At 39.0% G+C, this 72,089-nt stretch overlaps 2 protein-coding genes and 1 long non-coding RNA gene across 5 annotated transcripts in view; 1 reads left to right on the top strand and 2 right to left on the bottom strand.

The window, feature by feature from the left end:
• Nucleotides 1–7,785: 7,785 nt before the first annotated feature.
• Nucleotides 7,786–33,737, bottom strand: LOC121896038. Its single transcript, XR_006095897.1, has 3 exons — nucleotides 33,452–33,737; nucleotides 32,355–32,507; nucleotides 7,786–7,925 (listed from the first exon to the last, which is right to left on the bottom strand). It is a non-coding gene; the product is annotated as an uncharacterized LOC121896038 (long non-coding RNA).
• A 20,195-nt stretch (nucleotides 33,738–53,932) lies between these two features.
• Nucleotides 53,933–62,566, bottom strand: LOC121896036 (protein transport protein SEC31-like). 3 transcript variants are annotated; one of them, XM_042409667.1, is made up of 5 exons: nucleotides 62,533–62,566; nucleotides 61,645–62,004; nucleotides 61,205–61,275; nucleotides 54,588–54,620; nucleotides 53,933–54,155 (listed from the first exon to the last, which is right to left on the bottom strand). In XM_042409667.1, the coding sequence occupies exons 2-5, from the start codon at nucleotides 61,769–61,771 to the stop codon at nucleotides 54,093–54,095; spliced, it is 294 nt and encodes a 97-aa protein (XP_042265601.1). In that variant the 5' UTR covers nucleotides 61,772–62,004; nucleotides 62,533–62,566; the 3' UTR covers nucleotides 53,933–54,092. The 3 variants fall into 3 exon arrangements, with proteins under 3 accessions (XP_042265601.1, XP_042265598.1, XP_042265599.1); XM_042409664.1 differs by having other exon boundaries at nucleotides 61,205–61,284; XM_042409665.1 differs by lacking the exon at nucleotides 62,533–62,566 and adding an exon at nucleotides 62,276–62,363 and having other exon boundaries at nucleotides 61,205–61,284.
• A 3,621-nt stretch (nucleotides 62,567–66,187) lies between these two features.
• LOC121896023 overlaps nucleotides 66,188–72,089 on the top strand; it is a 119,891-nt gene continuing 113,989 nt past the window's right edge. The window contains exons 1-3 of the mRNA XM_042409644.1: nucleotides 66,188–66,530; nucleotides 67,028–67,369; nucleotides 67,686–68,012. Of these exons, the coding sequence (XP_042265578.1) occupies nucleotides 66,461–66,530; nucleotides 67,028–67,369; nucleotides 67,686–68,012 (739 nt within the window). The 5' untranslated portion in view covers nucleotides 66,188–66,460. The remainder of the gene's footprint in view (nucleotides 66,531–67,027; nucleotides 67,370–67,685; nucleotides 68,013–72,089) is intronic.

A 72,089-nucleotide genomic window follows, 5' to 3' on the forward strand; every position in this document is an offset into this window, starting at 1 on the left:
CCAAGCGCCGGTGGAAAGGCTTCCTGCAAAGGGAAAATTGCTGATACTCCGCCCCTCCTACCTCGAGTTGGCCACCCCCGCAAAGTCACCTCGCTAGTTGGCAGGCAGTGTCTTGTTGAATGTTACCTAAATGGCCACCACCTGCAAGCTCTATGGGACACAGGTTCTCAGGTGTCGGTACTTCCCAGCCACAAGGCTGAGAGATGTTTCAGAGATCCTTGACTCACATGATGACTTGACATTGACTGTCGCAAACGGAACTGAAATGCCGTACTTGGATGGATTGAAACAGTTTTCCGGCTAGCCTCTGAAACTGACCAAGCAGAAGAACTGATCATTCCAGTGCTTATAATGAAAGGCTGGCACCTGTCTCATCCCATCATAGGTTTCAATGTTATTGAGCACATCCTGACAAAGACTGAAAAGACTAAACGGTATCACACAGTGAGGAAAGCTTTCCCAAGCCTCAAAAGAAACAAAGTGAGAGCTTTCATACAGGCTGTTAGCGCAGAGCAAGAAGATGAGTATGCAGTAAAAACGAAGAAAGAGGAGGTTGCAGTTTCAAAACACAGCAGCATCCAAATCAACTGTCGTGCAGCTACACAGCCCTTCAAAGAGGACATGACCATGCTGTTTCAGCCAGACCTGAACCCACAATGGCCAGATGGTCTTGAGTTTTATGACACACTAGTCAGAGTCAGGAAAGGTGTATTCCCAGTCATCACAATTGATGTTTCTAACCCAACTGACCATGACATTGTTTTGCCAGGGCGCACATTAATTGGCACAGTACAAACCATTATGACAGTCCTGCCCGCCCAGGTATTTGAGAAAGTTGCAACACCAGCCACAGTGAGTCACACCAGCATGAAGCCCACAAGTAGTGCCAGTGAACAGTGGGATCCTGTGAGAAGAGTGTCATTCCTTCTCAAAGTCAGACAGTGATATCGGCTGTATTGAAAAGTTGCATATGACCATTTCCCTCAAAGACACTGAACCTGTCAAACGCACATATATATCAGTCCCTAGCGCCCTGTACCAGGAAATGAAGGGTTACCTCCACGACCTAATAGCACAAGGCTGGGTCAGGAAGTCAAACTCCTCATACTCCTCACCCATTGTGTGTGTGCGGAAAAAAGATGGCACCCTTCGGCTGTGCATAGATTACAGAGACCTGAACAGGAAGACCCATCCTGATCGTCAGCCTATCCCTCGGGTCCAAGACATCATGAACAGTTTAGGTGGAAAATCCTGGTTTTCTCTCTTAGATCAGGGGAAAGCTTACCACCAGGGGTTTATGTCGGAAGAAAGCAGACCACTGACAGCTTTTGTTACCCCATGGGGACTTTATGAGTGGATTCGCATCCCCTTCGGCCTCATGAACGCCCCAGCGGCCTTCCAACGTTGTATGGAGGAGTGTTTGGAAGGGCTTCGGGATAACATCTGCATTCCTTATCTGGACGACACACTGGTTTTCAGTAAAACCTTTGACAACCATGTGAATGATGTACAAAAAGTGCTGCAACGCCTCAGAGAGCACGGCATCAAACTCAAGCCAAGTAAGTGTGATCTATTCAAGCCTGAGGTCCGCTATCTGGGCAGAATAGTATCTGCAGAGGGCAGTAAAGTTGATCCAGCCGACTTCGAAGCTGTTAGAGCACTAAAAGATATCAGACCTCAGACTGTGGGCCAACTCAGGAAAATGCTTGGTTTACTCACCTACTACAGGCAGTACATCAAAGACTTTTCACGAAAAGCCAGCTGTCTATATGAGCTCCTAAAAACAGACACAGATGAAGTCTCTGTCAACAGCAGAGAAATAAAAACAAGGCTAAAGAAAGTGAGTCATGTTGTGCCCTCAAATAAACTGATCAAGTGGACAGATCAGCACCAACAGGTACTTGAACATTTGATTGACTGCCTGCTCCATCCACCAGTGTTGGGTTTCCCTGATTTCACTCAGCCATTCATTGTACACACTGATGCATCACACCAAGGTTTGGGAGCAGTACTGTATCAACATCAAGATGGCAAGCTTAGAGTCATTGCTTATGGCTCTCGTTCGTTAACGGCAGCTGAAAAGAACTATCACCTCCATGCAGGCAAGCTAGAATTCCTGGCTTTAAAATGGGCAATCACTGACAAGTTCCGCGATTATCTGTACTATGCTCCAACTTTCACTGTGTATAGTGATAACAACCCGCTCACCTACATCCTGTCGACTGCAAAGCTGAACGCAACCACTTCCAGGTGGGTTGCAGAGTTGGCTGATTTCCACTTTACAATCAAGTACAGACCAGGGAAGGAGAACAGTGATGCGGATGCTTTGTTGAGAATGCCGCTGGATGTAGAGTCACTAATGAGAGAATATTGTGAGGAACTGCTACCTAACACCATCACTGCTGCCATCCAAGCTGTTGAGGTACAGAAAGAGTCCCCTGCAACTTGGTCACTCACAGCTATATCCATGTCAGTTTCAGCTGAAAGTGAGCCAGCCACTGCATCTATCAGCCCCATACCAAAAGAACAGCTATGAGAAGCACAAGAGTCTGATCCAGTTATCTGTCCTGAACTAGAGTGCAAACTGTCAGGTTCCAAGCCACCAGTTAAGGAGCTGAGAGAGCTCAGTCCAAAGACGAAATGCTTGTTCAGGGAATGGGACAAATTGACAATAGATGATGATTGCGTTTTGTACAGAACTACCACTGCCCATGAGCAACTGGTCTTGCCAGAAAGATACAAAGGAAAGGTGTTGGAAGAGTTGCACAATAACATGGGTCACCAAGGCGCTGATCGCACAGTATCCCTAGTACGTGACCGTTTCTTCTGGCCATACATGCAATCAGACATCAAGCACTATGTGACTAAAGCCTGCTCTTGTCTAAAACAAAAAAAAAAAACCCTGCCATGACACAAGAGCTCCCTTGACAAATATTGTGACAACACAGCCATTTGAGTTGATATGCGTTGACTTCCTCCATCTTGACCGATGCAAAGGCGGATATGAGTACATCCTTGTCCTTGTTGATCATTTCATGCGTTTTGCTCAAGCATACGCCACCACATCAAAGTCAGGGAAAACTGCTGCCAACTTAATCTTCAATGACTTCGCCCTGAAGTTTGGCTTCCCCTCTCGCATCCACCACGACCAAGGGGGAGAATTTGAGAATCGGTTGTTCAGTCAGTTACAGAAACTCAGCGGAGTGGCTGGGTCCAGGACAACGCCCTATCACCCGATGGGGAACGGTCAAGTGGAACGTATGAACAGGACATTGTTACAGATGCTCAAGACACTGACTGATGCACAGAAATCAAACTGGAAGGAGTCCTTGAACAAACTGGTGTATGCTTACAACTGTACACGTTGTGAAGTGACAGGCTACTCGCCATACTATCTTTTGTACGGGAGATCACCCAGGCTTCCAGTTGATATGCTCTTTGGACTGCACACAGAATCAGGCTCCAGTGACCAGCGAGACTATGTGGAGAAATGGAAACAAGGTATGGAGGAAGCCTATGCCATTGCTAACAGAAATGCTCAAAAGGCTGCTGAAAGGAGTAAAAGGTACTATGACACAAAAGTAAGGAGTTCAGCACTACAACCCGGTGAGCGCGTCCTGATCAAAAACTTGACACCCAGGGGAGGACCAGGCAAACTCCGGAACTATTGGGAGGACACAGTTCACACAGTAGTGAGACGAATGGGGTCTAACCTGCCAATTTATGAAGTGAGACCAGAAAGGGGTAAGGGATGCTCCAGAGTTCTGCACAGAAACTTGCTAATGCCCTGTGATCACTTACCTTTCGAGACATCACCAGAGTTAACAAAATGGAAAAGGGACACAGAAAAAGAAACACCAGCCTGCATCTCAAACTCAGGAATCTGATGAGGACAGCGGGGATGAGTATGAACTCCATTATGAGCCACTCCGAGCCCCCACAGTGCCTGCAGAAAGAAAGGAAACCTTGGGTGAATCGAGGATGGCGCTTGAACACAGGCACCCACCAGTGGAAGAGAGAATTGAAATGCCAGCTCCTGTTGCACCACAAGCACAGTCTCCTGGGGAAGATCAGCTGGAGGAGTCTAGCACACCTGCTGAAAACCTGCCTGGTGAGGAAATAGACTTACCTGTTGGAAATTTGCCTGATGAACACTCACCACATGCCTCTCCCTCGTCAAGTGCTGCTGAACCTGAGGAGCCATCCTACCAGCTGCCACAAAGAGAGAGACACCCACCGAGACGTATGACCTACGATCAGCTTGGCATTCCCTCTTGCTACAGCATCCAGCCAGCAACTCAGATGTTATCTGTCTACCATGCATCAGGACTGGTCCCATGGCTACCACCCCTTCAGCCATACTACTTCCAGCCCCCCTTCATGTATGGACTCCAGCAAACCATGAGCCTACAGACTTGACTAAGTTTGACGAACACCATGGACAATACATAGACTGTTCACACAGACCGTTGCCATGGACTATTCATGGACTGTTTCAAAAACTATTGTCATGGACAATTTGCAGACTGTGTATCATTGCCATGCAAAACTAATGGACTGTTGAAAAACTGCTGATAGACAGTTTATGCATTGGCCAGTCACCGGATATGGACTGTAGCCCTGTGATTATGGACTGTTGAGTCATCAGACTGTGACCTTTGTTTGTGTACCAACTCACAGGAGCCCTTCATTGCCAAGCTCATGAGAGATTGAAAAAAGAAAAGGAGAGAAAATTGTTTAATTAATTGGTTTAATGTCGGGACGACATTTATTTTGTAGGGGAGTATGTGATAAGTTAAAAGAATGATGCACTAAAAGGGCCATACAAGCTTAAAAAGGACAGTACACTTAAAATGCTGTGATAAGGTTAAAAAGATCATAGTCATGAGAAACAATTTATAAGATGTGTTTAAAATGGGTTAAAAAAAAGTAGGAATTCATTATGTCAAAAGAGGTTAAAATTTTAAAATGTCTTTAATTAATTGGATGAATTGTTCATTTCATCCTTTATTGTCAGAGGTTCAGCTATAATGGTATTATCAGTGATCCGCAAAGTAGTCTTAATCTACTAGCGTGAGATCAATTGCTTTTGTCTCCACCCACGTATCCAGAGGAACTCGCGGTGTTTTCTTCATTCGAGTAAACGCTCTCACTGAAGAAACATTACCGTATCACTCTTGTGATTATTTCTCCCCGTTTCAGGTATGTTGTCGGCATTTGACACTATTAAGGTGGTTGTAATAAATTTTCTAATATGTTTGAGTGTCAAGTGAATGTATGTGTAACATTTCAAGTGAGTTAAAGTAAAGTTTGCCGAGTATGGTAAAGTGTCTGGCGAGCTAGCTCCCGCTTGTTAGCAGAGTTCAACCCGTAACTACGCCAATTGCTTCCGCCATTTTGTGAATCCAGTTGTCTACATATGCAGATGTATTTTACACAGTTTTTCTATATTGTCTATTTAGTAACTTTTATAAGGTTATGAGAGGTTACTGAGTTACAGCAGTATATTATTTACCAGTAACAGTAGAGAGAATAGGAATTATGTCTCAAAGAAATACTGTATATTTGTGTAACTTGAATAGGGTATGTATGCTACTGTAACCAGCCTGTTAAGCAGGGTAGCCTATGTTTATTTGTAGATTGTGTATATGTTCAATTATTCATTCGAGTAAACGCTCTCACTGAAGAAACGTTACCGTATCACTCTTGTGATTATTTCTCCCCATTTCAGGGGCGTAACATATTCAGTAGGCCATTGTAGAAGATGTAATGAAGCCTTGTTTTGATCAGAAAAATTAAAAGTATGTTTCACACATCTAAACATGAAAACCAGTTAAATTTGACCCTAACACAATAGGAGGGTTAAATGATTTTAGCATCAGGCTGCAACATAACAAAATGTGAAAAAAGAGTCTGTATACTTTTTAAATGCACTGTAATATGCAATTTAGTCAAATATGAACACAATTTCTAGGAGACAGATTTGGCTCAAAGGGTAGAAGAACAATATCAAATAACATCTACATTTTTGAAGACAGAATGAACATTTCAGAATAAGCAAGTAAGAAGAAACATGATCAGTTGTGTATCATCAGCATAGAGGTGAAAAATAGCATGTTTATAGATAATATCTGCTGATTAAACAAAAAGAAGAAAGAAAGTGGAAAAAACTGGAATCTTGCAGCACATGTTAACCTGCACAGTACAGAATCCAGATCCAAATCCAAACATCATCATTTGTTTGCTGCGAGTGCAGAGTAATTTTGGTCCGGATCGCTGCTGTCTGGATCCAGGCTCTGGTAGATGTTGTCTTCACACGAGGAGACTGGAGGACAGTTCTCATTGCTGACAGAAGGACGGTTCTCATTGCTGAAAGATAACTGAAAATAAAACAGGAATGACATCAAACCTAAAATATAGCAGTAACCACGGTAACAGCCCAGATATTGTGTTCTTCAATTGTTTGTTGATATTTTAGTGATAACAACTCGGCAGGCCAGAGGTCTATTAACAATAATTATGATTTTATTTAATTATACTTTGTACACAGTAGTGAAGTAGTTGCAGCCATGAGATTGTTTGTTCCTAACTGCAAAAATAAAATGTCTGCCAACAGTAAGAGTTAACATGTTAACAAGGGCCACTGCCATTATTCCTTGTGTGTTTAAACTGTTTCTGACATTGTCATATTTGTATTTTGTAGATTTTTAAATGTGTGTGAAGGAATTGTATATGTGTACTTGTTTGCAAATGTGCTTCCCCCTTGAGGGATGAATAAAGTATTTTTGAATTGACTTGAATGAGACATACATTGTTATAGAAATTCACCACCATGTTTCTGCTGTCTGAGGTTCCTCTGGTGTTCAAACCAGAGTTCCTCCTCGTCTTCAGTTTGTAGAGGAGCAGCAGAACAACAGCCAACAGCACAAACACCACAGGCACGATTATAGCTGGAGGCAAGAAGTAACCTCGTTGAGGGACATAGGAGTCTGGTTGGGAAGGAAGAAAGGGAGAGATATGTAGTAGTTTAAAAGACTGGGATCTTTTGTCTTGTATTAGAAGCTTAAAGGTTCCCTGTGGAGTTTTTGACTATAAGTAGCTTGTTTTTACATGTGGATCTACATTGTGCACATGTGGTTGACGTGATACACAATCCTGCCAGTGGTTTCACATCATCCCACTGATCTACAGGATGCAGGAACCTGCCCAGAAACACAGCAATGCACCAACAAAAGCAGGAGAGAAGAAGACTGCAAGCAATTCAAGATTTAAAATACTTTAAATAATCAGCTTTGCAAATATTTTATGATTGAGGAAACATATTCAACACTTATGTTGGACCTAAAGGATACACTCAGCATGTTTTGGTGAGTAACACTGAATATAAATATAACCTTGTTTACAAGAAAACTACACAGGAAACCTTTATCATAAATGAGATCTTCCTGTTGAAAAAACATCTCAGACTTTGATCTGAATGTTTCTTGACTTGTCATGTGCTGACATCACATGTTAATAATTATCTTACATCATTAGAAATGTAGGATGTGTTTAAACATTAGAAGTGAAGATAACAAGGAAATTTATTGTAAAATTGAATGTGAAATGTTTTCTTCTAGGTGCTGTACTGTCTTATGTGCAGAAACACATGTTGGACCATCTTGTTATTCTTATTAGACAACGTTGTTATGCTGAATTTGACTGTTTTAAGAGGACGTTTTGTTGCAGAGAGACAGTGATGGACAGATGGACAGACATGAACTGTCCTGTACCTGTAAACTGCTCTGTGGTTTCAGGGAAAGATGATGAAGGTGTGAAGCTTCCTGAACTGGAGATTAAACTCTGTGTTGTTGTTGGTGTGGAGGCTGATGGGACTGATGTTGGAAAAGGTCGGAGAGTCCGGTTTGGTTTTGAAGTGGTTGGAGCTGTGAACAATGAAAACACATTGAAACAATCAGATACTGAATCAATAATGCAGAGAAATGAGATGCTGCTCTAGACAGAAAGATCATATTGACAGCATCCATCACATACACAAGAAATACGCAGCATTAAATATGTTAATGAAGTAAATGATTAAGAATATTTATGTGAGTTTGTTCTATTATTATTAAGTCTTGTTATTTGATTTTTGATTACAGAAGAGTAAGAAAATAACATCCACAGGTTGGTTTTCTGACATTAAACATAAAGGCACAAATGTCTGAAAAGGTTTTTAAAAATCATACAAACTGATTGTTGTAAATTTAAAAACTAACATTATAAAGGCAACACATTTTACATCCGATTACTTTGTGACTCTACAAATGAGTTTCATCTTTAGAAACATTTTAGAGTATGATGTCTTGAACATTAAGGAACCTGAGGAACCGTTCTTCTCTATGTTACCTAATGTTAATAGAAATATAGAAAAGGTCCCAGGTTGGACAACTAGTATGACTCTGCCAACCTCAGCACTCCTCTTGTTGTCACAAATCAACTTCTGGCTGTAACCCGAAAAATAAGATATTTGTTTCTGTCATGTCATTTCCATCCACTCTTTAAATGTTGTATTCAAAATTCATTTTTTAAGATTATTTCTTGGGCATTTTATGGCTTTATTTGATAGTGATAGTGGAGAGAGACAGGACATGTGGGGAGTAGAGGGATGACATGCAGCAGACAGTCCGGCCAGCTGGGAATCAAACTGAGGACTCGCTGCTCAGGGCGTTAGTGTCCATGTGATAACCACTCAGCTATCAGGTCACCCCCAAAACTCATTCTTTCATATTTTAAATGAAAATATGACAACTTTTCATATTTAACCATCCAACAATTGATATTCATTGAACAGAATGTGGACTGAAAATAAAATATAAAACTCACCATCTACAACAAAGATCGAGAACGTGTAGGATGAATCTGGAGACGAAGCTCTGCCGTAACCACACTTGTACCGTCCTGTGTCTGACTTCTTCAGCTGTGTGATGGTCACATACAGTCCAAATACAGATCCTTGTGTATATTCAATGCTGTATCTGCCATTCTGAGCTCTGTTCTCTTCTGTTTCAACCAGGATGTCTTCATCTTTTTTGCATTCATCCTTACAGAAGAACTTCCTGGTTACATTGACAGTATCGAGGCATCCTCTTGTGATATTTTCTCCCACAGTTTCTGCATGGGAGAGACGAGTGTTTTGACCCAACGTTGCAGCTGAAAAGATGAACAATCAACAGTTACTGTCTGTACTTCTTGTAAGATGCTGCAGTCTGATCACAAGATTTCGTGCTTCACATTTACACAGATGCACAGAGTCACACTGGGAGCTGCCCAGTTCAACCAGTCTGACTGCTGGAGTAATGATTTCATCCAACATTGATACACTGAGTCAATATATCATAAACGTCTCACATTCTTCAACAATTTAATTAAATTCAATCCGACTTCATTTATTCTTAAGCTTCAGAATCATTAAATGGGATGAACATAGTAAATATATCAGGTTTTATGACTTTCAGTAGAAACTCACCATCTGTAACTGTGATGTCAAAGTCACAGTAATCATCTGGGACCGAAGATCCACCCAAACCACATCTGTACCGTCCTGAGTCTGAATTGGTCAGCTGTGTGAAGGTCACAGTCACAATTCTTCTTCCAGAAGATTCGTCTTTATATCTGATGCTGTATCTGCCACTCTGAGCTGTGACATCCTCTGTTTTAATGAGAATGTCTTCTTCTTTACATTCTCCTTTACAGAAGAACTTGGTGCTTCCAGATGAAGTCAAGTAGCAACTCAGTGAACCACGTCCTCCTTCAGCTCCAGCATAAAGGTTTATTGCATTGACGAGTCCAGTGTTTCCCTCCTGCAGTGCTGTTGGAAAGATGAACAGTGAATACTGATGATCAATACTTTGTGTATTGTAGACTTACTGTAAACAGACTGCAGATTAATGAGGGCTAATCCATCAGTTCACAGAGAAGCAGAGATGATACAGAGGCAGCCATTAGCAAAGTTTTCACTGACTGTACAGCAGTTGCTGTTGTTCTACTTGTAGCTGCAGTTGTAGTCACAGTGTCTCTGTGTAACGTCTGTTTTTCAATGTTTTTCTTTCATACTTTCTAATATCAAACACATCAATGAGCAACAAATATTCATGATGGATGGTTCATATGTTTAGATTATAGAGATGTTGTAATTAGTAACAGAATAATTTAGAGAACGACAGGAAAACTAATTAACATGACAGCAACATGAAAACTTGTGTGATACAAATCTGACATTTGTTAAAATGAACACAATGAATGTCCAGAAGCAGTTTGTGCTGCAGCTTTACAGACACAGTCAGGTAATCAGTCCTCACCTGATAAGAAGCAGAAGAACAGAACATGGTGGATATTCATTCTGAGTTTGATCCTGATGCAGAAAGTCATCAAACTGTCAGAGAACTGCCTCTATATGTCTGTCTGATCAATGAGGAAGCTGACGATTATTTAAATTAACATTCCTTCCTCTTCCTCCTTCTCTCTCTCTCTGTCTCTCTCTCTCTCTCTCTCTCTCTCTCTCTCTTTCTCTCTCTGTCCGTGTTTGCCAAATGATGATGATGATGATGATGATGATGATGATGATGGTGTTTAAGGGTACATTAATGAATAATTCTATTTTTGACCCCATTATATGACCCATATGACCTCTGTAGAATTATTCAGACACATTAAACACCAACAAACCAAACATTCCAGTATATAAACACACCAGCATCTCACAGCACAATATATTGACCTCATACAAATCTTTACATACTGTATAATATCCCAGGAGATATCCAACAATGAAGATTAAATAAATACATACACACAGTATAATATATATGAACACAACGAGTGTAATATTAATGTGTGTAGATCAGTGGTTTCATGATGAAGCTGCTGACGGAACATAAGGATAATCACTTTACCCAATTCATGAGAACCATATAAACATTTAATATATAGTTATCTGTTTACGCCCCTAACAAATTTGACCACAAATTTTTTCATAACCTATGTGGGATACTTTCAGAACTCCAGGATTTTGCTTTAATCTTAGGAGGCGATATGAATGCTGCCTTAGATCCTAATTTAGATTGCTCAGTCTTACAGGATCATCGTTCTCATTCTCAAATATCAGCTTCAACCTCTTTGTCACATATGATATCAGAATTTAATTTCCTAGATGCATATATAGTGGTTAACCCTTCAGCTAGGCAGTATAGCTTTTTCTCCAATAGACAGAGATCCTACTCACGCGTTGACTATATTTTTATCTCCTCAGGAATCTCTGAAATATATGACGCAACAATGCTTCCCTCTCCTTTGTCTGACTATTCTATCCTATTGGTTAAATTTATTTTATGAAATTCACCCGGTAAAGCATCGCGCTGGCGATTCAACATCACTCTTTCAAAAAATACTGATTATTGTAAATATTTCAGGTGTGAACTTGACAAATTTGTGTCTGAGAACGCTGGTACTGTGGATGATCCTCGGATATTTTGGTACGCATTAAGGGGGTGCATTAGGAACATTACCATATCTTTTGCTTCTCATCTTAATAAAACTCGATTTAGTAAAATTCATGAATTGGAATCAAAGCTTTTTGAATGGAAAAGCAACAACAGTTAACATTTTGTGAGATTAGAGACCAAGATATTCAGGTAAGACGCATAGAATTAGATTCTCTTCTTAGACGTAGAGCCGAATTTCTCATTCATAAAACTAGAAGAAATTATTATTTTCATCTTCTTGCTCAGAGATTGAGACATGATGACAAATTCTCTACTATTTCCGCTATCAAGTTTAGTCACTCGTATGATATTTTTTCCAAACCCGAGGAAATAAATAGTGAATTTAGAAATTTTTATGCAAGGTTGTACTCTTCGGAAGTTACCCTAGACAGAGATAGATGTGATATTTTTTTTTCAGAACCTAAATCTCCTGACCTTAAATCAGGAGGAGTCTGATCAACTACAGGCCCCTATTTCCCTTGAGGAACTCGAAAATGCCACACAACTAATGAAAAAGGGCAAATCACCAGGTTGGGATGGTATTCCTCCTGAAGTTTACCTGGTGTTTTGGGATCGCTTAGGTAAATTTATGTTACAGATGATCACTACTTCTGTTGATAGAGGATTTTTTAATAGTGATACTAACTCTGCCGTTCTCACTGTTCTTTTAAAACCAAACAAAGACGCCACTCTTTGTAACAATTAAAAGCCCTTGTCAATTTTGAATGCCGAAATTAAAATATATGCTAAAGTGTTAGCCATCAGACTTGAAACACATATGACCAAACCATCATGATCAGTCTGGTTTTATTAAAACCCATCAAGTGGCAGATAACATACGTAGATTACTCCATGTGATCAACTTCTCTCAGGACATTCCCTCATCTTGTGCAGTCCTTTCTTTAGATGCTAAACAGGCTTTTGATCGCCTAGAGTGGGAATATTTATGGTATGTACTTGACAGATTCCACTTGGGTCCAAATTTCATTAAGATGATAAAATCGTTATATGCTAATCCCTCAGCTATGGTCATTACAGGGAACATTTTGCGTTCTATCACCTTTATTATTTGCCCTTTCACTTGAGCCATTAGCTCAAAAGATAAGGTAGCATCCATTGATTTCTCTTATTATTTTTTGTAACACATCTCGCCACATATCATTATTTGTCAGAATATGAGATTAACTGGTCTAAGTCATCATTACTTCCATTAAATTCATTTTTTGACCCCTCAACTATACCTTCACACATTCCAGTGGTGAAGTCCTTCAAATATCTGGGAGTGGATATTTTTCCATCCCTATATTTAATTACAACTAAAAACTTTCAGGGCATTTTAAATCCTTAAGGGATACTGGGACAAGATTCACAGTCTCATCTCTAAATTTATTTGGAAGGGCAAGCATCCTCGCCTAAAATTGACAACTCTGCAACGTGGTAGACAGGAAGGACTAACTGTCCCGAACTTCAGGTTGTATTTTTGGTCTTTTGTGTTGTGCCCATTATCAATCTGGTTAGACCCCAATGCATCATCCTCATGGCGGGCTCTTGAGGAAAACCTTGCCTCCCCACATCGCTTACAAGACCCAACATATTCAAGCCTGTCTCCTAAACTCTTCAAATCCAAGCTGGGCCCTATTATGTCTTTCCTTTTAACAACCTGGCACTTTGTAGAAAAAGCAACTCACTCTCAGTTAAAGTGACATAATCACAGTCCCATTTTTCATAATTATGATCTTCTTACAGGAGGTACCCCGTTTTCATTTCCTCAATGGAGTAATAGAGGCATCCACTCATTGTCTGACATCTGTGAGGGAACTGGGCGCCACATGGGTGGGAGGGACGGAGGGATTACCCTTTGTTAGCTACAGGGTGATAAGTATCTCAAACATCCAGTCCAATAATGGATTTTTCAGCAAACTAATTGAATAAGTATTACCGCAGTAAATGTTCAAGCAATCTCCTAACTGTTAAGTTGAATGGTATCGGTCTAACAGTTTATTATCATGAATTATGAAGATATGTATTCAGTCTGCTCATTTGAGAAAATGAACGCAACTGTAGTTTATCTTAATTGCTTGAAGAATCCTTAAAATTGTCTGCTCTATTGTCAATTGTGTTGTGACAGATCATTATTAGTATGGACTTTACTGGAATGTTTCAAATCTGTTGCCCCCTTCACGTTATAGTGGGATATATTATGTTATTTTACTTTGTTATTTTGTGTTGTTATTGTAACAAATTCTGTTATGTTTTTTCTTTGGCAATAAAAACAATTGGTAACAAAAAAATATATAGTTATGAGGTATAAAGACATTTTATTAAGTCTCAGTATTTATTATAACTTCTCCTATGAAGACATATTTTATATTATTATAACTGAGTTTTACTATGTTGTCATTCATTATCCATTTATACAGCAGCAAACATGTCTGGGTGCCAACAAGAGTTATAACCATTTATCAAATATCTATATACAGTTTATAAATAATAAATATGGGGAGGGTATTCAAGACAACTGTTACCGATATATTTTTAATATTATATATATTTTTATTCATAAATCAAACTAATTGAAGGAAGCAATCAGAAAATGTTCAGTTAAGCCTTTGTTCAGAAAAAAAAGTTAGTTCAGTGACAGATATCTTGGCTGTCACTGAGACTTTATCACAACTGCTGACTGCAAACTTTCCTGAACTTTCCTGAAGTTGCTTCTCTCTTTTCTGCTCATGGAGGCGGTTATCCACACAAATGGCAAAGGAATTCAAATCAACAAGTTCAGCAGGTTCAGGATAAGATACTAATTTGTCTTTAATTAAATCAGACAAGGGAAAAATACAGGTTGGAGTGACTCCTCATTCCCTCCACTTTCTGCTGACACCTTTCGGAACTCCATGGTGTATTCTGCAACACTCTGGAGACCTTGGTAGAGGGAGGAAAGTCTCTTGGAAGCATCCCTAACCCCTACTGGATGGTCAGTCACCTTACAAATCTCTAAAGTGAAGGCAGAGTAAGACGTGGTGACTGGAGGACTGCTTCTCCCACACTGCTGTCGCACAGGTCAGGGCGTTTCCCCAGAGGAGGCCCATGAGGAAAGCATTTTATCGTGGAGTAAGACTGCTGCTGTTGGAAAACAAGATCACTTTGAATTAGGAATTATTGACATAATCTCAAATTTCCATCATACCATTTAGGAGAGGAAACCTGTGGTTCCCTAACAGACGGTGGAGTTGGAGCAGCTGGGATCAGTGGACTGGGAGTGGAGCTAGCATACGGGTTTAGTCTATTCTGGATGCTGGACACGTTCCTGCAGAGCTTGCGGAGGCTGTCCATTATGTCCCGCAGAGTCTGGCTATGCTTGGATATGCTTACTGTCATGTATTAAGGCTGAACCCACATTCAGATGCTAGACAAGCAGGCAAGGTGAAAAAAACAAGTGTTTTATTGAGACAGGCAGGGATGGTGAGATGGTGGCTGGGTGGTGTTTGGGCTGAGGTTGGGGAGAGGACTCCGGGAGGAGGCTTGGCAGAGGGAATCCTGAGGTCATGTGAACTATAGCAGAGTTAGTTTAGTGACCAGCTGTGTATGCATGTTGTAAATGATCCTCTCCAATATTTTGCTGAGTAGACTAATTGGCCCAACAGAATGCAGCCCACTTTATCTTTTGGCAATTATATGACTTTAGATTCTTTCCATAGTGCAGGGCACAGAGCTTGTCAAACATCTGTTAAAAATATGACATATAGGGATAGATAAATATCTGGTGTTACGTCCCTAGTCTAGGGGAAACCTGGACATAACATGTTTAGAGCCCCCGCTCTTCCCAGGCCCAAGAACGGTCAGCCCGACAACCATCAAAGTTCACTGTGGCAGTTTATTTTGCAGAACTTCGGAGCTGAGCAATGCCAAAAACAACAACCGAAACTAAACTAAACCCCCACCCTAAACTTCCCTATCGGAAAACAAAAATAGAAACAAAAGACAAGGCATAACCTAACTCTCCTCAAGAAAAACAGGAGAAAAAAGGTTCACACAAAAGAAGGGCCTCTCACTCCTGCGAATTAAACTGCTACCTCAGTTTGTGCAAATATTTACAATGTACAACATTGAATCTGCAGCACTTTACCACTCCTATACATGACTGACACACACACACACACACACACACACACACACACACACACACACACACACACACACACACACACACACACACACACACACACACACACACACACACACACGACTAGTAGGATGGGCCTCCATTGTTGGACATGGGAGAGAGAGCGAGAGAGCGGGAGCCGGCATCAGCTGGTGTTTAAATCATCCGTTCTGGCCAATCAGCTGTCCCGGCACCCAGGCCAATCAGGGAGCACCACCTGCACGTAATCAGACATGCACACACTAGAAGGGTAAGGAAGAGAGAGAGCAGTTATTGTCAAAATAGAAATACAGATGGCCAGCAGGGGCAAAAAACACAATAATGACCAAGGGTCATAACACTGGCTGCAGCTTTGAGTAGTTTGCTATCCATATTGTCAATACCTGAAGATATATCATTAGAAAGGTGTTTTTAACCATATCTACATGTACTTGTTTGAACTCAAATGTGCACTGCTTCTCCTTTATAATATTGTTCTTAATCAAAGCATATGACAGAGAGCTATGCGGTGGAGCCATGCTAGCTCTTAATCGTTCAATTTTGTTAATGAAAAAATTGTTAAAATAATTTGCAATTTCCTAAGGCTTTATGATAGAAACACCTTCACAGCTCACAGCTGGCTGGCAGGCTGTGAATGAAACAACAGTCCTGTTGGGACTGGCTGTCAGTGCAGTGTTCTTGTACGGAAATGGTGATGGCTTGATAGGTGTATTGATTCCAGATGATGGGCAGGTGTGCAGAGAAAGAGAGAGAGAGCAAGGGGGTAAAGGGAACTAACAGACAGATAAAACCAAAATACATCAAGTACACAGCACTCATACTAAAAAGGCTGAAAATAACAAAAACACACTCACAGCAGGCAGGCAGATGTCACAGAGGAGGGGTCATGACAGTTCAGATGTTTTGTTTTGGGGTCACAGTCAATAACAGCCATATTTCTCATTATAAATTATTCAGTATTATTCCCTCTTATCCCCTTCAAAGTCTCCGTGAGATGTGACACACATCTCTTCTCCCATTCCTAGAGACATTTTGTGTAGTTATCTTTTGTCAGTGTGTTCAGAGCCTCCTGCATTTCTTCCACAGTGACGAATCTTGTCCCTTTCAACCCCAATTTTAGTTTCACCAAGCCGTAGAATGTGGCCAATTTTTTTTCCTAGGATGGAAAAGTCAAGACCCACCCTTCTCTGCCTCTGATTGGCTAGTACTCGTTGCCTTCGTTGGTTTGGTTGGTTTGGTTTAGGCATGAGGAGTGAGCCCTTCAGAAAGTAACAGTTTTGATTGGTGCAAGAGTTTCAAGGTAATACCTCGTGGTTGAAACATCTTATCTTTAATGTCCAAGTAAGGATTAACCGGTGATGTAGGGGCATCTCTGGGCAAAAGGCTTTTATTGATACAGCTCCCAACCCAGAGTTGGGAGAACTGAAAGCCAACTTTGATGTGTAGAGTGATGCTTTTCCATCTTCCCTTGGAGCTTCAATAAACTTTCATTTGTGGCACACAGAGATCTTGACTGAAGAGTCTTTATTTTCCCACCCTGCACTCATGCTGTCAATGACTTTCAGGAATTTGAGTGTCCCCCTCACATATTCTAAGAACACCTAACAGTATGATGCCCTTGAATAAAGGATGACCTTTTCAATAAAGGACCTAAAGCCTAATTTCTCTAATTCCTCTCTCCTCACATGGTTTCCTTGTGTCTCTCCATGCACCGGCGGTGGGAGGGGCTAAGATGAAAGGAAAAGATGCAAGTGAGGGAAATGTGGACACAGTGAAGAGACAAATAAGAGACTTGTCACCTGTAGCGCTACCTGGGATTGCTTTACACACTGTGGCATCATCTTGTGGTTAAATCAAAACAAATCATCCAAATTCCAGTTTCATTTCCAATAAATTGTATGAAAGCTTAATAATAACAGTTAGATTGAGCTTGTAAGGAAACTCCTCAAGTCACTGCAGTCTATGTGGTGTGTTTAATCTATTTTTCCAAAATGCTTCACATTTCAAAAGCAGCAGATCCAGAAGCCACCTCACTTATTGCTGTTCACTTTCTCAAAGCCTTGATAGTGAAGACCAGAAATTGTGTCTGTGCTGTAGAAAATGTTGTGCTAAAGAAGTTAGATTGTGTCTCTAATAATGTTTTTATGTTCTGAAATCTGAATTTACAATTGTCGTTTTGTCTTCCTCACATACATCAAGCCACATGGACATTTCAGCATGTAAACAACTGCTGGCACAAGTAATATGTCACTTCAAATGCCCCATTAAAGGTCTGTGCTGAACAGGGATGCCTGAACTCTTTAGTGCAAGTTGTGTTGTTGAACGTATGAGGTTATCATTGACTTCAGGATGACTTTTCAAATCTGAGAATGGTGAATCAATGAGAAAGATTTTTGCCTCTCGTTTGCAAAAAGAGGAGAGAAAAATGTACTGAAACAGAGTTTTAGGAGACAAATTAAAGACGACTTGACTGAAAAAGTCACAGTCTATTTGGATGAGAAAAAGTTGACCGAGTGTTTTGATGTTGCTGAGGAGCTGATGAAACCTGAAACTCCTCAACAAGCAGCAGGAGCAGCAAGAGCAGCAGGAGCCCAGGTAAATCATCAACACCTGTTTGCTTCATCTTGAGCTTTCTATTTGACTTTCTTTGTCATTTTCATCTGTATTTTTTAAGATTCTCTGAGTGTCAGTGTCTCACCAGCAGAGGCTGTTTTGCTCTTAATGACAAAGTATAAATCTGCTGCAGCCTTGAATTATGGTGTTATATTAAAATAAAATAATAAATATTAGTGTTTATTATATTAATGTTTTTTTTAATTTATCCTGCAAGATGTTATGTTTGCAACAGTTCATTTTTGTTTTAAATGAAACTGTCACTAACTGTATATGATTCTTAGCAGGGAGCAGGAACACCAGGTGGACAACCAGGGTCAGAGGTAAATAACACCCACATGTTTCTATTTATATGTTTGTCTGACTGTGTGACTCCAGTTTCAGATCAACCTGTCGCTAATACTAAACTAACTTGTCTAACACTATAAATTACAAATCTTTTGGATCCTGCAGTTTCTTCACCATTGTGAGACTGACTGTCATGTGATCAATACAAAGGCCACTAGAGGTCGATGCTCCATCAGTTTTTACTCTGATGTGCACACAGTGAGACCTAGGAGACCTAAAGAACAGATCAGAGATTATGTTTAATCACTCTGTGTCTGAGCCTATATACCAAATATAAGCTCCATGCATATTCAATCAATCAATCAATCAATCAATCAATCTTTATTTATATAGCGCCATATCACAACAGAAGTCATCTCAAGGCACTTTTCACATAGAGCAGGTCAAGACCGTACTCTTTAATTTACAGAGACCCAACAATTCCCCCATGAGCAAGCACTTGGCGACAGCGGTAAGGAAAAACTCCCCTTTAACGGGTAGAAACCTCAAGCAGACCCCGGCTCTTGGTGGGCGGCCATCTGCTTTGACCGGTTGGGTTGAGAGAGAGAAAGAGAGAGGGAAAGGGGGAGGGGGGACAGAAGAAAACAATGACAACAACAAACAACAACAAGCACAAGCAGCAACAGCCAGGGAAGGATGCCATCAGGACTGTGAAGGACCGCGAAGGTTCGGCCCGGGAGTCAGGTTTTTCTGTGAGATGAGAAAGCACAAAAAACTCCGGGGAAGAAGCAAAGTTAGTGACATGCATTGATGTTACATGAATGCATACAGATGGAGAGGAGGAGGAGGAGAGAGGAGCTCAGTGCATCATGGGAAGTCCCCCAGCAGTCTAGGCCTATAGCAACATAACTAAGGGCTGATCCAAGGCGAGCCTGGTCGGCCCTAACTATAAGCTTTATCAAAAAGGAAAGTTTTAAGCCTACTCTTAAACATAGAGAGGGTGTCTGCACCCCGGACTGAATCCGGTAGATGGTTCCATAGAAGAGGAGCCTGATAGCTGAAGGCTCTGCCTCCCATTCTACTTTTAAAGACTGTAGGGACCACCAGTAAGCCTGCATACTGGGAGCGCAGTGTTCTAGTGGGATAATACGGTATTATGAGCTCTTCAAGATATGATGGTGCCTGACCATTAAGGGCTTTGTAAGTTAGGAGAAGGATTTTAAATTCTATTCTAGATTTTACAGGAAGCCAATGTAGTGAAGCTAAAATGGGAGAAATGTGGTCTCTTTTTCTAGTTTTAGTCAGAACACGTGCAGCTGCATTCTGGACCAGCTGGAGAGTCTTTAGAGACTTGTTAGGGCAGCCTGATAATAAGGAATTGCAATAATCCAGCCTAGAAGTAACAAATGCGTGAACTAGTTTTTCTGCATCGTTTAGGGACAGGATGTGCCTGATTTTTGTGATATTACGTAAGTGAAAAAAGGCAGTCCTTGAAATTTGATTTATGTGGGAGTTAAAGGACATATCCTGATCAAAGATAACTCCCAGATTCCTTACGGTGGTGCTGGAGGCCAGGGTAATGCCATCCAGAGCAGCTTTATCATTAGATAATGTGTTTCTAAGGTGTTTAGGGCCAAGCACAAGAACTTCAGTTTTATCTGAATTTAGTAGTAGAAAATTGCAGGTCATCCAGGTCTTTATGTCGTTAAGGCATGACTGGAGTTTGTTTAATTGATTGGGTTCATCTGGCTTCATTGATAAATATAATTGGGTATCGTCTGCGTAACAATGAAAATTTATGGAGTGTTTCCTAATAATATTACCTAAAGGAAGCATATATAAGGTGAATAGAATTGGTCCAAGTACAGAACCTTGTGGAACTCCGTGTCTAACTTTTGCCTTCACGGAGGATTCATCATTCACATGTACAAACTGAAATCGGTCTGATAAATATGACTTAAACCAGCTTAATGCAGTTCCTTTAATGCCAATTAAATGTTCCAGTCTCTGCAAAAGGATTTGATGGTCAATTGTGTCAAATGCAGCACTAAGATCTAACAGGACAAGTATAGAGACAAATCCTTTGTCTGATGCAGTTAGGAGGTCATTTGTGACTTTCACCAGTGCTGTTTCTGTGCTATGATGCGCTCTAAATCCTGACTGAAAATCCTCAAATAAACTATTGTTATGTAGAAAGTCACATAACTGATTAGAGACTGCTTTCTCAAGGATCTTAGAGAGAAATGGAAGGTTAGATATAGGTCTATAATTGGCTAAAACACCTGAATCAAGAGTAGGCTTCTTAAGAAGAGGTTTAATTACAGCTACTTTAAAGGACTGTGGTACATAGCCTGTTACTAAAGACAGATTGATCATATCTAGTAAAGAAGTAATCTGTCCTCAGATTAAAAAATTATGTATGGCCGGACATCCAGGTTCATCAGACATGCAGTAAAAACAGACCTACTGTATTTGTAGTCAGCTGTAGTCTGTAATCATAAAGTTGATGATTGGACACAGACTGGGATTTTTTTGTTGATTTGGTTTTTTGTAATAACATTTTTTAAGACGTTTCTGTTGTGGTTCATATTTTCTGAATTGGACTCGCTTTCAGCAACCAGTACGGTGCATATATATATAGCATAGCCTAAAATTTTAAATGCCGACAACGCCACCTTGGGGTTATCACTTTTGGATAAGGGGGCTGCATCACCTGTTGAGTAGCCTATGCAGTGTTTCAACCCCAAAAGTCTTCCTTGTGGGCAAAGAAATCCTTCCTCCCACTTGCGCAGCAGAGCTGCTAACTGACCTTGCTCATCCTGGGTCAGGTCTAGTCGATCAGCCAGCTTCAGCACTACAAACACTTTCAGCCGTATTGGAGCCGCATTAAGTTACTGCAGATTAATACATGTCATGCTGCTGCTGCTTGCATGGATGTATGTTTCATCTACCTGAAATAGTCTGTCCAGCTTCTGGTAACGTCTTATGGAGACATGGAAATTACGCAGGTTATGAATGTGAATGGGAACTCTGTTACAAGTCCAATACTGTCAGTGTCTCTCAGTCTGTGGAGCCACTAGTACAACAGGAATGCCAGCAGCTGATGTCCTTGGTGTGTGGTCCCTCCTCTTACACACGGCTGCTCCTGGCTCCTGTTTAACTGGTGCTCTGTCCTGGGGGAAACAGGAAATAACCACCAGTATCCTGCAGACACACCAACCCCGATTTGCCACCACTTGCCTGGCCCCACAGCTGGCCCTGCCAGTGTCTGCTGCAAAACAATGGAGATAAATACATACAGTTTTCCTGGGTGGCAGCGCCGGGCTGGAGTATTCACACTAAGTGATCATGGGCTGCTGCGCCTTTGGCTCCTGTGGTGGGTTGTCTTCTGGTCTTGCGGTTCAGGGGAGAAGGTCTTGCTGTTCTGTGTCAGGCTCTTGGTGGTTCCCTGCTGTGATTCCTTCTCTCCTGCCTGAGTCTCTGTGCTGCTACGCTCTCCATTTTTAACAGAGGTCAGTGCCTGTCTCCGACAAAACACTACTGCATGCTATAACACAATACCATAAAAACACAACAATCCAATGAAGCAAGAACTGATGAAAAGGGTTATTAAAAAACACAACAAATGCAATAGAACACACAATAAATAATCTAAAACTTGCAAACAAGAAATAATTAAAACATGCATAAAACCCCGTAGCACTGACTCTGTCATGTTTTGTTTGAGGTGGGGCTTTATATTTATTTATTTATTTGTAATTTGTTTATTTCTTGTCTATATAGTGTTTAAAACACATTAATTACTGTTTTTCACAGAGCTGTAACAGAACACACATGGTACAAATGACAGAGAGCAGAAAAATATAAAACAAGGATCATGTTACAACAATTTCATGTTTTCTCTCTAAATGTGTTTCTGTCATCACTCACTGTGTTAAATGGTTTTCAGGAGGAAGGAAGTCCACCTCCATCAGAGGTAAATCGGTTACTTCCGTCTCGAGGGAATTTGAGGACGCTGGTTGCAGCAGCGGTCTCTCTCGGATCCAGGAATGTGTTCAGGTGAACACGGGCGAAGTCTTGTCTCGTCCGGCGAGGGGAGTCTTTGATGAGGGGAAAACACGTGATTGGGGTACCCCCTTTAGTCAGCTGACTCCAAGAGGAACAGCAGCTACTCCTAGCTCAGTGACATGGGAAAGGCGTGTGCTTCAGGGCATGTTCAGTTTTTAAAGGGGCGGTGACATCATGGCTGCGTCATCAGGACGCTCCGCTGTGCAGGAGCATCTCCGCCAATGAGACTGTATGTTGACTGCTCCCTGCCGAGGTGTGAAAATTGCAAAGCATCCTTGGAAATGGAGTTTGCAATGGACTCCCATTGTCTGAAAGCAGCATTTTTGGCGCTATTCCTTTGTCTCGGGGAAAACAAAGGAATAAAGCACCTCGTGGTCAGGCCTCACAGGTTACATGTGGGCCTTCTTTGTGTGACCTCGTGGTTTGAGGCCCAACATCATTATCATCATCATCATCATCATCATCTTCACTCACTGTGTTAAATGGTTTTCAGGAGGAAGGAAGTCCATCTCCATCAGAGGTAAATCTACCAATCTATCAACAATTCCAGTTTCAGACCAATAATAATGATACAAATCTTGTAAATCACATGTGGATCCTTCTGTTTTCACCACTGTGAGACTGACTGACATGTGATCAGTACAGAGGTCACTAGAGGTCGCTGCTCCGTCACTTTTCACTCTGACATGCAAACAGTAGAGTTTAATCAGGAGGTTCTGACTTTGACTGTAGCTGCTCTATCAGCCCCGACTGTAAGTGAGGTTTACAGACTAATCAATTAATTGATCTGACTATCAATCAAAGCCATTGGTCATGATGCTGCTGTAACTTCATAGTTGATGTCACTTTCACCAAACAAATTTCATATATATAAATACTGTTGACTCTGGACTTGTTCTATAATGTGTTCTATGAGATGACTGACTGAAGTTGTGTTTTTCTAACAGAATCAGCGCCTTATACAGCTGGAAGCAGGTCCATCATGGACGGGAAAAATGACCTTTTCATCAATTTCTGTGAGAACTTTGGTCCATCTGAGACCTAACTCAATAATTTAAAAAAATCAGTTTTAAACAGACTTTAATTTCTATTTCATTGAATGTAATTTCTTCTTTTTATTTGTAGGATAATACATGGTGTAAAGTGATCACTGCACTTCTCCTTTTTCAAAGATGTAAAAGTTAAGTCTAAAATATAAAAAATTGTAAAACTTAAAGGTCCAGTATCTCTAAATTGTACTGAATACAAATGGTGAGTTATTTAGCACCACTGCAGCTGAGAGTCAGACACAGAAAGAAACAGTTTGTCTTTAAGTTTAATGGAAGTTTTGTTTATTTTGTATGATAATAAGAGTAAAAACACAGAAAGAAATATACATTTACAAACAAAAAATAATTTTTTTTTTCATTCATTAAAGCTACAGAAAACTAAAAATCATGACTTTGTTACTGTATCAGTTTTACATTCTGTTTAATAGGAAAGTAATCAATATATAATCAATATAATGGTTAATACATTACAAAACATGTCAAAGTTCATTTGGTAACAGTTCTTCATTTACAGAGTTTTTCCACCACACAGCGCTGACAAATTTATATTTACACATTAAAATGTCTCAGTGCAAAAATTCAAAATCATCCTGCGTGATTATCATGTTCAGTATATCTGAGAGATGAAGACTAGACTAATTACAGTAAAAAATTAAAATTAAACATGCAGACATGAGAACATTTCTACAGAGAAAGAGGAAACATTTAATTTAAATGTGAACAGAGAAACAGCTGATAGAAAACATCTTTCAATTCCTGATGAACACATTATATTTGCAGTAAAACAATAACATTTGTTGACTATAGAGGCATCTATCATGTAGAAGTTTAAGCATCATCAGACTTCTGGATTTCTGTTATGTGGGATGAGTCTCTGCAAAAATAAAAATTGAGAACCAGTCAAAGGGGTACAGAAACTACTAATGTATGAAGACCCAAAGGGTTCAATATTTGAAAATAAGATATTCAGAAATAAATAATCATATACATAAATACAGATAAATATGTAATATGACCATGAAATTGTTAAATAATTCAATACATTTTCAAGATTTAGCTCATTATTATGAAATGTTATTTCTTTTCATAAGTACATTTATTCCATGTCATTTTCATTTTATCCCTGCAGTTTTTACATCATTTTTTCTACAGGACAGAACCAGTCATGTGATTGGCTGTTCACTCATTCAGACCAAAGCAACAGCCAATCACAGAATGGACTCTGTCCTGTTTGTTGGTTGATAGAAAAGGCTTTGTGATAGAAATGGCATTCTAATATTATATAATATATATAATTTAAAAACCCTTTTAAAACAAGCTTTCTTGTTCAATTTTAAAACAAAACTATTAAATCACAATTAAAAGACGGAGGAAAGGAAGATGAGAATAGAACTGACATTCTGTTTGTTTGTATTTTTTAAAGCAGTATATAAAGAAGTAGTATGATATTTTTCTTTACTTTGAGTTTTTTAAATCTATCTTTCAGATGCTAATTTAATTAATGAAATTATAACTGCAGTAAAAACAATCAACTGACTATGATTAAAAACTGAAACATCTCTAGACCTCATACAGGTCAGCACAGGAGTGATACTGATTGGAAACATTTTCTTGTTGAGCTGAAACAAAACATCCTGTGATCATAATCAGCAGAGAAATGAATCGAGAGCAAACAAACATTAAGAAGGTTAAAGAGATAGACAGATTGTTGATGAAAGAGACTGATTGATTGATAGATTAATTGATTTCCCCAAACAATTTAGTGAGACAAACAAGTCTGTCGCAAAAAATGTCCTTAAGCTTGAACCTGAGGGTTAAGTGTATTCATTTACCTCTGTTTCATTTGAAAAGCCTCCTGCTTCCTGCAAAGTAATTTTACGCTGTAAACAATAATTTTGGAAAGCACATAACAGCCAGTGTTGCCAATGTTATCATGATTTATTACTCATTGAGTTAAAAATGTAATTGGATTATTTAACAATTTCATGATAAGTCATTCTTCAGTGTTTGTTGAAACAAGTGATGCTGTCAGTTTTCTTGGGAGGACAGTAAACACATCACTATTTTACCTTTAATTACTTTCAATTTAAATCTTTATTTACAACAGGAGGAGGAGGCGCTGCATGGGTCTGATGGCTCATGTGACAGGTGCTCTTTAGTTTAGGGTGACCATATTTTCAAACCCCTAAAACACGACCCTTAAATTTATGTTACCGACGGGCCAGAGTGCGAGGTCCTGACCAACGCTGCTTGCAGCTTTAATTAGCTTTAATTCAAGCTGTATCTTGTATCTGATCTTGTGTCTGTTCTGTTTCTTTCTTTCTTTCTTTCTGTCTTTCTTTATTATCTCGCCACTTCAGACCTAAATTTGACCCCCTAAACATGTTCAAAAACTCACCAAATTAGGCACGTCTTGTGAAAAATTTGATAAAATGTAAAAATGATCCCCCAAAGTGCCAAAATGTGCTCTCTAGCGCCACCTATGTAACTAAAATGGCCGCCACAGCCCGTAGGAATGTCGTAGAGAGATCAAACCAAAACTCAAATATTATCAGGTTTGCATGATATTACGTAGTATGTTCTCAACAACATAAACTACAACATGCCTTTATTTCGCAGGTGTGTTTGTTACTTTGTAGATGTTTTCTAGCTCCAAATCACCACTTCATGCACTGCAGACCCACCGACCACGTCACAGCCCAACGTGCATGGGGCGCGAGGGCCCGTTCGTCGCTGCTTGCAGCTTTAATTCAGACTGATTAAGTGTTTGTCGACCCTGATGAAGACTTAGTGTTTTTTTATGGTTGTCTGCAACACTGAAAGACAAATATTTAGCAAGACTTCCTGGATTTTGTTTTTTAAAAATATTTATTAATTTTCATGCCCACAAAAGTTGGTGTGACTGTGGTGACTCCAGGTGTTTAGCTGTCTCTCAGTGAATTTGGTTTGAAAAAAGACACAATTTGGAAAAAAAATACCTTTTTTTTGGCCATATACCAACCTCTGTCTGTAACTATTTTAGGAAGTTTATCAGTAGTGTTGCGAAACAATGATTTTGGGTACATTTACCTTCATCTCCACTGATTCATCTTCTTCACTCCTACAATGGAAAATCACACTGTGAGTAAAGTTTTCATATTTCAGTATCAGTCTGTCTGTCCATCCAACACTTCTCTGCCCAGTGCAGTAACTATTGGAAAGAAACCTGCTGTGGATATTCCTGCTCCCCAGAGGATCAACCCTTTAGATTTGAGTGACCCCATGGCCGTCCCTCTAGTGCCACCATCAGGACAAACTGTTTGTTCTGTCCATCATGTTCATGTTGTGTAATGAATACTGCAGCCTTTAGATTAAGGGCATAACTATAGTGTCTGACTATCATCCATTTACAAAAACCCTCTGCTCTCTAAAAATCACAGAGCAACGTTTAAAGGATGCAGCTGTATCGTATTACAATACAAACATCTATATGCTCAAGTTTAAGGATCATTATTTCCATTAATACAGAAATAATGTTCGTGTAAGGAGTTCTTGAGTTTTCATACTAAAATATCATCATGTGAATCATAATCAAGAAAACATTTCATGAGACTGAAAATCACATTAAGCCAATCAATCAGTAAATCAGTCTCAATGTAGAGCTGAGCAATAATCAATCATTTTATCAATCTAAATTAAAATCTTAGCCATTATCATTAGCTCAAGTAATGTCAGAAGTCAAACTCAATGAATGAATATCAAAAATCTAGTGAGGTCAAAGGTCAAATCAAGCAGTATCAGACTAATCAATAGCATAAGATGTATAGAATTTCACTCAAAGTTGAATCAATCAATCATTAAAGTTGAAACAATGGAAAACCTCAACGGTTCAAATCAAGATGTAAATACATTAAATCAACTCAAAATGAACAGTCAGCATGTAGCATGAAAAATATAAACTGAGTAATAAAATACAATCACAGGTATTATTTAAATGAAAAAGTTTTGTGAGTTTAACTGTGAGTCAATATATGTAAAATTTGTTTGGTGAAACTGATATAAACTATGGACTCACAACAACATCATGACCAATGGCTTTGATTGATTGTCATATCAAACAATTGATTAGTATGTAAACCTCACTTTCAGTCGGGGCTGATAGAGCAGCTACAGTCAAAGTCAGAACCTCCTGATTAAACTCTACTGTTTGCATGTCAGAGTGAAAAGTGACGGAGCAGCGACCTCTAGTGACCTCTGTTCTGATCACATGTCAGTCAGCCTCACAGTGGTGAGAAGAGGAGGATCCACAAGTGATGCACAAGCTTTGTATCATTATTATCAGTCTGAAACTGGAATTGTTAACAGATTGGTAGATTTACCTCTGATGGAGGTGGACTTCCTTCCTCCTGAAAAGCATTTAACACAGTGAGTGATGAGGTCAAGTTGCTCAGTTGATTAGATAGCTAATTAACTCATCAGCTGTAATAATAATAATAATAATAATAATAATAATAATAATAATAATAATAATAATAATACTTTTTTAAAAAAAATATGTACATATATATATATATATATATATATATATATATATATATATATATATAGCTAAAGAAACTAACTGCACTCCATGAACACCTGGCAGCACAAATGAACCAACTGCTGATGGATGGGACCCACCCAGAATGGTTAACCCAAGGACGGACAGTCCTGATCATGAAGGATCCCCAGAAGGGTGTGATTCCATCCAACTACCTGCCAATAACCTGCCTCTGTACAACATGGAAGCTCCTGTCAGCCATCATAGCGGCTAAGATGAATAGGTACATGGCCCAATACATGAGCAGGGCCCAGAAAGGAATTGGTAGTAACACCAGAGGAGCCAAGCACCAGCTACTGGTTGATAGAGCGGTCACACAAGACTGCAAGACCAGGCAGACCAACATGTGCACTGCCTGGATTGACTACAAGAAAACCTACGCCCCAGTGCCACACACATGGATACTGGAATGCTTGGAAATGTACAACATCAACAGGACACTAAGAGCCTTCATCAAGAACTCAATGGGGCTGTGGAAAACGACTCTGGAGGCCAACTCAAATCCAATTGCACAAATTACCATCAAGTGCAGCATATGCCAAGGTGATGCACTATCCCCGCTGCTGTTCTGCATAGGCCTGAACCCCCTCAGCCAGATCATCTCAAAGAGTGGCTATGGATACCAGTTCCGAAGTGGAACAACCATCAGTCACCTCCTCAACATGGATGACATCAAGCTGTATGCCAGGAATGAACGAGAAATCGACTCACTGATCCACATCACCAGGATCTATAGCAATGACATTGGAATGTCATTCGGACTAGATAAGTGCGGTTGGATGGTATCGAAGAGAGGGAAGATGATCGAAACTGAGGGGGTTGAACTACCAGAAGGCAGCATTGCAGATGTTCAGGACAGCTACAAATACCTTGGGATCCCGCAGGCAAATGGGAACCTTGAGGAGGCTGCAAGGAAGTCAGCCACAGCCAAATACCTACACAGAGTAAGGCAGGCCCGAAAACTGGAGGAGGAGCAAAAGGAAAGAACAAGATACAAGCCATCAACACGTACGCCCTGCCAGTCATCAGATACCTCGCTGGTATAGTAAGCTGGCCAAAGGAGGAGATAGAGGCCACTGATATCAAGACAAGGAAGCTCCTCACAATGCATGGAGGGTTTCACCCCAAGTCCAGCACCCTGAGACTGTACACTAAGCGGAACGAGGGAGGCCGAGGACTGTTGAGCGTCAGAGCCACTGTCCAGGATGAAACAACCAAGATCCAGGAATACATCAGGAAGATGGCCCCCAAAGATGAACTGCTAAGTGAGTACCTCATGCAGCAGAAAAAGAGGAGGAGGTACCATCATGGAGGGACAAGCCCCTACACGGCATGTACCACTGACAGATAGAAGAAGTGGGAAAAAAACCCCAAAAAAACCAACCCACTATTTGTGCTTTGCTGAATAATGTATTTGTATTCGGGCACACCCCTAATAAGTATGTTTTAATTGGTGTATTGCTGTGTTTTTGTTAGCTTAGAACAAGCCCTTTATATCTACAGAGGGAGCCATGTTGCACCGCCATGTTTCTACAGTAGCCCAGAATGGACAAACCAAACACTGGCTCTAGAGAGGGTCTTTCGCATTTTTTGTGAGTTACGCAGCCACCTTAGGTTCTCCTACATGCATGAAGACGAGGAGTTAGGGCAAGCAGCATTCAGTTGGTTGCAATCTGCAACCTCAACACTAGATGTCACTAAATCCTAAACACTGGTCCTTTAATGCTTTATATCAAGACAGCTTTCAGTGGGACTGTTGCTGAGCTGCTGTAATTTTACAGTTTGACCTGCTGTTTGTCTGTGATTATGTGACCAACAACCATTGGTGACCAGTCAAATCAGTTTATTTGTAGTAGCCTTAATGAGCAAAGAACTGTTTAGCAGTTTTCAACCAAACGCAGACACTGAGACACTTATTTATGTTCAGGGTTGGTTGGCCACATGAAGCACTTTTTTCTAATTTTGTGTGTTGACGTATTATCAAACATAATCTCTGCCTGGATGATGATCACAGTAATGAATGAAGCTACATTTCTATGTGTCTCTGCAGTGGGAGGGAGGAGGTCGGGGTGGATGGGGGGCTACAAGATGCAGGACTCTGACAGCAGAGACCCGGGTTCACATCCTGAGTCCTGTGTGTGTTCAGGTTTGGTTCAGGTTAGTGAAAGATGCTGCTGTGGCTTAAATGTTCATAAACATGTTGAGCTTCAAGTTACTGCAGACTTTTTCTGTATTAAACAGAGACCAGGATCTTTCTCTGACCTGAACCAAGTGCTGCCAGAGTCTGAACACAACCACAAACACTTTCATACTGCTGGAGTTTCTACCAGCAGAGATTTTACTGCAACATCAGATATTTTGTTGGAAAAAAAAAACAACAACCAGGTAAGTTGTCTCTGAACATTTTATTCATACATTAAGTACAACATTTTTGCAACTAAAAAACATGGATTAACAACATTTTCTCATCATGTTGAGAAAAAAATATGAATCAGCAGCGTTACGTTTCTAACAAAACGTGTACTGTTGCAATTTAGTCGAACATGAATGTAATTTCTAGGAGACAGAGTTGGCTCAAAGTGTAGAAGAACAATATCAAACAACATCTACATTTTTGAAGAGAGTGAGTGAAAATTTCAGAATAAGCAAGTAAGAAGAAACATGATCAGTTGTGTATCATCAGCATAGAGGTGAAAAATAGCATGTTTATAGTTAATATCTGCTGATTAAACAAAAAAAAGAAAGAAAGTAGGACAAACTGGAACCTTATAGTACATGTTAACCTGCACAGTACAGAATCCAGATCCAAATCCAAACATCATCATGTGTTTGCTGTGAGTGTAGAGTAGGTTTAGTCCAGATCCAGGTTCTGGAAGATGTTGTCTTCATACGTGGAGACTGGAGGACGGTCCTTATAGCTGACAAATAACTGAAAATAAAACAAGAATGACATCAAACCTAAAATATAACATTAACCGGGGTAGAATTCTAGTAACAGTAATTATGATGAGTTTTGTTAATACTAGTGAAGTATTTGCAGACATGAGATTGTTTATTCCTAACTGGAAAAATAAAATGTCTGCCAACAGTAAGAGTTAACATGAGACATACGGAGTTAAAGGAAGTCACCTCCACGTTTCTGCTGTCTGAGGTTCCTCTGGTGTTCAAACTATAGTTCCTACTTGTCTTCAATTTGTAGAGGAGCAGCAGAACAACAGCCAACAGCACAACAATCACAGCCACACATACAACCAGAGGCCAGAAGTCACATCGGCGAGAGACCTCAGAGACGGCTGGAAAGGAAGAGAGAGAGAGAGACATGTAGAAGTTTAAAAGTCTGGGATCTTTTATCTTGTATTAGAAGATTTAAGGTTCCCTGTGGAGTTTTTGACCACAAGTAGCTTGTTTTTACATGTGGATCTACGTTGTGCACATGTGGTTGACGTGATACACAATCCTGCCAGTGGTTTCACATCATCCCACTGATCTACAGGATGCAGGAACCTGCCCAGAAACACAGCAATACACCAACAAAAGCAGGAGAGAAGAAGACCACAAGCAATGCAAGATTTAAAATACTTAATATAATCAGCTTTGCAAATATTTATGATTGAGGAAACATATTCAACACTTATGTTGGACGTAAAGGATACACTCAGCATGTTTTGTTGAGTAACACTGAATATAAATATAACCTTGTTTACAAGAAAACTACACAGGAAACCTTTATCATAAATGAGATCTTCCTGTTGAAAAAACATCTCAGACTTTGATCTGAATGTTTCTTGACTTGTCATGTGCTGACATCACATGTTAATAATTGTCTTACATCATTAGAAACGTAGGATGTGTTTAAACATTAGAAGTGAAGATAACAAGGAAATTTATTGTAAAATTGAATGTGAAATGTTTTCTTCTAGGTGCTGAACTGTCTTATGTGCTGAAACACATGTTGGACCATCTTGTTATTCTTATTAGACAATGTTGTTATGCTGAATTTGACTGTTTTAAGAGGACGTTTTGTTGCAGAGAGACAGTGATGGACAGATGGACAGACATGAACTGTCCTGTACCTGTAAACTGCTCTGTGGTTTCAGGGAAAGATGATGAAGGTGTGAAGCTTCCTGAACTGGAGATTAAACTCTGTGTTGTTGTTGGTGTGGAGGCTGATGGGACTGATGTTGGAAAAGGTCGGAGAGTCCAGTTTGGTTCTGAAGTGGTTGGAGCTGTGAACAATGAAAACACATTGAAACAATCAGATACTGAATCAATAATGCAGAGAAATGAGATGCTGCTCTAGACAGAAAGATCATATTGACAGCATCCATCACATACACAAGAAATATGCAGCATTAAATTTGTTGATGAAGTAAATGATTAAGAATATTTGAGGTGAGTTTGTTTTATTATTGTTAAGTCTTGTTATTTGATTTTTGATTACAGAAGAGTAAGAAAATAACATCCACAGGTTGATTTTCTGACATTAAACATAAAAGCACAAATGTCTGAAAAGGTTTTTAAAAATTGTACAAACTGATTGTTGTAAATTTAAAAACTAACATTATAAAGGCAACACATTTTACATCAGATTACTTTGTGACTCTACAAATGAGTTTCATCTTTAGAAACATTTTAGAGTATGATGTCTTGAACATTAAGGAACCTGAGGAACCGTTCTTCTCTATGTTACCTAATGTTAATAGAAATATAGAAAAGGTTCCAGGTTGGACAACTAGTATGACTCTACCAACCTCAGCACTCCTCTTGTTGTCACAAATCAACTTCTGACTGTAACCCGAAAAATAAAATATTTGTTTCTGTCATGTCATTTCCATCCACTCTTTAAATTTTGAATTCAAAATTTGTTTTTTTAAGATTGTTTTTTGGACATTTTATGGCTTTATTTGATAGTGATAGTGGAGAGAGACAGGACATGTGGGCAGTAGAGGGATGACATGCAGCAGACAGTTCAGCCAGCTGGGAATCAAACTGGGGACTCGCTGCTCAGGGCGTTGGTGTCCATGTGATAACCACTCAGCTATCAGGTCACCCCCAAAATTCATTCTTTCTTATTTTAAATGAAAATATGACAACTTTTCATAATTTAAACCATTTAACAATTGATATTCATTGAACAGAATGTGAACAGAAAATTAAATATAAAACTCACCATCTACAACAAAGATCGGGAACGTGTCAGATGAATCTGGAGACGAAGCTCTGCCGTGACCACACCTGTACCATCCTGTGTCTGACTTCTTCAGCTGTGTGATGGTCACATACAGTCCAGATTCAGATCCTTCTCTATATTCAATGCTGTATCTGCCGTTGTGAGCTCTGTTCTCTTCTGTTTCAACCAGGATGTCTTCTTCTTTTTTACATTCATCCTTACAGAAGAACTTCCTGCTTCCATAGACAGTATTGAGGCATCCATATGTGACACTTCCTCCCACAGTTTCTGCAAAGAGGAAACGAGTGTTTTCACCCAACGTTGCTGCTGAAAAGATGAACAATCAACAGTTACTGTCTGTACTTCCTGTGAGATGCTGCAGTCTGATCACAATATTTCCTGCTTCACATTTACACAGATGCACAGAGTCACACTGGGAGCTGCCCAGTTCAACCAGTCTGACTGCTGGAGTAATGATTTCATCCAACATTGATACACTGAGTCAATATATCATAAACGTCTCACATTCTTCAACAATTTAAATAAATTCTATCTGACTTCATTTATTCTTAAGCTTCAGAATCATTAAATGGGATGAACATAGTAAATATATCAGGTCTTATGACTTTCAGTAGAAACTCACCATCTGTAACTATGAGGTCAAAGTCACAGTAAGAATCTGGGACCAAAGATCCACCCAAACCAAATCTGTACCGTCCTGAGTCTGACTTGGTCAGCTGTGTGATGGTCACAGTCACAGTTCTTCTTCCAGAAGATCCGTCTTCATATCTGATGCTGTATCTGCCACTCTGAGCTCTGACATCATCTGTTTTAATGAGAATGTCTTCTTCTTTACATTCTCCTTTACAGAAGAACTTGGTGCTTCCAGACGAAGTGAAGTGGCATTCTAGTGAACCACTCTCTCCTTCAGCTCCAGCAAAAAGGTCTATTGCATTGACGAGTCCAGTGTTTCCATCCTGCAGTGCTGTTGGAAAGATGAACAGTGAATACTGATGATCAATACTTTGTGTATTGTAGACTTACTGTAAACAGACTGCAGATTAATGAAGGCTAATCCATCAGTTCACAGAGAAGCAGAGATGATACAGAGGCAGCCATTAGCAAAGTTTTCACTGACTGTACAGCAGTTGCTGTTGTTCTACTTGTAGCTGCAGTTGTAGTCACAGTGTCTCTGTGTAACGTCTGTTTTTCAATGTTTTTCTTTCATACTTTCTAATATCAAACACATTAATGAGCAACAAATATTCATGATGGATGGTTTATATGTTTTGTTAAATTACATTTAGTTTAGTTAAATTACAAGATTAGATTATAGAGATGTTGTAATTAGTAACAGAATCATTTAGAGAACGACAGGAAAACTAATTAACATGACAGCAACATGAAAACTTGTGTGATACAAATCTGACATTTGTTAAAATGAACACAATGAATGTCCAGAAGCAGTTTGTGCTGCAGCTTTACAGACACAGTCAGGTAATCAGTCCTCACCTGATAAGAAGCAGAAGAACAGAACATGGTGGATATTCATTCTGAGTTTGATCCTGATGCAGAAAATCATCAAACTGTCAGAGAACTGCCTCTATATGTCTGTCTGATCAATCAGGAAGCTGACGATGCTTTAAGTTAATATTCCTTCCTCTTTCTCTCTCTCTCTCTGTCTCTGTTTGCAACATTACGACAATGACGATGGTGGTTAAGGGTACATTACTGAATGAATAACATACATACTGTATAATATCCCAGGAGATATTCAAGATGAAGATTAAATAAATAGCAGGAGTTATAACCATTTATTAAATATCAATACACAATTTATAAATGATAAATATGGGAACGATGTTAAAGTCAAGTGTCACCAATAGATATTCAAACAAATTGAAAGAAGCAATAAGTAAGTATTCAGTGAAGCGTTTGTTCAGAAAAGAAAAATAGATCAGTGAGAGATATCTTGGCTCTAACTGAGGATTGGTGAGAGGAGTGTGTTCCTCTTTGTGTAAAAGTAAACTTCCTTATTTCTAAAATGCATCAGACAACCTTCAGAACCAAAGTGTCCTGGGTGTTAACTCACACCAATGAATGTATTTGTTCCCATCAATTTGCTTCTCAAGGTTTCTCATGAGCTTTAAAATATATTGCTCATTTCTTCTCATTCTTTTTCTTTTTTGTAGAATAACACAACTATTTGTAAATTAAGAAACATATGATGTGAACAGCTGTATTTATTATCTATGATGGGTTAGAAATATGTAGACTTTATTTGCCTAAGAAATAGACCTAACAAGAGCATTTACTAGAACTCTGAAAGTGTCAGACATGAACACTGACTTGAAGCTGACTTGAAATTTGTTGGGAAATAAAAAAAGATTCAGTGAAGAAAACAGTGAAAGACTGCAGGACCTCTAGAGGCACGAGGCTCTGTGCAGCAGCAACATTCACACCACTTGCAGCAGTTCTGGGAGAAGTAAACTGTAAACTTCATAATGCAGCTGCTTTGATGTGCAGTAAGAACAGCTCTGACTGAAGTCACTTTAAATCTTAAACCTTTTTATATTAAATTGAATGAAGCAAAGTAAAAGTTTAGTGAATGTCAGCACTCTCAACCAGTTTAGATTAAAGGGTTCGTTTTCAGTTTTTTTGTTCATCTGTCATTTATATCTGGGGATGCACAATATTGGATTTTTTGCCGATATCCGATATGCCGATATTTTCCATCTCATTTTTGCCGATATGATGCTGATACCAATATATGCACTTATTTTTTCCACCTGGCTGAGGAGACTTTTATGCATACAATCATAGATAGTACAAAGTATGATCAACAAAGACAATATCTGAAGGAAGAATTTAGGAAGACTGGAGTTCAGGATTAATGGGTCGGATTTAATCTCTGGTCCACACGCCGAAGCAGAAGGTGGCGATAATGCACCTAATACACTGGTTGCCAAGCATTGTTATAAACAAAGAAGAAGTTTTTTTTCAAATAGAGTGGTACATCCTGTCAGCCGAGGCGTTTCCTATCTGTGCAGGTGAACACAGCAGCTCCTCCATGGTAGGGGTCTGCTCGAATACAAATACATTATTCAGCAAAGTACAAATAGTGTTTTCTTTTTTAAATATTTGTTTCATACAAATATTTTAATAATTTTTTGTTTTCAGGAAGAAAAAAAAACATGTCAAATACCACCAGACAGTTCAGTTACATCACTATCTCAGTGTCTCTCCTCTGCTCCGCTGTTATGTCTATCAGCAGGTCTCAACGAGGGGAGTCACATCCACCTGCTACATGATGCACATTTCCTAATTTGGACATCACTCCTGGAGTTGGGGGTGTTCCCCAGAGATAAAGCTGAGCTACTGACGAAGTGGTCCCAAGGGACTCTCCATAACCTGTTGTTTCCCTTCTCCTTTCCACAAAGTTAGGTTGTGAAAAATATAAATGAAATAAATTAAAAGTGCAAAGCAAGAATCGACTTCTCTACACATTACACGCTGTGCTGTCTCTGTGTTATGGGTGTATAAATAGGTAGAGGTCTGTCTGCAATGAGGTGATGAGTAAAGTTTTAGCTCAGTAGTCAGCGCAGTCGTCTATGATCTAGAGACTCCAGTTCGAGACCCAGTGTGAAGACCTCCTTCATAAGGTAGTTCATTCATGAACACTTATTGTAACACTTTAATTTTCTAAAATTAAAAGCGTAATAAAAAGAAAAACAGGATTTTTAAGCCTCTTTCCACTTTCGAATACAAATACAAATAATTTTGCTGCCTCAACAAATACAGATACAAATATAAATACTGGGTTCTCTGCACATCTCTGCTCCACGGACTGTTTCACCCTGACGGTCCCGATGCTTCCCCCGCAGGCTCCACTTCAATGATGTATATACTAATGTTATAATGGCTGCTCACTTCTATGCCTTATAACCTTATATGTCTGCAACACACTCTGAAGTTCAATAGTAATCCACTGACAGGCTCAAGACCTGGCGGCTGATTAGACTTGATACTATCAGCTGATTTAGATGTTCAAAATACAGCAAATCATTTTCATTTCTGACTTATCTTTTTTTTGTTCTCACCTGCTACCCGTCCGCATTTCATTGATTTTTACTCATACTCGTACCGGTGAATTTATATAATTATGTCTTTTACCCCTTATACAACTTTTTTGGAGGTTACCCGCCCCAGTGCAGGACTCTAGGCCAGTTTAAGATAAATGAGGTGTTTTTAACTGGAAATCAAGCAAAAATATTCCAGTAGAGCCCCAGAATATAAATATAGACCTGGAAATGTGCCAAATATGTGTCCCCTTGAACTCTTTCAAATCCGTCTGATGCACTTTGCTCCAGTTTCCACTATCAGGATGGCATCTGTCTAGACACCACTGGGTTGTTCTTACATAGAAAGCAACAGACATAGGTGTCACTTTGGCTGAACAGACACTGCTGTTGATGGGCCAAACAAAAGTAGTTAGCTCACTTCACCAAGCATTTAATTTAAACTAATCAGCAGCTGCCACATCTTGAGGCTGAAGAACATTAAAGTGCCACAGACAGCCGCTAGCTGCTCCAACTGACTCCCATTCAAAAAGCCTCAACTTCTCTCTAGAAATACTAAGTCAGTCATTGTTTTCAGGGAGCCTTTATGGTCTGAATCTCTAAATTCAGACCCTCTAATAAGTGTGCTGGTGGTCATTTTGGGAATTATTGCTCTTTTAATAAGATCTGAAGACTTGTAGTAGCTTTGATGTCTGCCGTCTGGGCGTTAATTGACAGCTGTGATTGACAGTTGGCTCCAGGAGTCACACTGAGTCAGACTGTTGTCACAATATTTCACTAAGTTTAATGTTACTTCATGATGATACCTGCAATAGAATTGGCACTAAAGAATTGTGTAGTGACAGCACTACTTTAAACAGCCACAAAACGTGAACAAATTTACACGTGCTCCATTGTGCATTTATTTCTGAAATGACTACAAACTTGCAAACATTTTACATTTCAAATAAAAGTAAATGGAAACTGAAATTTATCACAAGAAATCTACCACATGACCTGTCTCTCAAAATAATTTAACAGAGATCTATAAAGCCTGGGATCTGCATGTTTCAGGCTTGATCAGTTTTAAAAAGTTTTAATGTTTTTGTAAAATCGTAGTAAAGTTGACTTTTTGCTGTAAGCTGTAAGAAAAAAGGTGCTGACGGTGCAATGTGGCTCTTTTAAAACACTTTGCAACAAATTCTGTATCAGAATTTGACTCAGACTTCGGTCTGGAGATCAATGCTAATTGCTTTTTAGATGTATGGTGTGAAAATGCAAATGTGTGTTTGGTTTAGTCTGATTGAACCCATCCTGAATACAGTGAAGGCCTAAAGTTTCATTTTTGTACAATAAACTATGTGTTAATGTAGCTCTGAACAACAGTTCCTTTGTTGTGGTAGCATCTTACTGTACACTACTTTCCCAAACCCTTTCTGTGCTACAAGTATATAGTTCATCATTTTAAAGGCCAAGTTATGTCCTAAAACAGGTGGGCACTGATGTTTCAGGAAGTATGACTGAAACAGGGGGGAATAGTGCATTTACTGTAATAGTGCATTTGTTATTAGTAATTAACTCAATAAGATCCACTAGGATGGCATGACTTTAAAACCAGCACATCTTTTAATTTTCACATCCTCAAATGTAAGATCACATTTTTTCAGTGGAAAATGCCCAGAAAGAGGAAGAAAAACATGCTGATGGAAGCAGAAAGCTTCAGGGCCGCACCCAAATCAGGATATAAGGTTTATATAGATTATGTACCTGTGGTTCATGCTTTATGTCTGGATATTTTTTTGTTTTTGTAAATACTCAGCAGTACATATGTTTCTTTAATAGCAGCTGAATCTCATGTTTTAATTATAAGACACATTTTAATGCCTTTGTTCATCTGTGATATGAAAACATCACTTTTCCACATAGCTAGAAAGAAATAAAAAATGTGAGTCCTGGTCATATTGTTCAGATATAAAAGCTCAGTTCAATAGCTGATGAGTCAAAGAGACTGGACAGTAGAGGAGGAAGTGTGAATAGTGCCACTGATGACCTACCGGGTTAAAAGTAATTTATCCAACTTTGTTAATATTCAGCACCGGTGCAGAGAACAGGTAACAGTTTTGTAAAACTTTACAGCCTGTCATGCTTTAATCAACATCACATTTAAAGGGTGCAGCAATGTATCCTCAGATTAAATAGTCCCTCCAGTGAATTGCAATTTTGTGATTGCAATAATTCATGCAAATTCAAGAGATCTCTGCAATACTTACCACAGCTTGCATTTTTGCTAAATGACCACAACTTTTCTGTATGAAATGGCCAAATCAACAGACTGCTTGTGATTTGGATCAATTGTCGCATCTCATGCCATAGACAATCAATCAATCAATCAATTATTTATATAGCGCCAAATCACAACAAAAGTCATCTCAGGGCACTTTTCACATAGAGCAGGGGCCTGTTTCAGAAAGCAGGTTCTGAGTTTAACCTTGAACTCTGAGTTGATGAACCCTCAGAGCAGCTGGTCAGAGTCAGTTCAGTCAACTCTGAGTATGTTCACTCTGAGTAAAGCTCGTGCATGATGAATAAAAAAAGCCATCATCAATGAAGCCCCAATACTACGAGTCACCATGGCAACAGGAAAGTAAAAGGCAGAGCCTCCATTTTAATCCAGTGGATTTAGAGATATTAATCTTTAAAAAAAAAATAAATGGGAAAAGTGTCAATAAGTTAATGCAATAAAGTTTTATTCAGTGTTGTCCGTTAGTTCATCATTTACCAGACTTACATTTCCTTAATGATGATAAAGTGGAATCTGACTGTGTATCAGGCTGCAGCTACGTTACATTTTAAATATATTTGTTCAGCTTTAATCTGACGGACAAAACACAGGAAGCAGCAACTGAAGATGAAAAATATAGTTCAAGATTTAAAACATATATTAGATCAAAGACACAGAGACATGACTGTAAACTCACAGTCTGATCAGTAATAATGTTTTGGGTGATTTGTACTTGAAAAGGCGTCGAGGTTAAAATATAGTAGATTTTAAATTTTTAGACGTCTATTTGTATCTCAGCTCAACAACATTCAGTGACTTTATGTCTGCTACTTCAACAAATGTAGTAAATTTAAATATTGTCACTGAAATGCTGTGAAAATGCATTAAGATTATGCTCCTATTTAAAAATATCACTTTTAAACTACATTCTGCAGCCGCACCACGATCCTGCTCACTCACTATATTAACATATAATCTCCAATATTATAGGAATAATGTTCCATCATTGTGACCAATCACACCATGACTGATAAACATAATTATTCATTGATCCTACGTGTCTAAAGCTTCATACCGATTGTTTTAATTAAAATGAGATTACACATTATGTGCAGTAAAGATGTCAGGTCAGGAGCTGCTCTAACAATGTTCAGCTGTTATAACAGAAGGACATGCAGAGGTTTTACTCTGAGCTGAGGATGAATTCATGCTGTGTAATATCTGAATGTGAGAGAAAAAACTGCTGTTCAAAGAAATGACTGATGTAAATAAAAGCAGTGACTTTAGAAAGTCCTGATTAACTAAACTAATATCCAACCAGGATTTAGATTCTGACAGACAGTAAACCTCCGCTAATGAATGCATTTTGACACGGACTGAATGAATGAGGAAATGAAACAGAAGAAAACCTGCCAGCGAGCAGGTTTGCATCACAGAGTCAGTTACTGACCACAAGTTTGAGGTAACTCTCTTTCTGAAACTGAAAAGCCAGAGTTTCCCTCATCTCAGGGTGAACAAACTCAGAGTTTTCACTAAACCTGCTTTCTGAGACAGGCCCCAGCTCTAGACCATAGAATAACAACAATAATAACAATAATAATAACAGCAGCAATAGCCGGGGGAGGACACCAACAGGACCGCGAAGGCTCGGCCTGCATCCCAGGGTTTCCTGCAAGATGAGAAGGCACAAAAAACTCCGGGGAGGGAGCCAAGTTAGTAACATGCATTAATGGTACATGACCAAACAAAACAATTCCCAAACTGGAATTCAAAGCTACATCAAAGTCTTCAAATCTTATTAACAGAGCAATAATTCCCAAAATGACCACCAGCACACTTATTAGAGGGTCTGAATTTAGAGATTCAGACCATAAAGGCTCCTTGAAAACAATGACCGACTTAGTATTTCTAGAGAGAAGTTGAGGCTTTTTGAATGGGAGTCAGTTGGAGCAGCTATCAGCCGTCAGCAACACTTTAAGGTTCTTTAGCTTCAAGACGTGGTAGCTGCTGACTGACTGGCACGTATTACCTCCAGGAAGTAGCCATATACTGTACTTGCACCTCAAAGTCCAACACAAACAAAAATTGTTAGGGAAAAATGGAGGCATTACAACTTTAAAGGGCAACTACAAACTAAATACTTTTTCTTTTACACTTTTCCAACAATATTATTGTGTGTACAAACAGCTACATATCACAACGTCTTGACTTTGTGCTACATTGAAAATTTCTCAAAGAACTTCAGTGCAAAGTCCTGTCATCGTTCCTGCACATGCTCAGTGGCATCTGCCGTTGTTACTATCTGATCTCTAGTATGTTTTAGAATTGATTTCAAATTCAAATTCAAATAAGCTTTATCGGCATGACAGATTAAAAACCTACATCGCCAAAGCAGTACAGAAAATTACAAACATTGACAGATGATTAATAATTATACAATAATATATAAATACAAACAATAATATTAAATACAATATAATAAAAGGCATTTTTACGGATGTAATCACACTATTTCTCTCAGATTATGACGAGATTTAATATATTTTGCAGCTATTACTGTACATTGACTTTTCTCCCCACATAAATAGGGCAGTTTCTGAAGATCAGGGAGGTGGATAAATTCAGGATATATATGATTTATTTTTTCCAAAGAAAACTTCTCTCAAATCCTTATATTTGTCACAGTATAATAGGAAGTGAGATTCTGTCTCAACTTCTCCTTTATGAACACAGCCTGGCCTCCCTGAGGAGCCTGTTCTGCCTGTGACAGCCTGTTTCTATGGCCAGGCTGTGTCCACTCAGTCTCTACGTTGTCAGCGTTTTTCTCAGTTTTCTTTCAGTCACGGTGGTCAGGTACTCAGCCACCATGTGCTCTCTATTTAGGGTCAAATACAATTCTAATTTACTTTGTGATTTTGTGGTTTCGTTCCAATATTTGATATAATTTTCTTTTTGTTTTGAGATGATTTGGTTGGACCAGATTGTTTTTGGTGTGTGTGGGCAGAGCTTCAGCTACAGCTGGCACATTTCAAAGTTCTATTTAACACTTTCAAAGAACTTAATGGTCTGACTCCTCATTATATCTCAGCTCTTTTATCCCTGTACGACCCTGCTTGCACTGTGAGATCCTTGAGCAAGGGTCTTCTATCTGGCTCCTTTATGTTGTTCGTTTAGCTCTTTTATTCTTTTGTGTGTTTTTGTGTGATTATGTGAAGCACTTTGTAACCTTGTTTTGATAAGTGCAATAAAATTCAATTATTATTATTATTATTATTATTATCATTATTATTATTATTATTATTATTAGCAACTGTTCTGCTGCCAACAGATGCTGCAGTGATTTAATAAACTGAAAGACAAGTTTGTCATACAAAATAAATCCGCTGTGGACAACAGATACTGTAAGAATTACCCAAATTAGTTTATAGATAAATACAGACTGATTTACAGTCCTTGCATGAGTCACATTAAATTTCAAACTTTGCTGAAGATTTCAAGTGATCAACTGGTTGTCCAGTGTTAAATTAGAATTGTTTTTTACTTTTTAAGTATTCTGATATAATTGCTGTGCATCAGCCATCTGAGGTCTATTCTCAGAACACCTCATTTTCCACAAAATGGCCTTATTTTAAAGCAGGACTTGTCAGTCTGATTCAAATGTTTTTATTGCTAACAGACTCAAAAAGACAGCTGTTCCAGCTTTGTTTGGATGATTTTAGCTCATAAATCACATTAACATGCACTTTCCAAGTGTAAGAAAGTTTGTATTAGTTAATTTTAAGTTACTCAAAGACACAAGTGACACTTTGTGTGAATGTATTTTTATTCTCTATAAGAGCTGGCAGTTGCTTCCAAAAGAAAAACAACTCTCCAATCCATCAAAAATAAACACCAACTTTGTAAAAGAAAATATACACTGTAATAAATTGCTGTAAAAATACAGCCAAATTCTAACAGTAAGGTACTGCTCTCTCTAAATACAGTAAAATACTGTAAATTTTGATGCTTTTTGGAGCCAAAACCAAGAACAGACATTAATAGTAGGCTACTGTAAGATTTGATGGTAAAATACGGTATTTTCATTTTCACTTCCACAGTAATGGAAGAACAGAAGCCACATGCAACCATCAGTATCATATAATCATTATTTATCCTCCTTTCAGAATCAAACCAAAACGTTAGTAACATCATACTGAGAAAATAGAATTACATTTGTGCATCTGGTTTCCCAATTAATGTTAATTTTTGCTAACATTAAACTGGTATAATCCTAGCAAGCACCTGGCAGGCACAAGAGAGCATTTTCAGGTAGTGTTCTCACCAGTTGGAAGTTTGAATTACTATTTTTTAAACATTATTTTCACTGCTGCTTGCAAGTCTAGTTTAAAGATTATTACTGTTTACTCTTGAACTACACATCAGTGAATGCTAACGTCAGTCTGGGCTGGTCTGTACCTACACGTTCTTTATTCCACTTGCATTTCATAATTTATAATAGCCTTCTATCTAAAGCACATAATAATTGAAATGTATTCATATATGTAGCCAAATAGATTAAGATATGTTTGCTGCTGAGCCCCAAAAGACAGAGTGGTTATATTGGTTATCTCAGCTCAACCCAAGTGTGTTTCTGAGCTGTAGTTTGCTGCAAATATACTGCAGTTTGTTGCCAAGCTTTACTTAAACCTGGGACATATTAGATCAATTGTCACATGTTGTTCTCATTGTGATTAACCCTGAAAGGGGAACTAGAAGTCAGCCAGGGAAAGTAATTCCTCATCACCACTGTTCTGAAGAACTTGACATTACATCACAAAGGGAAGTTAGGTCTCCTTCTTATGTAAAAATCCTGTCAATGCTAACATGTAACAGGTTTATGTTTTAAGTTATTGGTAACTATGTGTAAATATAAAATGATTTTTTAATTATTATCATTTATTATTATTTAAATTATTATTTGTTTATATAATTAATAATTAGATATTTTTTATTAAATAATTTAAATGCAATTATTTAGATATTCTTTAAAGGTCATTTAACTCATACCAGTGTCTGATCATAGTTTAGAGAATAGCATCTGTAATAAAGAGTTAAAAGGTTAAAACAAACCAGTTGAAAATAAATTTCTCTCAGTAACGTTTAATATTAAATTGGCTATAATACCACTAACTCAGTGGTTCTCAAACTTACTTTCTTAAAATAGGAAATAATTCAAGCTCTCTTCAAAGGCCCGTTCTTGTGGACTGGAATATTATACAATCTATAGAATATTACTCTTCCCATCGAATGTAATGAAAATAGAACAGCTGCATTTAACAAATGAACTAACCTTTTGTTCATATAAAACTTAGGCATACTATCACATTTAATGACTACATCTGTCCTGAATAGATTACCATTAATAACTGTTGAGAAAATAAAACCGATTAGCTGATAAAGGATCACCATAATGACTATTTTCAAATTTGGAGCAGTAACTTGCACAGGACTTATTGTGTTGTCTTATCTGTGAAATTCCTCTCCACAAAGAAGACATGGAGTCTGGGGCCCAAGGTGAGTATTAAATGGTCTATCATTCCTTTCCTAGATGTATAGAGAAATAACACAAATTTGCACATTTACATAACACTTCTTAAACAGCTGAAAATTCTTGAAATAATAAACTGATCATATGCATCATGAAACTGTGCTTCTTTTAAACAGTAGGGGAAGCGCTGGAAAGAGAAAGGATTAAAGGGGCTGAAAACATTAACATGACTGGGCCACAGAATTTGGCATCTGTTTATATCATATATCTTAAAAACGTTCCATTAAGCACACATATGTTTCTGTGTTGTTATTTTTCTTATGAAAGCACCGTGGAAGTTTAACGTAATTGTGAAAATTGTAAAAAATTTAATCTGATTGATAATTTAGTGCTCTGTTGAAAGTTCCACTATATGTGGCCAAGACAAGCTCTATTCAGGTCTACTTTTAACAATTTTATTTAATTAAAATTGGAGACAAATTAACATAACTTCATGTGTTGCACCAGTTTCTGAGGAATTTGCACAACTTGTGCAGCGTGAACTAAACTGGAACTGAACTTAGGCTTCCACCTGAAATTCTGAGGCAATACAGGAGCTGTGTTCATGCATCTTGCAGAAATCCTTCGATAACAACCTCAAAAAAAGTGAAGAAGAAGAAGAAGTTCAAAAGTTCCTTGTCCTCTGATGTAAGTGACAGATGAGGTAAAGCTCACTATTTTCTGCAAAGTCATGGTAACATCAGTTTGAACTTGTTGGATGTTTTGTAGATAGATGCTATGTGGTAATATTAAAATGAGGATGTTGTAGAGATATAAAACGTAAAGCCTAGAGTCGTGCAGGAGGAGCGGGGTTCCTGGATTCCTTGGGAGAAGAGGACGAGGCTTTTTCTTTATTTCTTTCTCTTAAAGACTCTCTTCTCTTTGTAGTTTTAGATTGCTTGCTTTGTAAAACCAAATAAAACTGGTTTGTATTTTTATACACTCCAACCAAAGTTCCTGACTTGTGCACATCTCTGAGGTTCTCTGACGCCTCCTTGGGATAGGCTGACAGTAGTTTTTGAAATTGATTAGATTAAAAAATTATTAACTCCTGTTTAGTTAAAAATTAGTGCTGTGTTTTAAATGATAGTATAATAATGGTTCAGGTTCAGTGACTAATGCTAATATACAGTTGTACATGTGTTAAAGGTAGGATTTCAATACAATATTAGGTTGAGGGTTTATAATTAGGAGTCTAATTGGCTAACTGTTAGGGCTAGGGCTCCGAGGCTGCCCTATAAAACCGGGTGAGTGCCCTCGACCGACAGAGTGGGCCTCCTCCAGTGATGTCCTGTTAGTAGACCATCCTGGAGTACTTTCAAAACTCCAACACCTATTGCACCTACACAATGCGTTAGGACCCAGGCTGTCAGGACGTACTTGACTATATAGGCCCATTAGTAGTGGTTCGACGACAGCTGGTGAAGTAGAGAGTAGTAGATTTTGGGAACTACATTTGATACCTGGGTCAGAGGTAGAGGACAGCCATCTGTCGGTGCCTTATCTACTCCAGAAGGGGGTATCGGTTATCTGTAGGGCAGAAACCATTACAGCTCTACACTGATAAAGGTTATTATAACTGCATAAATTGAGAAATCCAGCATTACCTGTTCCACACTCACACTGCATTGAAGGGGACGGATGTAAATAGTTGCATGGTGGATGAGGAGATTTGTGTCTTTCAGATACTGGACGGTGTCACCCTCATTTGGGTGAGGGAGAGGAGTCAGCTGACGACTCCATGTGTTTGCAGATATCCTCATTAACTCAAATCACCTTGCATCTCTCAACTTAGGAAAAGATGAAAAAATGAACTCTGTGAAGTCCTGTGAGTTTTGTAGGTCAGCTGAGAAATAATGTCAAAAAAAGAAAAAGAAAAAAAAAAGTTATCAGAAAAATAATTTTAATAATAATTAATATAACTATGAACATAAAAAATATGTTTGTTTTTTTTATTTCTCTGCCCTGAGAGTTTCCAACTGCATAGGCATAGTTTATGGTTTGGTGTGAGTGTTCGCTTGTATGTACTGATATTTGCAGTTACGGATGAAAGAATTTACAACTTGTTAGCAGCAGTACTTAAGTTAAACATATTGTACTGATCTAATGTTTATGTGTACTTGGGCTAGCTCATTAATTAATTGTTTAATCTTAAAGCCCAAGCCAAACAGAACACTAGATAAAAAATGCCTTTACTACATCCCAGTTTGAAAATCTCAAAGCTGTTTTCCTCCAGTGGGGAAATGTGGTGAAACTTCCGGCTGGTGCACATACACATGAACACGCACACTAGAAACTGTGAAATAAAGTAGAAAAAATCACACAATCAGATGACATACCTTGAAAGCACAAACGCCTCTCACCCAACCCTGCCCTGTGGAGATGCTCCTTTTCAACCTTCTCAGTACAAAAGTTGAGTCTTTTTGAACAAGACAACAAACTGTGTATGCAAGTTATTACACTGGTGCTGCTATGGCCACATCTCAGGTGCCTTGACCTGGTGCTGGTGTAGGATAAAAATAGTCTTGACACTTCAGCTAGAAAGAAGGGAATAATATATAAAACAATTCACAATTCATCACCAAAACCCATGGTTTATTTTAAAGGACCAGTGTGCAAGATTTAGGGGGATCTATCAGCAGAAATGGAATATAATATACTTAACTATTAGAGATGTGCAGAGGGCCCAGGATTTGTATTTGTATCTGTATTTGGTGAAGCAGAAAAAAAAAATTGTATTTGTATTTGTATTCAAATAAAAGTGGCTTAAAATTCCTATTTTTGCTTTTATTATGCTTTTTATTTTAGAAAATTAAAGTGTTACAATAAGTGTTCATGAATAACCTACCTTATGAAGGAGGTCCCCACACCGGGTCTCAAACTAGAGTCTCCAAGATCATAGACGACTGCGCTGACTACTGAGTTAAAGCTTTACTCATCACCTCATTGCAGACAGACCTCTACCTATTTATACACCCATAACACAGACAGCACACCGTGTAACGTGCAGCGATTCTTGCTTTGCACTTTTCATTTATTGCCTATTTTTTACAACCTAACTTTGTGGAAAGGAGAAGGGGAACAACAGGTTATGGCTACTGGCACTTTGCATGTGTCAGTAGCTCAGCTTTATCTCTGGAGAACACCCCCAAGTCCAAATAAGGAAATATGCATTGTGTAGCAGATGGATGTGACTCACCTCGTTGAGACCTGCTGATAGACGTAACAGCGGAGCAGAGGAGAGTCTGAGATGGCGATGTAACTGACCTGCGCGCTGGTACTTGACATGTTTTTTTTCTTTCTTTCTTCCAGAAAACAAATAATTTTTAAAATATTTGTATGAAACAAATATTTGTAAAAAAAAAAACCAAAAAACAAAAAAAAAAAACAACCCACTATTTGTGTTTTGCCAAATAATGTATTTGTACTCGGGCAAATGGGCAAACCCCCAATAAGTATGTTTTAATTAGTGTATAATCAATTGTTGCTGTGTTTTTGTTAGCTTAGAACAAGCCCTTTACATCTACAGAGGGAGCCATGTTGCACCGCCATGTTTCTACAGTAGCCCAGAATGGACAAACCAAACATTGGCTCTAGAGAGGGTCATTCGCATTTTTCGTGAGTTACACAGCCACCTTAGGTTCTCCTACATGCATGAAGAGGAGGGGTTAGGGCAAGCAGCATTCAGTTGGTTGCAATCTGCAACCTCAACACTAGATGTCACTAAATCCTAAACATTGGTCCTTTAATTCCTTACATCAAGACAGCTTTCAGTGGGACTGTTGCTGAGCTGCTGTAGTTTTACAGTTTGATCTGTTGTTTGTCTGTGATTATGTGACTAACAACCATTGGTGACCAGTCAAATCAGTTTCTTTGGAGTAGCCTGAATGAGCAAAGAACTGTTTAGCTGTTTTCAACCAAACGCAGACACTGAGACACTTATTTATGTTCAGGGTTGGTTGGCCACATGAAGCACTTTTTTCTAATTTTGTGTGTTGACGTGTTATTAAACATAATCTCTGCCTGGATGATGATCACAGTAATGAATGAAGCTACATTTCTATGTGTCTCTGCAGTGGGAGGGAGGAGGTCGGGGTGGATGGGGGGCTACAAGATGCAGGACTCTGACAGCAGAGACCCGGGTTCACATCCTGAGTCCTGTGTGTGTTCAGGTTTGGTTCAGGTTAGTGAAAGATGCTGCTCTGGCTTAAATGTTCATAAACATGTTGAGCTTCAAGTTACTGCAGACTTTTTTCTGTATTAAACAGAGACCAGGATCTTTCTCTGACCTGAACCAAGTGCTGCCAGAGTCTGAACACAACCACAAACACTTTCATACTGCTGGAGTTTCTACCAACAGAGATTTTACTGCAACATCAGATATTTTGCTGAAAAAAAAAAAAACAACAACCATGTCTCTGATCATTTCACTCATAAGTTCAGTATCAACATTTTTGCAACTTAAATACATTAATTACATTTTCTCATCATCTTGAGAGAAAATGTGATTCAGCAGTGTTACGTTTCTAACAAAACATGTGCTGTTGTAGTTTAGTCAAATATGAATGTAATTTCTAGGAGACAGAGTTGGCTCAAAGTGTAGAAGAACAATATCAAACAACATCTACATTTCTCAGACAGAATGAACATTTCAGAATAAGCAAGAAAGTTGTTGAACATTCTCAGAAACATGATCAGTTGTGTATCATCAGCGTAGAGGTGAAAAATAGCATGTTTATAGATAAAATCTGCCGATTAAACAAAAAAAAGAAGAAAGTGGAACAAACTGGAACCTTGCAGCACATGTTAACCTGCACAGTACAGAATCCAGATCCAAATCCAAACATTATCATGTGTTTGCTGTGAGTGCAGAGTAGGTTTGGTCCGGATCCCTGCCGGCTGGATCCAGGCTCTAGTAGATGTTGTCTTCACACGTGGAGACTGGAGGATGGCTCTTATAGCTGACAGATAACTGAAAATAAAACAGGAATGACATCAAACCTAAAATATAGCAGTAACCACGGTAACAGCCTAGATATTGTGTTCTTCTTAGACAATTGCCTGATGACGACACACCACTGATTGTCATGGGAGACATGAATATCCATACTGACAAAATCCAAGCAGCTGACTTCCTATCACTTCTGCCTTCATTTGACCTCAAACAGGTCTCCATCCCTCCCACACACAAAGCAGGCAATACTCTTGATCTGATTTTTACTCGGAACTGCTCCACGGCTAATTTGTTTGTCACCCCCTACATCTGTCTGACCACTTCTTTATTCAATTCACGATCACTTTACCAGAATATCCTCATGCTCCTCCGCAAAAGATCTCTTTCCGCCACAACATCCGGTCCCTCACACCGACTCAACTTTCCAATGAGGTATTGGCTACCCTGCCTCCTCGAATGTTCCTCACTAGCCTCCTCTCTTAACAACCTCTGCCCTCTAACTTTCAAACCTGCTACCCACCCTAGTTCATGGCTTACTGAAGTCATCAAAAAGCAAAGGGCAGAACTCAGAGCAGCAGAGAGAAAATGGCGTAAATCCAGAGAGTCTACTGACCTCAATGACTATCAGAGTCTCCTTGCGTCATTCTCCTCCAGTTTAAAAACTGCTTAGACCACTTACTATCAGAACAAAATCTGTGGTGCCACAGATGCACGGAAAATGTTCTCTGCTTTTAACTCACTCCTCAATCCCTCTCCTCCTCCGCCTTCCACTCTGCTCACTGCAGACATGTTTGTCTCATTTTTTACTGACAAGATCTCTCCCATCAGTAACCAGTTCTCTGAGCCTGACCAACTTAGTCTATAGCTGCCAGCTAACAGGGCCACACTGTCCTCATTCTCCCCTCTGACTGAGGAGGAAGTCTCCAAAATTCTGCTGGACTCTCATCCCACTACCTGTCCACTGGACCCAATACCATCCAATCTGCTACAGAACACTTCCCCCACACTTAACCCCGCAGTCACACATATTATCAACTCCTCACTTACAACAGGTGTTTTCCCTACTGCATTTAAGCAAGCCAGAGTAGAGTATCTTGGAGGGGAGAAGTGTCCAAACTGCACAACTTATCCACAGGGGTTCGTCAAGGGTCAGTGTTTGGTCCACTTCTTTTCTCATTATATACTACCTCACTTGGCACAATCATCCACTCCCATGGTTTCTCATACCATTGCTATGCTGACAACACTCAGCTCTTCCTGTCATTCCTGCTGGAAGACCACACAGTCTCGGCTTGGATTTCGTCATGCCTTGCCGATATATCAGTATGGATGAAAGAACGCCACCCTCAGCTTAACCTCTCTAAGACTGAGCTCCTTGTCATCCCAGCCAGTCCGTCCATACAACAAAACATCAGCATCCAGCTCGAATCAACCCAACTCATGCCCACAAAGTCTGCCCGGAACTTGGGTGTCATGATCAATGACCAGCTAACCTTTAAGGTTCACGTGGCCTCAGTCGCTCGGTCGTGTCGATTCGCCCTGTACAACATCAGGAAGATCAGACCCTACCTGTCTGAGCATGCAGCACAACTCCTGGTACAGGCTCTCGTAATATCACTCATTACCCTGCATGTACATTCAAACCACTGCAGATGATCCACAACGCGGTGGCATGTCTGGTCCTCAATCAGCCCAAAACAGCACGTCACCCCACTGTTCATATCCCTCCACTGGCTCCCAGTTGCTGCTCGCATCAAATTCAAAACCCTGACACTTGCTTACAGAACAACAACTAAAACGGCTCCTACCTGAACTCCATCATTCAGGTCTACACTCCCTCCTGCTCACTATGTCTGCCAATGAAAGGTACCTGGTACCGACACCACAACAGAGCCCTAAGTTGACAGCTATACTCTTCTCTTCTGTAGTTCCCTGGTGGTGGAACGAGTTACCTGACTCTGTTTGATCTGCAGAGTCCCTCTCAATCTTTAAGAAAAGACTAAAGACCCAGCTTTTGCACAAACATCTCTGCACTTGATGGACTGGAGGTAGAGAAATAACCAAAAAATAACAAAAAAAACAAAATCTGCTTTTATGCACTCTATGCATTGCCTTGGTGCACTACCTGTTGGCATCTAGGTCCTCATCGGACTCAATCTTAAGCTTTATGGCACTTATTCGTGTTCTTCTCTCCTGACTAGATCCCTGCTGGTGTTGTATCAGTCTCAGATGTAAGTCGCTTGGATAAAAGCATCTGCTAAATGAAAAATGTAAATGTAAATTGTTTTCTGATATTTTAGTGATAACAACTGGACAGGCCAGAGGTCTAGTAACAGTAATTATAATTTTATTTAATTATAGTTTTGTGCACACTAGTGAAGTGCTTGCAGACATGAGATTGTGAACTGGAAAAATAAAACATCTGCAAACAGTAAGAGTTTATTTGAGACACACAGGGCTCTATATAATGATCTAAAGCACATGGTCTGAAGTGCATGGCGCAAGTGCATTTAGGGTGTGTCCAAATCTACTTTTGCTTGTTTAACTGTTGAAGCACCAGACGCATGATTAAAAGGGGTTGTCCATAGTCTCCTCATTAATCATGGGTGTGTTTTGGGTGTAACATGCAATAAATCAATCAGTGTCATCTCCCATTCCCTTTAAAAGCCAGGTGCGCTTGCACCTTAGCGGATTACTATTATAATGGCGCATTTGCCAAGTAGTAAGAAGAAATGCTCCTCTGCAGAGGAAACGGATCAGCTCGTGCATGAAGTGAAAGTGCACGATCCATAACGAGCACACTGGCCCCTGCTGCTCATGGACCCTCCCGTGGCCCCAGACCACCAGTTTAAGATCCTGTTCATTAATTTGTTGCAAATTTATTTTTGTTTGTTTTTTTTAATTACAGCTTTGGTTTCTTTAAAATTGTTTTGTTCAGTCATGGAGTAACAGGTCAAATCAGCAGGATTTTAATTGCTGAAAGAATGGAAACCTGATAACTGTACTCTAAAAAATGTAAAAGAATATTTGTTAAATATTGTTCAGAAATTAAATTATTAATTTTAATCATGAACATCCTTATGAGTTCACAATCACCCACCTCTTCTCCGTTATTATTATTATTATTATTATTATTATTATTATTACTGTTTTAATGTTTTTAAAATCAAATTATATATTAATGTGTTAGTGCTCTTTGTGCTCATCAGTTGTCTTGATTTGGTTTTGACTGACTGTAAATAAAAAACACTGTGGACACAGTATAACTCAAACTATGCATGAATCAAAACTCTGAAATGTAATCACCACCGAAAGCTTTATGATGAAATTAAAATATCACTGATTTAATAGTATTAACACATTTTATTTTTAAACCATATATTGGTCCCATTATCCATGATACAACACAGATCTTAATCAATGGCATAAAAATCTATAGAATTTGACTCATGTTGAATCAATCAATTATTAAACATGCAAAAAGTTTAAAATTAATATGTAAATATATTCATAAATTAACTCAAAATGAACAGTCAACATGCAACATGAAAATATAAACTGAATAAATAAAATTCAATCAAAGTTAATGTTTAAATTAAAATCAAAATAGTATCATGTTAAAATGATCTGAATCTAAATTATTCTTTAGTATTGCAACAAATGAAAAGCAGTCAATAAAATACAATTATCAATATGCATCTATCTTATAGAGTAATTATATGTCACAAAAGGTGAGTAAATAACAGAGTGTGAGCCAAGCAAGAGGAAAGTTAAAAACAATCTCAGACAGAAAGAAGTTCTCCCAGAAACTCGTTGCTGCAATGTTGCTGCATAAGGGGCTGATTCTGTTAGAAAAACAAAACTTCAGTCAGTCAACTCACATGGAACACATTATAGAACAAGTCCTGAGTCAACAATATTTATATATATGAAATTAATTTGGTGAAACTGACATCAACTATGGAATCACAGCAGTAACAGCAAGATTGATTAACCTTGATCAAGAGCAAGATCAAACATTTGCTTAGTATGTAAAACTCACTTTCAGTCGGGGCTGATAGAGCAGCTACAGTCAAAGTCAGAACCTCCTGATTAAACTCTACTGTTTGCATGTCAGAGTGAAAAGTGATGGAGCAGCGACCTCTAGTGAACTCTGTACTGATCACATGTCAGTCAGCCTCACAGTAGTGAAAAGAGGAGGATCCACAAGTGATGTAGAGATTTGTATCAATATTTTTGGTCTGAAACTGGAATTGTTGATAGATTGATAGATTTACCTCTGGTGGTGGTTGCTGTCGCCTTCTTTGCTCCTGAAAAGCATTTAACACAGTGAGTGATGATAGAAAACACATTTAGTGAGAAAACATGAAATTAGTGTCACATGATCCTTTCCCTGATTTTTATTTTTCTGCTCTCTGTCATTTGTATCTTGTGTGTTCTGTTACAGCTCTGTGAAAAACTTCAATTAATATGTTTTAAATACTATATAGAAAAAGTTTAATTTTATTGGTGTAACTGCAGGATCTATATAGAATACAATATATTTTATCTTTCCTGCTAATGTCTCCTTGTTATTTACCAACAAAAACATTTGTGTTGTTGCTCCTTTGCTTATTAAATGAGCTCCAAGTCCATCAGTGAAAACTGCAGTGGTGAGGTCAACTTGCAGGTTAGATAGCCAATTAAAATAAATCATAATCTGTATTATTATTATTATTATTATTAATAATAATATTAATAATAATAATAATAATAATAATAATAACAACAACAACAACAACAACAACAACAACAACAACAACAATAATAATAATAATAATACATTGTATTTGTAGTATCATATCAAGACATGACCACAATCATCTCCTAACTTAACCACATGGTTATTATGTATTATTATGTGAGTATCTGTGAATTAGAGTAGTATAATATTAATAGTATCATTGCGTGTTACTGACATTATAATAAATCCATAGCTGTAAATCCATAACAAATAAATAAATAAATGCAGTGGAAACCGCTTATAGTAATAAGTTACAGTGATATACCGCTTATATGGATCAAAAAGCTTGGGAATCATTCCACACAAATGCTGTTTAAAAAATTTGCTTATTGTAATCAAGTAATCAACTTATTCATTTTGGGTCTTTTCATACATGAAAACATATGGAAAAAACATTTTAAACTACGGTAATTCAGGGTAGTGTGGAGGTGCGGGGTGTGGGTATGTTTATATGTATCCGCCGTGAAACAATCAGAAAATAATGTTTTCTTCCTCTTATTCACCGGCTTTCTTGCAGCCACTGCTCACTCTCCTCATCCGCTCTGTAGCTCACTCGACCACTGCTGCTCTCTCTCGCTGTCATCTTTTTTAAAATGAGTTGGGAAGCTGTCAGCAAAGCCTAACTTTACTTTTAATGTTATCAAACAAAAAGCAATGTCCTCCCCTCTTCCTAGTAATGTTTTTGTCTTCCCTCATGGCAGAGTTGTACAGCGTCCAGAAGTTGATTCTAGTTCAACTTTCTCGCTGCGGAGCCCCTGCAGCCCCCACCCCCACAGCCTAAACTCACAACGCACAACCTGTCTGCCTCAGGCTGGGAGGCTGTGTACAAATTGAAGTCATGATGGGAAAAAGAAAAAGAAAAAGTCATTTTCTCTTAATGAAAGACGTAGTCTCCCTCAAGCTTATGACAAAGTGCCAATATATATATATATATATATATATATATATAAAGAGAGAGAGAGAGAGAGAGAGACCAAAACAATTTTTTGTACCAGGCTGTAAACACGTTTATTTCTGCTTTGCTTTTGGAGCCTCAAGTGGCCATTTTAGGAACTGTAGTTTTTGGCACTTTGACATTGGCTTAATTTTTCAGGCCCGAACGTTTCCCCTTAGCAAAGCCTAAGGCACGACAGAGCGCAAGGGAGAGGGCCATGGCTGGTAGGATGAGAGGAGCTAGGAGCAGCCATGTGGAAGGGGAAGGACCACACACCGAGGACGTCAGCTGCTGGCGTTCCTGTTGTACTGTTGGTTCCACAGACTGAGAGACACTGACATTATTGAACTTTTAACAGAGGACTTTTTAATGTTTTACTCTTAAGGAACATTTTAGGACTTTTAGACATTTTATAGTTGCATTTTACTGGTTATTATTTTATGGTGATAAACCTTTTTAAACATTTTAAGTTGTGGTTTTAACAATGCACACCCCTGATTTTAAAAAGGAACATACTCAACCTTTTTAATAGAGTCCTAGGGCTATTTTTAAACCCTAGGTGGTGCTGATTGCATTTTACAACTACTATTTACTTTTTAAAGTATTTTCAACAAAGTATTGAGGTGCCTGAGCAGAGTTAACCAAGGGTTTGTTTCTTTTAAGCATAAACATGATAATGCCTGTTTTCTCCTGGTGCACCATGGATGCCAAAGTTTGGGGGTCCTGATTCAGAACTCAAATATGGGGACTTTGAACATTTGATGCCCTTCAATAAGTGGCTCTTATTTTAGAGGAGAACAGATGTGGACACCGGTGGTCGGAGTTGACATATACGGCTGTGGCGGGCGGGACAAACAACTATCACTCTCATCCACAGAAAGCTGACTGGAAGGCTGAGCTGAAACTAGAAATGAAGGATGAACTGATAGACCAGCTAAAGGACTGAAAGCAAGAACTCCTTAAAGAGCTAAAAACCAAGAAGCATGTCTCAACAAGCTGGCTATGTTCTGCAGTGTGAGCCAGACCACAGACGAGAAGTTTCTGCAGCCTCCAACATGTGGTCTGCGGATGGTAAGTCCATTTGAAGACGTTGAAGACAAGCATCTCACATTGCTAGATTCTGTAGAGTAGTCAGCCTACATCACCTTTATACTAGTCTCCCCTGTTGCTAAGGCCCAGGTGATATGGTTAGGCCAGAAGAACCTCACAAGGACCTGATTAAGCTTTTATTGGACAATGCCCACATGTCGAGGTGGTAATAGGTGGTGTTAAACTGACACTAGACACTGGCTCATAAACCACCTTAATGGCAATTTTTCTAAGCACTTCCCTGAACAGGGGCACTGGATTCATTTCAGAAGTGTGGGGGCCAAAAAGTCTGTGTGTGTGTGTGTGTGTGTGTGTGTGTGTGTTTGTGTGTGTGTGTCAAAGGCCCCTTGGCCCCCCCACTTCTGGCGCCAGTGTCCCTGAGTATGCTGTTAAAAAATTTCCTCAATGATTAAGCTTAAAGCTGCCAGTGGTCCCCATGTCCCCTGTCTGGACTATGTCACTATGGATATTGAAATTGAGGGCCATAAAATTAACTAGCGGGGAGATTTTATTGTAGAGGATGGGTTTTCATCCAGCTTGCTGTTATGAAACCCCAATGGGCCAGTGTCTCTCTCTTGCCAGAACTCTAAGTTTCAGTGTGCCACAGGTCTACGGTGACCTCAGAAGATGGTTTACTGGGTTACATCTGTCCAGACCACCGCCACTGAGTTAGTGTACCAGCCTGGAGTGAAGTGGTAGTCTGGGAACGTGCCAAAGCCAGAATGAGAGGACTTGACTACTACGGCCTGTTTGAGGCACTCCAGGAGCCCAGTTCTGTTTCAGCAGATTGAACAATGTCAGTAGTAAGACGAGGTTAAGTTCCCATTCACATTCGTAACCTACATGAGCTGGTTATGGTGGCTCTGAGGTGCTAAACACAACAACAAAACCAAAAACACATAAACAAATGAGGACAACAACACAACCACTCTTGTTTGTGATTGGACAAAACCCAAGTTAATTTTCCAAAACCATGACCATGATCGCCCCCTAATTTAACCACACGGTTATTATGTGAGTATCTATGAGTTAGAATAGAATATTAATAGTAGAATTGTATTTGTTTTACAAAACTATGTCACTGACATCATAATTAAGCCATAGATGTAAATAAATAACAAATATAAAACCCCACCTCAAACTAAGCACCCACCTCATGGCTTGGTGTTCTTTGAGGGGTGGGGGTTCAGTGATATCGCTCCCCTCTCCCTACTGTGCTGAGCTCTGTGTTTCCTTATGAGGAGTGACAATATCAGAGTATGAAATGAAATGAATTCATGAAACATTAATGCTGTACATATTTAACATTCACTTCATAATCTATTCCATGTGAGCTGGCTACGGTGGCCTTGAGGTGCAAATCACAACAACAAAAAGGAACAGGTAGCCACAACAGTTGATGCTTATCTAGAACAATCATTGTATTGTGGCTTCGGTTCTGTCCAATCACAGTTGTTCTTCCTACATTTTGTGTTCCTGAAATGTGTTTTGCACGTCATGGTGCCCACAGTTGGCTGAATTACATTAATAATACAGGAAGTGATCAGTTTGTTGTGGAAGAAAACTCTATAGAGTATTATACTATAACAGCAGCAGGAGGGAAGAGACAGACAGAGTAAACAAAGCACACATGTGGGTGAGTGACAGAGAAGAATAAAAAGGGGAAGAAAGAGATAAAACAGTAAAAAAAAATGCAAAGACAGGAAGAACATGCAAAAGAAAGTCAAAGGAAACAATCTGATGCACAGCAGCTGTGTTCTTCAAGATCCTGGATTACATTCAGTGACACCTGAACGACATTAATATAAGATTCAGACATTAATCTAACACGTCACAGACCTGCCTGAGTCACATTAATAGCTGCAGCCTATTCTGATGGACATTTCAGTAGATTATATAATAGATGCCAAATACTAGAGAAGTGAAAGAAGCAAAATACATGGAAGTTGGTTTGTGACTCTGTGTGCACATCTCTGCTAATTAAAGACATGCAACTTGAGGCTTTTGTGCTCTCTGCAGTTTTCATTATGGACCAATCTGTTGGCTGAAATGTGGAGGAAAGCTTGAAACACTGTAAAAAATAATTTTACTGTCTGTAATACATCCACTCCCCGTCTTCATCTTGTTATGTGCAGCACCATATTTCTCCCGCTCCTCCTGTCACTCCACGTTAAGTTCCACTCTGTTACATTAAAATACCAGTTTTGAGGAGCAGAAATATGCCAACCCAATCGCCAGAACAAAACGTTGGCATTGAACATTTCTGCAAACCACAGAAAAGTTGAATATCTACGTTTCAACACGTGTAATACATAGCACATTAACATTTCAACAATACTTATCATTTCAACATTTCTACAATACATAGCATATTAACATTTCTACCTGTTGAATAATGATGTTTTATGGTGTGACAACGCTGTGGTTAAGGTCTGGTTAGGTTTAGGCACAAAGACCACTTGGTTAGGCATAGATCATGGTTTGGGTTAAAATAAAATAAAAAATGAAATCAATGTCCTGATATCGCACTAAAAACACCTGCTTTTGTCGGTTGAAATGGGAAGCGGGCAGTGGTTACGAGGTGGCCTTGAACCATGCTCTCTGCTGATTTCCAACTTTCTGCCTTCAAATCATCCATCAACCCCTCCTCCTCCCTATAGGAAAGTCAGCTCATATAGATCGCATGTGAACTACTTCACTTTAGAAATATTGATATGATATATTTTGTTGAAAGTTGATATGATACGTATTGTTGAAATGTTAATATGCTACGTATTACACGTGTTGAAACGTAGATATTCAAAGTTTCTGTGGTTTGCAGAAACATACAATGCCAACATTTTATTCTGGCGACCGGGCTGAATATGCAGAGCTATGCTCAAACCGTTCGGGGGTGAAGCAGTGGCAGCCCAGGACCCAAAGCTTTGGCACTGCCCTCACAGCCTTTGTGTTCACAGCTACTGTTGATATGAATACAAAGGAGATCCACACTTTTTACCATAAGTGTTGCAATATAGGAGCATTTGAGGGGATACAGTGATTTGCGACTCAAAAAGAATGTGGGAGGAGGGTAAAGTGAGGGGGTCAACGGCTCCTTGGCCCCCTACTTTCAGCGGCAGTGTCCCTGAGTATGCTGTGAAAGAACTTCCTCAATAATTAAGGTTAAAGCTGCCAATGGCCCCCATATCCCCTGTCTGGACTATGTCACTATGGATTTTGAAATTGAGGGCCACAAAATTAGCCAGCGAAGAGCTTTTATTGTGGAGGATGAGTTTTTGTCTAACCCCCTCATCATAGGCACGGATGTGGTATAAGCTTGCTGAGATGCTGTGTTGTGAACCCCGATGGGCCAGTGTCTTTCTCTTGCCTGAATCCTAAGTTTCAGTGTGCCACAGGTCTACAGTGACCTTAGAAGATGTTTTTCTAGGTTACATCTGTCCAGACCACCGCCACTGAGTTAGTGTACCAGCCTGGAGTGAAGTGGTAGTCTGGGAACGTGCCAAAGCCAGAATGAGAGGACTTGACTACTACGGCCTGTTTGAGGCACTCCAGGAGCCAAGTTCTGTTTCAGCAGATCAAACAATATCAGTGGTGAGATGAGGTCGAGTTCCCATTCACATTCGTAACCTACATGATTTCCCTGTCTCCATAGGACACAACCAGAAGCTGGGCAGACTATTTCAGGTGGATGAAATGAACATCCATGAAGCAGGCGACATCAGCCTGAAACCTGGTGCTGATGGTGTGGTGCAAGTGGGGTTGATAGATTCCAGTGATGGGATAGAAGAAGACCAAGTGTTTGACATGTTGTAGCTCACTGATCAACAGGACCTGGCCCAGGATGAGCAGAGCCATTTAGCAGCTCTGCTGGTGGGAGAAGGTTTTCTTTGCCCATGAGGAAGACTTCAGGATGACTGATGTGGTGAAACATTGCATACCCACAGGCAATGCGGCTGCCATATCCCAGGGATAAACCCTAGGTGGCTTGTCAGCATTTTACATTTTTACCTCTTTAATAGTCCTACTATTTATTTTCAACAAACTATTTATTTCCCTAATTGAATTGGCCACAGAACAAAAGCACCCACCTGATGGCTTGGTGTTCCCTGAGGGGTGGGGGGGTAAGTGGCGTCTCTCTCTCTCCCTGCTGTGCTAAGCTCTGTGGTTCCTTATGGGGAGGGACAAGATTGGAATATATTCACGAAACATTAATGCTGTACCTATTTTACATTCACATTATAATCTATATTATAATCTATTCCACATGAGCTGGTTACGGTGCAAAACACAACAACAAAAAGGAAAAGGTAGGGACAACAATTCTTGTTTATGATTGGACAAAAGCCAAGTTAATTTTTCAAAACCATGACCATAACCATCCCCTAATTTAACCACATGGTTATTATGTGAGTATCTAAGAGTTAGAATAGAATATCAATAGTAGAATTGTATGTGTTTTACAAAATTATGTCAATGATATCATAATTAATCCATAGCTGTAAATAAATAACAAATATAAAGCACCCACCTGATGGCTTGGTATTCTTTGAGGGGTCGGAGTTCAGTGGTGTCGCTCCCCTCTCCCTGCTGTGCTGAGCTCCGTGTTTCCTTATGAGGAGTGACAATATCAGAGTATATTCATTAATGCTGTACATATTTTACATTCACTTCATGATCTATTCCATGTGAGCTGGCTACGGTGGCTCTGAGGTGCAAAATACAACAACAAAAAGGAACAGGTAGGGACAACAGTTGATGCTTATCTAGAACAATCATTGTGTTGTGGCTTCGGTTCTGTCCAATCACAGTTGTTCCTCAGGGCTGAAGCAGAGGCAGCCCAGGATCCGAAGCTCTGGCATTGCCCTCACAGCTGTTGTGTTCACTGTTGCTGTTGACATGAACACAAAGGAGATGCGCACTTTTTACCGTAGGTGTTGCAATATAGGGGCATTTGAGAGGATACAGTCATTTGCAACTTAAAGAGAATGTGGGAGGAGGACATCATAGGACACAATCAGAAGCTGGATGGATGAAATCGACATTGATGAAGCAGGTGACATCAGCCTGAAGCCTGGTGCTGATGGTGTGGTGCAAGTGGGGTTGATAGATTCTAGTGATGGGATAGAAGAAGACCAAGTGTTTGACGTGTTGTAGCTCACTGATCAACAGGACCTGGCCCAGGATGAGCAGAGCCATTTAGCAGCTCTGCTGGTGGGAGAAGGTTTTCTTTGCCCATGAGGAAGACTTCAGGATGACTGATGTGGTGAAACATTACAAACCCACCAGGGGTGTGCCCAAATACAAATACATCATTTGGCAAAGCACAAATAGTGGGTTTCTTACGAATACTTGTTTCATACAAATATTTTAAAAATTATTTGTTTTCGGGAAGAAAAGAAAAAAAAAAGTCAAATACCAGCATGCAGGTCAATCACATCTCTATCTCAGTCTCTCTCCTCTGCTCCACTGTTACGTCTATCAGCAGGTCTCAACGAGGGGAGTCACATCCACCTGCAGGAAGCACATCTCTCCTGGACCTACTGACACTTTAATTTTCTAAAATCAAAAACATAATAAAAACAAAAACTGGATTTTTAAGCCTCTTTCCACTTTTATTCAAATACAAATGCAAATAATTTTGCTGCCTAAACAAATACAGATACAAATGCAAATACTGGGCTCTCTGCACATCCCTAATACCCACAGGATGACCCACAGGCAATGCAGTCCCCATATCCCAGGGATAAACCCTAGGTGGCTTGTCAGCATTTTTCAACTTTACCTCTTTAATAGTCCTACTATTTATTGTCAACAAAGTATTTATTTTCTCAATTGAATTGGCCACAGAACAAAAGCACCCATCTGATGGCTTGGCATTCCCTGAGGGGTGGGGGGTCAGTGGGGTCGCTCCCCTCTCCCTGCTGTGCTGAGCTCTGTGGTTCCCAATGAGGAGTGACAATATCAGAGTATATTCATGAAACATTGCTGTACAAATTTTACATTCACTTCATAATCTATTCCATGTGACCTGGCTACAGTGGCAAAACACAACAACAAAAAGGAACAAGTAGACACAACAGTTGATGCTTATCTAGAACAATCATTGTGTTGTGGCTTCGGTTCTGTCCAATCACAGTTGTTCTTCCTACATTTTGTGTTTCATGAAATGTGTTTTGCACGTCATGGTGCCCACAGTTGGCTGAATTACATTAATAATACAGCTACGCCTTATGGGGAGGGACAAGAGTTTTTTCACCAAACATGTTTTACAAAATTATGTTACTGACATCATAATTAATCCATAGCTATAAATAAATAGCAAATATAAAGCACCCACCTGCTGGCTTGACATTCCTTGAAGTGGTTGGATGGGTGTAGGGTGGTCGCTCCCTTCTCCCTGCTGTACTGAGCTCTGTGATTCCTTATGGAGAAAGAGCAAACCAGAGAGAGAGATTCTAGTTGAGAGAGAGCAGCCCTAGATTCAATACTTTATTGCCATACAACTTAGTTGTTAGGAATTTACCTCCGTATGCTCATAACAGAACAACAAACAATCACAGCATAACAGTCGAGACACATAATAATAATAATTTTAAAAAAAAACGTAACCTCCACGCCATAAAATATTACATACATCCGTGGATGTAAAATATTAGTCCTGGAGGAAAGTCTGGTAGAAAATAAGATTAAAATGTCAGTTGCTTTAAAATACAGTAGTAGTTAAAATGTAACAGTAGTAGTAATAGTACTAGCTGTAGTAGTAGTATTAGTAGTAGTAGTAGTAGTAATAGTGCTTTGCTTTCATGAGGCGCTAGTGCAGAGTTGGGGAGCCAACAAAGCCATAATATAACTACAAAGTTATATTATCATTATTCAGCTTTTTTCCAAATAAATGTTCTGGTCTGTGGACCGGGGTCTGGGAACCCCCAGTTTACATCATCTTGTGTGCAGCCCGGCTCTTTTGATATCTTTTTCAATGAAGACAAAGGCCTAGCTCCTTGCTCCTTTGTTCTTTTCCAGCCTTATTACTCCGTTACATCCTTTATGTTCTCTTGGCACCAGTTACTTCACTGGTCCTCAATTTAACAAATAAATCTTTTGGTGGTAGAACCTTTGGCCACTGAGCTCCTCTTCTTCGGAATAAACTACCACTACACATTTGGGAGGGAGCCTGAAAACAGGCCCACACGGAATCTGCACCCGAAGAATTCCAACGACACCTCCACAGATTTTCCGCAGATTTTAAACCAATAGAGATGCTGCTTGTAAGTTTTATGTTTGAGTGTCATGTTTTTTGCCTTTGCCGTTTTTAGACGTTCTCAAAAGATATTTGGTGGGATATTTCAGATAGATATTTCAAGAGCCTTACCAGGTATTTATTTATGTATTTGTTTGTTTATGTGTTGTATTGTTAATTGTTGGGAGATGATTAATGGTTAATGTTTTTGCAAATTAATTTTTGCTCCCTCTGCTCCACATTGAACCTCGCATTTTAGTGGCCATGTGTCCTACATTTTATGCTGGTCGAGTTTTCCAACAAACGTTAACACTTTGTTTTGAACTGTTGTGATTAAATAAAATCTCAAATTCAATGGTTCTACTAAAATCTACGAAATATTTCTCTCAGCCTGCTTGAGGTAATCTTAGGTTGTTTTAATGTATTGTGTGCTTATTTTTGCTCAAAAACAATCTTTGTTATCTTAAATGAATATTGTCTATCACATAACAAGCAAAAAACAATCCGCAGATTTTCACTCTGGATCACCGCTGAAAACTGTAAAAAAAATCTGCAGATTCCGTGTTGGCCTGCTGATAACTGCTAACTGAAGAAGCAGCCAAATCACCGCTTTAGAGAGCTGAACGTTGCCCACAAGCATCCTCGTGATTTTCATACTCAAACAGAAATGTAGCTATATGAAAGTGTGTGACACATAATATACATAGAACAAATAAACACACACTAATACTCATTTTATGACGTAAACATAAAACAATGAATGCACGCTACTTATCGCTGATTGATTATTTAAAAAAACAAACAAGAAACAGCTCGTAGATAGACTGCATAAAAATGACGTCGTCAGCAGGCGGAAAGTTTGTTTCAAATCTCTGTGTGTGTAAAAAGCAAATCCACACGCGTGGAACTGATATTCACAAATAAAAACTGAGTTCACAAATGCCTGTTGGAAAGTTGTAAATGTTAAGAAGATGTTCACAAATGCTTTTTATTTATTTCTAAGTTAATTTAATGTATTCACAGATATATTTTTTAATTTTTCAGCTCCGTTTTATATTTGCAAAATATTTTTGTGAGTTTACAAATCTGTTTTTTGTATTTGTGGATATTTACATTTACATTTACGCACAGATTGTCGATCTGCTCATACAAATCATTAAAGAGAGACGGACGGTTCCTCAGGTTCCTTAATGTTCAAGACATCATACTCTAAAATGTTTCTAAAGATGAAACTCATTTTTAGAGTCACAAAGTAATCGGATGTAAAATGTGTTGCCTTTATAATGTTAGTTTTTAAATTTACAACAATCAGTTTGTACGATTTTTAAAAACCTTCTCAGACATTTGTGCTTTTATGTTTAATGTCAGAAAACCAACCTGTGGATGTTATTTTCTTACTCTTCTGTTATCAACAATCAAATAACAATAATTTCTTGTGATTAACAGAACAAACTCACTTCAATATTCTTAATCATTTACTTCATTAACATATTTAATGCTGCGTATTTCTTGTGTATGTGATGGATGCTGTCAATATGATCTTTCTGTCTAGAGCAGCATCTCATTTCTCTGCATTATTGATTCAGTATCTGATTGTTTCAATGTGTTTTCATTGTTCACAGCTCCAACTGCTTCAAAACCAAACCGGACTCTTCGACCTTTTCCAACATCAGTCCCATCAGCCTCCACACCAACAAAAACATAGAGTTTAATCTCCAGTTCAGGAAGCTTCACACCTTCATCATCTTTCTCTGAAACCACAGAGCAGTTTACTATTTCACAGTATTTTTAAATCTCATGTTGGGCATGGCATTCCCATGCTTTGGCTGTTAAAAACAGAGTATCAGGAAACTTCCTCTGATACTCTTAAATCATACAGTTAATATGAGGTTTCACATCCCCATTTTCAGAGGTCATGTGGGTCATATAATGGGGTCAAAAATAGAATTATTCATTCATTAATGTACCCTCAACCACCATCATCATCGTCATGTCGCAGACAGAGAGAGAGAGAGAGAAAGAGGAAGAGGAAGGAATGTTAACTTAAATCATCGTCAGCTTCCTGATTGATCAGACAGACATATAGAGGCAGTTCTCTGACAGTTTGATGATTTTCTGCATCAGGATCAAACTCAGAATGAATATCCACCATGTTCTGTTCTTCTGCTTCTTATCAGGTGAGGACTGATTACCTGACTGTGTCTGTAAAGCTGCAGCACAAACTGCTTCTGGACATTCATTGTGATCATTTTAACAAATGTCAGATTTGTATCACACAAGTTTTCATGTTGCTGTCATGTTAATTAGTTTTCCTGTCGTTCTCTAAATTATTCTGTTACTAATTACAACATCTCTATAATCTAATCTTGTAATTTAACTAAACTAAATGTAATTAACAAAACATATGAACCATCCATCATGAATATTTGATGCTCATTAATGTGTTTGATATTAGAAAGTATGAAAGAAAAACATTGACTACAACTGCAGCTACAAGTAGAACAACAGCAACTGCTGTACAGTCAGTGAAAACTTTGCTAATGGCTGCCTCTGTATCATCTCTGCTTCTCTGTGAACTGATGGGTTAGCCCTCATTAATCTGCAGTCTGTTTACAGTAAGTCTACAATACACAAAGTATTGATCATCAGTATTCACTGTTCATCTTTCCAACAGCACTGCAGGATGGAAACACTGGACTCGTCAATGCAATAACAGGTTTTGCTGGAGCTGAAGGAGGAAGTGGTTCACTTATTTGCTCCTTGACTTCATCTGGAAGCACCAAGTTCTTCTGTAAAGGAGAATGTAAAGAAGAAGACATTCTCATTAAAACAGATGATGTCACAGCTCAGAGTGGCAGATACAGCATCAGATATGAAGACGGATCTTCTGGAAGAAGAACTGTGACTGTGACCATCACACAGCTGACCAAGTCAGACTCAGGGCGGTACAGATTTGGTTTGGGTGGATCTTCAGTCCCAGATGATTACTGTGACTTTGAGCTCATAGTTACAGATGGTGAGTTTCTACTGAAAGTCATAAAACCTGATATATTTACTATGTTCATCCCATTTAATGATTCTGAAGCATAAGAATAAATGAAGTCAGATAAAATTTAATTAAATTGTTGAAGAATGTGAGACGTTTATGATGTATTGACTCAGTGTATCAATGTTGGATGAAATCATTACTCCAGCAGTCAGACTGGTTGAACTGGGCAGCTCCAAGTGTGACTCTGTGGATCTGTGTAAATGTGAAGCAGGAAATATTGTGATCAGACTGCAGCGTCTTACAGGAAGTACAGACAGTAACTGTTGATTGTTCATCTTTTCAGCTGCAACGTTGGGTCAAAACACCAGTTTCTCCCGTGCAGAAACTGTGGGAGGAAGTGTCACACACGGATGCCTCAATACTGTCTATGGAAGCAGGAAGTTCTTCTGTAAGAATGAATATAAAAAAGAAGAAGACATCCTGGTTGAAACAGAAGAGAACAGAGCTCAGAATGGCAGATACAGCATTGAATATAGAGAAGGATCTGTATTTGGACTGTATGTGACCATCACACAGCTGAAGAAGTCAGACACAGGATGGTACAGGTGTGGTTACGGCAGAGCTTCGTCTCCAGATTCATCCTACACGTTCTCGATCTTTGTTGTCGATGGTGAGTTTTATATTTAATTTTCTGTCCACATTCTGTTCAATGAATATCAATTTTTAAATGGTTAATATTATGAAAAGTTGTCTTGTTTTCATTTAACCTTTTCATGCATGAGTTATGATAACCTCAGTCAGGATTTTTTTTCCTAAGTGTTTTTATTCTCCTTTAGGCATGAAAAAAAATATTTGAACTTCATTTTTTTTAAACATGCACTTTTCAAGGAGTTTTTACATGTCCACTCAGGTGGACAGCGTGCGTTGAGTTTTCAATTGAAGGAATATGTATTCAACAAACCCATTAATAAAATGATATATTATTTGAAAACTATAAAATAATATATATCATCAAAGCTGTTAAACTAATGTTTTAACACATTTTAACATATTCTAATACTGTTCAGTGCAATGCAAAAACACTGAACTTTGTTCCTGACTCTTCAGCCTCTCCCCTCTGTCTTAATGCATTTATTAGCACATGAGCTACAGATGACTTGAAATGCAGAAGATCCTTCTTTTCTAATCCAGACATTCTTTTGAGGTGCCAGGCATTCCCTCAGCATCCTCAGCCCCTCAACATCCTCAGCCCCCCCAGCAACCTCAGTATCCCTAGCCCCCTAAAAACTGCAAGTTACATTCAAATCAATTGATTTAGAGCCAAAACAGTTACTCCAGATGAAGTATTTTCAAGAACAAAGTTGCAGTAATAGTGTAATTGTAGTTGGAACATAGTCAGCGATGCATGATGTCCAACTTAGTGGACAGATGATTAATTGTCATTTTCTCCAAACATAAAATCAATACTTGGAAATTTTAACAATTGTATTACTCCTTAGTTGTTACTTGATGTTACAAAATTTTATTTACCTGCAAGGGTCCACTACCATAGAAGGATTGGCAAGATATTCCTGAGCTGCTGACCATTTCCGGCCGGCCAGCAGCCATCTTGGTTTTGAGTAATTTGTGTTGCACTTACAAAGGCTGGCCAATGGATGGCAGCGTATGGGAAGACACACTAGAGTCCACTGTGGTGGCTGATGTTCAACTATACCATCAAAATCCATGCATATATAAGAAAATGGCTTTTGAATACCTACAAACTGTAGTGACCACTATGCATGAAAGGGTTAAAATAAAAAAAGAATGAATTTTGGGGGTGACCTGATAGCTGAGTGGTTACCACATGGGCACTAATACCCTGAGCAGCGAAACCCCAGTTTCATCCCTCTGCCTTCTTTCCCAACATGTCCTGTCTCTCTCCACTATCACTATCAAATAGAGACATGAAATGCCCCCCAAAAATATCTGAAAAAAATAAACTTTGAATACAACATTTAAAGAGTGGATGGAAATGACATGACAGAAACAAATATTTTATTTTTCAGGTTACAGCCAGAAGTTGATTTGTGACAACAAGAGGAGTGCTGAGGTTGGCAGAGTCATACTAGTTGTCCAACCTGGGACCTTTTCTATATTTCTATTAACATTAGGTAACATAGAGAAGAACGGTTCCTCAGGTTCCTTAATGTTCAAGACATCATACTCTAAAATGTTTCTAAAGATGAAACTCATTTGTAGAGTCACAAAGTAATCTGATGTAAAATGTGTTGCCTTTATAATGTTAGTTTTTAAATTTACAACAATCAGTTTGTACGATTTTTAAAAACCTTTTCAGACATTTGTGCTTTCATGTTTAATGTCAGAAAATCAACCTGTGGATGTTATTTTCTTACTCTTCTGTAATCAAAAATCAAATAACAAGACTTAATAATAATAGAACAAACTCACATAAAATATTCTTAATCGTTTACTTCATTAACATATTTAATGCTGCATTTTTCTTGTGTATGTGATGGATGCTGTCAATATGATCTTTCTGTCTAGAGCAGCATCTCATTTCTCTACATTATTGATTCAGTATCTGATTGTTTCAATGTGTTTTCATTGTTCACAGCTCCAACCACTTCAAAACCAAACTGGACTCTCCGACCTTTTCCAACATCAGTCCCATCAGCCTCCATACCAACAACAACACAGAGTTTAATCTCCAGTTCAGGAAGCTTCACACCTTCATCATCTTTCCCTGAAACCACAGAGCAGTTTACAGGTACAGGACAGTTCATGTCTGTCCATCTGTCCATCACTGTCTCTCTGCAACAAAACGTCCTCTTAAAACAGTCAAATTCAGCATAACAACGTTGTCTAATAAGAATAACAAGATGGTCCAACATGTGTTTCAGCACATAAGACAGTTCAGCACCTAGAATAAAACATTTCACATTCAATTTTACAATAAATTTCCTTGTTATCTTCACGTCTAATGTTTAAACACATCCTACATTTCTAATGATGTAAGATAATTATTAACATGTGATGTCAGCACATGACAAGTCAAGAAACATTCAGACCAAAGACTTTGGGATTTTTTTTCAACAGGAAGATCTCATTTTTGATAAATGTTTCCTGTGTAGTTTTCTTGTAAACAAGGTTATATTTATATTCAGGGTTACTCACCAAAACACGCTGAGTGTATCCTTTAGGTCCAACATAAGTGTTGAATATGTTTCCTCAATCATAAAATATTTGTAAAGCTGATTATTTTAATTATTTTAAATCTTGCATTGCTTGTGGTTCTTCTTCTCTCCTGCTTTTGTTGGTGCATTGCTGTGTTTCTGGGCAGGTTCCTGCATCCTGTAGATCAGTGGGATGATGTGAAACCACTGGCAGGATTGTGTATCACGTCAACCACGTGTGCACAATGTAGACCTGCATGTAAAAACAAGCTACTTGTGATCAAAAACACATCCCCCTACTCTCTTTTCCCACATGTCCTGTCTCTCTCCACTATCACTATCAAATAGAGCCATAAAATGTCCAAAACATATGTTAAAAAAAAGGAATATTGGATACAAAATTTAAAGAGTGGATGGAAATGACATGACAGAAACAAATATCTGTTTTTTCGGGTTACAGCCAGAAGTTGATTTGTGACAACAAGAGGAGTGCTGAGGTTGGCAGAGTCATACTAGTTGTCCAAATAACAATACTTTTTAGTGATTAATAGAACATATCTTAATCACTCACTTCATTAACATATTCAATGCTGCGTATTTCTTGTGTATGTGACGGATGCTGTCAATATGATCTTTCTGTCTAGAGCAGCATCTCATTTCTCTACATTATTGATTCAGTATCTGATTGTTTCAATGTGTTTTCATTGTTCACAGCTCCAACTGCTTCAAAACCAAACCGGACTCTCCGACCTTTTCCAACATCAGTCCCATCAGCCTCCACACCAACAACAACACAGAGTTTAATCTCCAGTTCAGGAAGCTTCACACCTTCATCATCTTTCCCTGAAACCACAGAGCAGTTTACAGGTACAGGACAGTTCATGTCTGTCCATCTGTCCATCACTGTCTCTCTGCAACAAAACGTCCTCTTAAAACAGTCAAATTCAGCATAACAACATTGTCTAATAAGAATAAAAAGATGGTCCAACATGTGTTTCAGCACATAAGACAGTTCAGCACCTAGAAGAAAACATTTCACATTCAATTTTACAATAAATTTCCTTGTTATCTTCACATCTTATGTTTAAACACATCCTACGTTTCTAATGATGTAAGATAATTATTAACATGTGATGTCAGCACATGACAAGTCAAGAAACATTCAGACCAAAGACTGAGATGTTTTTTCAACAGGAAGATCTCATTTTTGATAAAGGTTCCCTGTGTAGTTTATATTTATATTCAGGGTGTCACAGCCCGGCTCATAGGCTGTGACAAAATATGGGAGACCAGACGAGTCTTGTAGCTGAGGATACGTGTGTATTTACAAAATGATAACGGAACAAACGTGAAAGTCAGTAATCAGTAATGTAGGCATGTGTGGATGTGTGCATGTCGGTAACCAAAAAAAACAAAACAGCTGTGCTGCGCCGCTATCGAAGTGGACCAGGCGCAATGAAGGAGGAGAGGGAAGCTCTGTAGGCAGCCAAGCTTTATAGTCATGACCACACTGGGCCCAGGTGTGGCTCATGATGGCAATTACGATCCTCCGCCCTGCCCTGGATCCTGCA

Source organism: Thunnus maccoyii, chromosome 4 (assembly GCF_910596095.1).
Source record: "Thunnus maccoyii chromosome 4, fThuMac1.1, whole genome shotgun sequence".
NCBI lineage: Eukaryota > Metazoa > Chordata > Actinopteri > Scombriformes > Scombridae > Thunnus > Thunnus maccoyii.

Bases quoted from the DNA above. Each gene is read 5' to 3' on its own strand.
- LOC121896036 (XM_042409664.1), bottom strand. From the start codon at position 61,771: ATGTACAGCATTAATGAATATACTCTGATATTGTCACTCCTCATAAGG. The intron at 61,285-61,644 runs GTGGGTGCTTTA...CCTCCCCATAAG, and splicing joins AAAGAATACCAAGCCATCAG to GAACCACAGAGCTTAGCACA. The intron at 54,621-61,204 runs GTGGGTGCTTTT...AATGCTTTTCAG, and splicing joins AGGGAACACCAAGCCATCAG to GAGCAAAGAAGGCGACAGCA.